Genomic DNA, 60,948 nt, shown 5'->3' with positions numbered 1-60,948 from the left:
GATAAACTATGCTCTAATTATCATAATCAGAGAAAAAAAGCTCATGATAGATCACCCAATTCATATGGAAGATGGTAGAAGAAGATAGAAAAGACTAGACAAGAAGCAAAAATGAAAGAAAGGTAATGGAATTCTTGGATATTGAAGTTCAACTCCACAACCTACGTCTTATATATATATATATATATGAGCATGCATTTGCTGCGCTCGAGCACAGAAACATGGTGGGGCCACATTTTGGGTGGGATCCAAAGCATTCATTTGATGGGCCCTTTCATGGGTAGGGTGTCCACCAAAAATCAGCTCCATTGGATCATATGTGTCCATTTTTGGCCCCACAAATGGACATCCATTGGTGATCCAATGGAGCTGATTTTTGGTAGGCTCCCCATCCATGATGGGGCCTTCCACATGAATGCTTAGGATCACCCCGCAAATGGCCCCACCCCCCTGTTTCTGTGCTCGAGCGCAGCAACTCTTTTTTCTCTCTCTCTCTCTCTCTCTCTCTCTCTATATATATATATATATATATATAGAACATGATGTTAATATGATAAAGCTCAGAACTAGAGCTATTCATGATGGCCTCAATCTTCTAAAATAAAAAACAGGGCATTCCATGATGAATACAATCCTAATAAACTAAATAACATAAATTCATTACATCAAAATAGTAATGTAAAAAAATCTAAACTATCTTAACACCTAACAAGGCTATATAACTAAAATAGTCTCCCAACATCCACTGGTAGCTGATCATGAATTCCTTCAAGTTTTCCTGAAGTTTAATCCTTCCGTTCAAGACGGCCACCAACCTGGATGGTAATATTTGCTAGCATTGAGCAGGCTTCAAGATAAAAGTGCTGTGAAATCCATATGGCACCCTCTGGGGCATCCCAATTTTGGCAGTTGTGTGACCATCAAACTTCCTCGTATCAATTATGTGAACCTGCAAGGAGCAAAGGTTCGATGTTTATAACTAATAATAACATAACTAAGGTTTTGGGATGATTTGGAATGGGCCTTTAACTTACTTGAGATATGTCATCATCTTCGTTATGAACAAATGATATTATCCATCCATCATCTTCCTCGACAGCTCCATTCCTGGGTACAAATGCAGCTCCAGTACAGAACTGGTTTTCCTCAAATGTATGGTAGTCCATCTTGATCAGTGCTATAGAATCTTTCTCCCTCTGAATCAAGAGTCGTAGTTATTAGTACACAAGATGTGATGAAAACTTTTTCTTCTCCGCTAAATATGTAATAGATTTTAATGGCCAGTCAATCTCATCCATGAGCATAATGCATGTGAATAAATGATTTTAAAAGTTAAAGAAGTGATGATTTTGTGTTAAATTCGAATTACAAGAGGATATGGATGAAACTTCCTGCTTTGGAATACATCATAATTTTTATGGTAAATAAATATGCTTTTCACTATAATATAGCTTGACACTCTCCAAGGTAATTACTCTAATTATTACACTTAATTGCTCTTAAACCTAAATTCCTACAAAAACAATGAAATAAATAGAGAAAAACATGGTTGCGACCTTAAATACATGCGTAAAAGTTCGTTACCTTAGAAATCTTATTGTCTTGTTCGTCGAACTGTAGCTTGGCTAGCCCCCCATACTTAGACATCCCTACAATTAAGAAGTAGATAAACACTTCTTGTTCAACTAAATAATCACTGAAAAGTAAGAACAAGAAATTTGAAATAATTCTCACCACAACTAGAGCTTGCAATGGAATCTACTACTTGGGTGTATCCATACTTGTTATGTAAACCGGTGAAGTTATTATTGATCATAGGGAAATCCACTGAGAACTCAGTCCCCGTGAGATTTCTTTCCCTAGCTACCCAGTTTTCATGTTTAACCTCCATTCGTACAAGCGAGAGAAAAGAAATCCATCCTCTGTGAAATTATCAGAATTTTTCTCACTTGTAGCAATAGGCTTATATCCTTTAGAGAACCATTCAAATTTGTCCTGACCCACATCTGGGCCTGGTACGACCGACCCATGAGCTCGGCAACCCCTCACTACAACCTGTTTCGGGTTAAAAATTTAGCATCCATTAAATTTCTACTACAATATTCTTGTGTTATACTTTCTCTTTCTAATAATACAAAGGTATTTTATAATAATAATACATTAACCAAAGGTGTTTTATAGTTAATTACCTCATCTCCATCCTCAAAGCAATTCAGCATGTGAAAAGTGCAATGTGGTTCTACATCAAACCATTTAACTGAATATGAATCTCCATAGCGAGGCATCACACCTATTCTTGAGTAACCTTCTTTCTCAAACTTTAACAATCTATAATATGATAATCGAGTTCTTCAGAAAATTTCTAAATTTGATCATTTAGCTAAGTTACAAAAAAATAATAATTAAACAAAAAAAATACTCACGAGCCTCCTTTCATGACCCTACCAATGTCTATAATAAGTGGAAAATCCAATATTATGTTGTACCTGAGAAGCAAAGAAGAAATGCATCAGTCCTTTATTACATCTTTCCGACAATTATAGATGCAATCCTTTGGATCCATGGATAGAATTATTGAATTCTAAATATTAACCGCAAGAGTAGTTTGTCAGTTTTGAAGAAGACTTCTATTGTGCCCCAGCTAAATAAATGATTTTTTTATATTTTCCCAAAAAAATCGCCACTTGAGTACACCATTGGATTATCTATGCACAGTGGGAAAACTATTCCTGCACTCGAGCGCAGATAAGCGTCAAAAACAGTGTGGGCCCACATTTATGGGGTGATCCGAAGCATTCATTTGAAAGGCCCTTACATAGATAGGGTGTCCCCAAAAAATCAGGTTGATAGGATCATCCTAACCAATCAATTTGTGGAGGGAAAAATGAACAAATAAGTGCAGATAAGCTTGTCTCTTATCTGCGCTCGAGCGTCAAAAACAATGTGGGCCCACAATTTTGGGGTGATCCAAAACATTCATTTGAAAGGCCCTTTCATAGATAGGGTTTCCTCAAAAAATTAGGTCCATAGGATCATCCCAACCCTTCCATATGTGGAGGAAAAAACTTGGCAGATTTGTTGGCAAACAGTATCTGTCCATTTTTCCCTCCACTTTTGGATGGGTTAGGATAATCCTATGGACATGATTTTTTGTACATTCCCTATCTATGTAAGAGCCTTTCAAATGAATGCTTTAGATCACCCAAAAAATGTGGGTCCACATGAGTTTTTCATGCTCGAGCGCAGATAAGCTATTAGTGCTCGAGCGTAGGAACAATTTTCCATATATATATATATATATATATATGGTTTGTGAGCTAGAGCTCAGCCTGAGCTAGAGTTCACAAACCATATCTCCCATAGTTGTTTGACTCATCCAGTCTAGTCATTTTATAGGTTATGGTTATGGTTATGGTTAGGATTATAGGTTATGGTTAGGATTATAGGTTATGGTTAGGGTTATGATTTGTGGAGGTTTAAAATGGATGGCTAGTTAGGATTATGGTATGGAGATGGTTTCTTAGGAACACACTATCTGTGGGAGGTGCTATAGAATGAATGGGTAGGATGAGTCAAAGAACATGGAGATGGTGTATTTGTGAACTCTAGCTCAGGAACCGCGCCTCCACATATATATGGAGGTGCGGTTCCTGAGCTATAGCTCAGCTTGAGCTAGATTTCATAAATACACCATCTCCATGTTCTTTGACTCATCCTACCCATTCATTCTATATCATCTCCCATAGATAGTGTGTTCCTAAGAAACCATCTCCATACCATAATCCTAACCACTCGATCTATAGAAGCCTATTTTCTAGCCATCCATTTTAAACCTCCACAAATCATAACCCTAACCATAAACCTCCACAAATCATAACCCTACCCATTCATTCTATAGTACCTCCCACAGATAGGGTGTTCCTAACAAACCATCTCCATACCATAATCCTAATCATTCGATCTATAGGAGCCTAATTTCTAGCCATCCATTTTAAACCTCCACAAATCATAACCATAACCCATAACCTTAACCATAACCATAACCATAATCCGAACTATAACCTATAGAATGAATGGGTTGGATGAGTCAAACAACTATGGGAGATGGTGTATTTAGAGGGCTGCTCAGGCTGCGCAATACCTTAGAAACCTTTTCCTAATATAATACACACACACACACAGATATATATATATATATATATATATATATATATATATATATATATATATATATATATATATATATATGGTTTGTGAGCTAGAGCTCAGCTTGAGCTAGAGTTCACAAACCATGTCTCCCATAGTTGTTTGACTCATCCAATCTAGTCATTTTATAGGTTATGGTTATGGTTAGGGTTATGAGTTGTGGAGGTTTAAAATGGATGGCTAGAAAATAGGATTCTATAGATCGAGTGGTTAGGATTATGGTATGTAGATGGTTTCTTAGGAACGCACTATCTATGTGAGGTGCTATAGAATGAATGGGTTGGATGAGTCAGAGAACATGGATATGGTGTATTTGTGAACTCTAGCTCAGGAACCGCGCCCCCTATATATATATATATATATATATATATATATATATATATATATATATATATATATATATCTCCTTTCTCCCCTTGGGATCTTCGAATCCTTCTTGAAGACTTGTGCGGCCCGACACAACACCATTTCACCATGAAAGACCACAAAACTTTTCTTGCATCTAGGGCAATTTGCACTTTCATTCACATACTTTGGCTCTGCCTCTACCACATGAAATTCAGAACACCAGTAACAAACCATCCGAAAACGTGAAAGCAGAGGAGGAGGAGCACTACGCAATACAAAACCCTTCGAGTGAGGTTTAGGAGGCATTGAAGGAGGAGCTTCCAATCGTGGCCGATATCGAGAAGTAGCCGTACTTTCATCATCTGATTCGTCCGTTTCACAATGGCTTTGTTTTCTCTTCAGCTCTTTGTATCTCTTCACATTTACATAATGATTCTTGTCCAGATTAAATTCGTAAGTTTTGAGAATTGAGAGGGCAAATACCTTCATGTTTTTAGTGTCTTGTAAGGCCATATTTTATGGTATTCATTCTATAGGTTATAGTTAGGATTTATGGCATGTTGTGTAGCCTTGCAAGACTATTTCATTGCTATTAATCCTTGTTGCTACTAACGTTAGCAGCTAGCTTAGCTGCTAACGTTAGCATAAAACAAGGGTGGGGGGAATAATTTCAGCCCGGAAAGCCCACATATGGTTAGATTTAAAGAGAGAAATCAATGCAAACTTGTTCTAAGTCAACCATCCTTTGAAAATAAGAGTTTCATTGCATCAAACAGGACCAAACGGGAAATAAAACTGAAAATCTATTACAAAACAGCTTGCTGTCCAGAATTTTAAATGCTTAAAACCAGGGCCCACAAACATCATCCAAGGGTCAAAGACATCCTAAAACACTAACAAAGTGTTAGGGTTCAAACCTACCATAAAAACTGGCTAAAGGATAAGAAAAGAAAGGTTTTAGGGTTTCAAAATACCTTCCGGAAAACACTGCAGTACCTTAGCCCAAAAAATACTCGCAACGGGTCCCAAAAGAAGATGGTGGAGAAGCTTGGAGCGTGAATCTTGTGCGGACAGCAGCGACTTCCAAGAGAGTCTACGGAAAAGGCCAAGAAAATAATAAAGAGGCTGAAGGATGGAAGAAAGAACAGTGGGATGGTGATCCACAAGTAGAAAAGAAGATTAAAGGGGCGAAAATGGTGGGGAAGAGGAGAAGAAGAAGTAAGAAGAAGAGAGACAAAATATTAGGGTAGAAGAAGGTGTTTGGAGAAGAAGAGATGAAAAGAGAAGGTTGGGGATGGAAGAAATGAGAAGGGAAGAAAAAAGAGGGAGAAAACTCACTTTGGGTGTGAGTTTTAAGGGGGAAAAAATGCCCATGGACGAGTGAAGAAGAGGAGGGAGGAGGGGAATGGTCGTCGGCCTCTCTTAGGTGCCTTGCTCGATTTTTCGAAAATCCAAAGTTAGGGTTTTTTTTTTTCTCCCTCAAGGCTCTTGAAGGTAAAAGGGTGGGCCCAAATCTCTACTTAATTCCCCCATGTGCATTAAAAGAAAGTAAGTGAAACCCAATGTCTATTATGTTGGGATTTATGGCATGTTGTGTGGCCTTGCAAGACTATTTCATTGCCATTAATCTAATTTTCTCCTATTGTACTCTAATGTACATCAAGTGATTTAGTTAACGTTAGCAGCTAAGCTAGCCATCCATTTTAAACCTCCACAAATCATAACCATAGCCCATAACCCTAACCCTAACCCTAACCATAATCCTAACTATAACCTATGGAATGAATGGGTTGGATGAGTCAAACAACTATGGGAGAAGGTGTATTTAGAGGGCTGCTCAGGCTGCGCGATACCTCAGAAACCTTTTCCTGATATATATATATATATATAGTGTAATTAACTTATCTACACCCTAGCTTAAAATACAGTGGGGCCCACATTGTTTGGGTGACCCAAAGCACTCATTTGATGGGCCCTCACATAGATAGGATGTGCTAAAAAATATCAGCTCCATAGGATCATCCAAACCCTTCGAATTATGGAGGCAAAAAATGGACACATTTGTGAAGGTTTATACACGTCCATTTTTACCTCCACAAATCGTAGGGTTGGAATGATCCTATGGAGCTGATTTTTTGGGCATACCCTATCTATGTCAAGGTCCGTCAAATGAATGTTTTGGATCACCCAAACAATGTGGCCCCCATTGTATTTCAAGACAGGGTGTAGACAAGTTATCTACACTAGGGTGTAGAAACTCTTTTCTCATATATCCATAATATATGGAGTAGTGGTTCGTGAGCTTGAGCTCACCGTGAGCTAGAGTTGACAAACCACTTCTCCCATAGTTGTTTGACTCATCCAACACATTCAATTTATAGGACCTCACATAGATAGGATGTTCCTAAGAAACCACCTCCATACCATAACCCTAACCATGCGATCTATAGAAGCCCATTTTCTAACCATCCATTTAAAACCTCCACAGATCATAACCATAACCATAAACCATAACCATAACCATAACCTATAAAACTATGGAAAATTATATATATATATATATATATATATATATATATATATATATATATATATATATATGAGAAAACGGTTCCTACACATATGTGTAGAGAGTTCTCTACACACTAGCTTAAAATACAGTGGAGGCCCACATTGTTTAGGTGATCCAAGCCATCCATTTTAAAGGCCCTCACATAGATAGGGTGTCTACAAAAAATCAGATCCATAGGATCATCCCAACCCTACGATTTGTGGAGGTAAAATGGATGTCTTTAAACCTTCACAAATTAGTCCATTTTTTGCCTCCACAATTCGAATGGTTAGGATGATCCTATGGATCTGATTTTTTGTGGACACCCTGTCTATGTGAGGGCCTTAAAAATGAATGGTTTGGATCACCCAAATAATGTGGCCCCCAATGTATTTTAAGCTAGTGTGTAGATAACTTATCTACACATATGTGTAGGAACCGTTTTCTCATATATATATATATATATATATATATATATATATATATATATATATGAGAAAACGGTTCCTACACATATGTGTAGAGAGTTCTCTACACACTAGCTTAAAATACAGTGGGGACCCACATTGTTTGGGTGATCCAAGCCATCTATTTTAAAGGCCCTCACATAGATAGGGTGTCTACAAAAAATCAGATCCATAGGATCATCACAACCCTACGATTTGTGGAGGTAAAATGGATGTCTTTAAACCTTCACAAATTTGTCCATTTTTTGCCTCTACAGTTCGAATGGTTAGGATGATTCTATGGATCTGATTTTTTGTGGACACCCTATCTATGTGAGGGCCTTAAAAATGAATGGTTTGGATCACCCAAATAATGTGGCCCCCACTGTATTTTAAGCTAGTGTGTAGATAACTTATCTACACATGTGTGTGGGAACCATTTTCTCTCTCTCTCTCTCTCTCTCTCTCTATATATATATATATATATATATATATATATATATATATATATATATATATAGAGGAAAGTGTTGGTGAGCTTAAGCTCACCAAACTTATGGTGAGCTTAAGCGCCCAATCACATTGGGGCCTACTTTGTTAGGATGATCCAAAGCATTCATTTGAAAGACCCTTACATAGATGGGGTGTGTAGCAAAAATCAGCTCCATAGGATCATCCTAACCCATCCATTTCTGGAGGTCAAAATGGACAGACATTATTTGTCCACAAATCTGCCCATTTTTTTCCTCCACAAATGGAGGGGTTAGGATGATCCTATGGAGCTGATTTTGGTACACACCCTATCTATGATAGGGCCTTGCAAATGAATGGTTTGGATCACCACAGAAAATGTGGGACCCATGTGATTGGGGCGCTTAAGCTCACCATAAGTATGTGCAGTTGCACAGATAAGCTATCTGTGCACGGCTGCACAAACGACAGTGGGGGCCACATTTTTGGGGGGATCCAAAGCATTCATTTGGAAGGCCCTTCCGTGGATAGGGTGTGTACCAAAAATCAGCCCTTTAGGACCATCCTAACCCTACCATTTGTGGAGGCAAAAAATGGGCAGAAACAGTGTTTGTCCATTTTCCCCTCAAACTTTGATTGGGTTAGGATGATCCTATAGAGCTGATTTTTGGTACACACCCTATCCGTGGAAGGGCCTTCCAAATGAATGCTTTGGATCCCCCAAAAAATGTGGCCCCCACTATGGTTTGTGCAGCCATGCACAAAGAGCTTATCTATGCAGCTGCACATACTTCATTTCCTCTCTCTATATATATGGTATATATATACATATATGTGTGTGTGTGTGCATATATATATATATATATATATATATATATATATATATATATATATATATATATCAAAACATACATTTTCCCAAATAAAGCAACAGATTAGTATTTATCTATGTACTTTGTTATAGAGCTTTCATGCGTAAGAAACTCAAAAAATTACATGAAATCCAATCTTACCTTTCTGTAACCCCTATGTCATGTACAAAGCTGTTTCTCTTGAACTTAAGGTCCACTTTATGTACTAGTTTCTTTCCGTCAGCTGAAAACAGAAAAGCTAATCAAACCCATGAATGGAAAATTATGTTTCAATTTTCCCTTCAAATGTCTAGCATAAGCTAGTGAAAATGATGTGGCTACCTGAGACAACTCCTACAACAAAGTAAGGTTCCATTCCATCTACCCCATGAGTAACAAGCTCCCCTGATCCAGGAGCTCTCTGTTCAATTTAAATTGATTAATTAACAAAGTTAGAACATTAAGTACACATAATTTTACGTTCAAATATCAAAGTTTTAGATGCAATCAAACTGCTGGGGCAAATAAAAAGACCTTGGGGTGGCTAGAGAAAGGGCGATCCCAAGCCCCATTGATATCCCAGCTATCTAATGTGTCAAGACTGAAGAGGTCTATTTCGATTGGTATATGATTCTCTGTAGCTGCATAGGATTTTCCTCCATGTTCGAAAACGGTCGTGTTCCCTAGATCCTTGTTTACTTTGCCATATCTTAGCTGTTTATATAGAAAAATATTATAAAAAGTAAGTATAACTATGTTGAAACTATGTAAATAGTAATTTCAATAATCTTTCTAACTAGTCTAATTGAGTAGTAATCACCTCTTACCTGGTTTAGAAAATAAGCAGCCAATATAGCTGGAGAATCCCCTTCTAAAGCTGGAAGAAAAGTAGGTCGATTTCTTTTTTTCTCGATATTAAGTGTATCAGATTCAACATATCTGTTCTTGTAGGAGATATTCCAATTTCCTTGAGCATCCTTTTTAAAATATAAAGCATGAAGCATTCCTTCGCCTTCAATCCATGTGTGACTTGATCTTCCAAACACTGACTCTGTCGATTGCAGGGCGCCAAAGAGAGGATTTGGACCTGCAATTTGTAGTATAGTTTAAGATCACATTTGCAGAAGTATTCAAAGAACTTAATCATTGGGTTATTTACGATAGTAGGATTCTTTAAAGTGGAGGAATTGAACTCCCAGCACTACTTTGGGGATGAACCAAGTCCCAGAGTTCAAGGTTTAGCTATCCATTGTTGAGATATAAATGATTAAATAACACCAACTCAAAGTTTAAGCTTTTTGAGTAATTGGTAGTTTCACATGGTATCAGAGCTATTCACAGTAGGTCCTGGGTTCAAAACCCAACAACTCCTTGATATTAAAAAAATCCATGTGTACAACTAACCCAACATAGGGGCGGCACAGGAAGGGGAGTGTTGGTATAAATGATTAAACAACACCAACTCTAACAGCTTAAGCATTTGGAGTAATTAGTTGTTTCACATCCACACGAAAATTAGATCTATAAAATGAATAAGGCAAAAAAATTCAAAAAAAAATTAAAGCATTAATGATGTAGACTGATTAATAAACAAGCATGAACAGTGTCCTACGTGTTAGAGAATATGCCCTGAAAAGCCAGTAGAATGACATTTTCTAATCAATAAAGATTTATTTCATGACATGAATGTGTATTTACATTTATGAATGTGTGTGATGTGCTTATTTTATTGACACATGTTCGTCCTTAGGTAGTGTAGTAGAAATGCCATGCTCAAAGAATTCACAGATCCAAGGGAGCAAGGAGATATGGCATCTCGGTTCTATACAAGCCTTAATAGTTCATAGTTGGGAAAGAGACTGGACATATATTTCTATATACAAGTAGCACCAGTCTTGCCTATATGCATGTGTCGTGAGGTGACTTATCTCGGCCATCTGGGTAGTAGACCCTAAGCAAGAAGAGTGGGTGCGACGATTGGATCGCACAACCGAACCGGATCAAATAAAGAACAACTTGTGGACAAGAAAGTATAAAGTTGTTCTTCCAGACAGGGCCCTTCACAAGTCCTTAGACCTGAGGGATCTTATTGGTCTGTCGGCCCGTTCTATGGTCTTAGTCTATCTTATATTGATTCTATTTTAGAGTCACATTCAGATAGAGATATATCCTAGAGCAAACTCTCAAGACCAATATTGATACTCAACAAGAGATTCTTCGGCCTAAAATTGAGGGATTGACATCTACAATTTTGTAAGAGCGGTAGGCCTATTAAATAGCCTGGCCAGGCGGATTTGATAAAATGTTTATCGAAAAGTTTTATGAAACATTGAATTGTTTTAAAAGGATGACTCAACTCAGTAGATGTAGTTACAAAGAAAGGACTTGCACATACATGATGTGATTAGGGGTAAGATGATCTGATGGTCATCTTTAGGATTACGTCTCGATGGAGGCCACTCACCTAATGCGAGTGTAATTTAACTACAGAGCGAGAACGCAGTGGGGCCCATATAGGGTTCTGCGGGATTGACCGTCGGATCCCTCGGACGATCCCACTCATAATTCGAATGACCCGGTAAGATCCAGACAGATCAGGGTTCCGCATTTTATGTAATTGCACAGACGGATATGATCCATTAGAGTAATGTGGATATTAATTAAGTACATATATATATATATATATATATATATATATATATATATATATATGTTGATAGATGTATATATACATGTCTTTGTTAAGTAAGTATGTTAGCCCAAGGGTTCAACAAGTACTTCTAGTTATGTGTTTTGATGATTAACAAACTCAATTTGTCAAATAATGGTTATTTGAACTAATGCTCTTCTATGTCTAAGTGAATATGTTCCAAGCTCTAGTACTCTCAAGATTGCACATCAAAGGACAATTCAATCAAGCACAAAGTGAACTCAAAGGCATGAAGAAGGCAGCAACAAATCAAAGGCAAAGCAACAACAAGACAAGACAAGAGCATTCAAAGGCAAGATCAAATGCAAGCCCAAAAGGATGGAAATCAACTTAAAGACCAAAGTTATGCTCAAACAAATCAATGGAGTTGATAGAAGGCAAGTCAAAGCATCATCAAAGTGCCAATAAGATTGAAGAACAAGCTCTACTTAGATTGTATTAGGTCTTTCATGTATATCTTAGTTGAAGGCACAAAAGAGAGCTTAAAATAAACCTAAAATGAACCTAATTGGACAAGTGAATGATCATGGTGGTGTCCTCACATATTTGGACCCATATGACATTCCATTCATCAAGATAAAAGTGAATTCCAAAGGCCCAAAACAATCAGCAAGCAAAAGAAGGAAAATCTGCTGAAAATGGCCTTCACGGAATTCCGAGGAATCCCACGGAATTTCATGCTCGGAATTCCGTGGATTCCCATGTGAAATGTTCTGTTGGAAAAAAATATAGTGGCAACGGCCACTATGGAATTCTGTATGACAATTCCGTAATGACCATTGGGGAGCCTAAAAAGGCCATATTTCATACTCCACTATATATATGAGTTGCTTGGGCCTTAATGGACACTTTTAATGACTAACCAAACATTCCTTGAGCATTTGTAAGGGTTTTTATCACATTCTAACAAGGAAATCACTCTCTTAATCTCTCTTGTGCCTTTAACCTTAGATTACTCTTGAGAGACCATAGGATTTACTTATTCATCTTCTTCTTGAGTGAGAGTGAGTGGTTCTTACATTGTAATCAGCATTCTAAGAGGCAAGTGAGCTACATCCTTTATTCCTACTTTGTATTTGGTGAAAGGGGCGTCGTAGTTAAATCCCTTGGAGCGTTCAAGCTCGGATTGTACTTGGCGGAAGGAACACCGTATTTAAGTTCCTTAGAAGAAGATTTTAGTGGATTCCTCAAGAGATCAACTTGAGAAGAGTGGAGTAGGTCTTGAGTTTAAGACCGAACCACTATAAAAATCTTGAGTCAAGCTTCATTGTCTCTTCTCTTCAGCTTTTGTGGTAAGCTCTTTAACTCTTGACTCTAAAATTAATTCTAATTCTTAATCACCTTAAAACTAGAGAAAGAAAGTTTTTCAAAATTCTTAAATTTTAATAAGACACCCAATTCACCCCCCTCTTGGGTTGCTAAGTGAAATTTCAAAGTAACAAGAGACAGTAGGAGAATTTTTCGAAGACAAATTGGAGCTGAAATAACTCCCATTGGATGTGAGTTGTTAATTAATTAATTAATTATTACACATTATTATGTATTATTAATTTGATTAACAATAAGCATAATAATGTGTAATCCAAATTAGGATAGTTATCCCCAAACCGGTTTTGCAAAAGTTGCGGAATTGGAACAGAATTGGGAATTAGGATAGGACTACACAGTTGGATAAGGTTTATGGGGCCCACAACACTCCTAAATCAGTTGCAGAGCTGGGGAAAATAGTCCCAGTTGCTCAAGGACTTTGAGTTGCCCTCAAACTCCTTGTTGGATCAGAATTGCTAAATTGTAGGATCTACAAAGCAAGCAATTTATTTCCAACACCAACTCTTATGAGATAAGGCCACAAGGGCTGGAGAGAAGCATCCATACATGTTCTCCCATGTATCTTAAGTGTCCCCACACAGCCTTAGAGGTTTGGGAGATTCCCAGTCACTCAAGGAGTCTCAATTCAAGTTGGTTTCTCAATTGGATAGGAATTGGGAGAGAGAAACAAGGATTTATGAAACCAAAACTCTATTTTCTATAAATGGGAGAGGGATGAACGAAATTTAGTTTGTGGAATACTCAAAAATTCATTCTCCCTTACTTCCCCCTTTGGGAAAATCGTTTTCCAATCTCTCTCTCTCTCTATCTATCTCTCTTCCAATTGAAATAGTTTCAAAGAGAAAGACTTTCAATCAATTTCTCTATTCTCTACAACAAAGGTACTGATTCGATCTGACCTTCAAGAGGTGAATAAGAGTTATTCACATACACAATAGTCCAAGTAAAAAAAAAGAATCCATCGGGTCAACTTGCGGGGTTCGCGGCGTTCAAAACGATCCCAACCGTTCGAGGAGTAGATCAAGCAACGTGATTCCTTGATTTCTTCTTTAAAGAGGTATTTCTTTATATTTGATTAGTATAATTAACTAATCTAGACTCTAGGATCTTGGGCGATTGCAAGATTGAAAAGAAAAATTTAAAGTTCTATGCATTTTTTATTCCGCTGCGCATAGCGATCTTGCCGGAAGGGGATAACCTTCCTTCACTACGTACTCTGTTGAAGCGGAAGTATGTGTGTGTGTTTATTCCTTTTTCTTTTTATATTTGTGGCTTCTGATCAAATCATTTAAAAATTTCCTCAGTTCTATTTTTTTGAGGAATTTATCTCAATGGCACATGCTATGAACAAAAGAAAATAGTAGTAATAATAATAAACAAAACAACAACAAAAGACAAAACAAAAAAAAACTATAAAGTTGTTGATTGCCAGATTCTACCAAAAGCAAATACTTTTTTAAACATTTTCTATGAATGGTCAGACTGAACCATGGTTGAGCAATAGTAACAAATATCCTACTAGAAAGTTTCTAATTTCCTGATTTTTAAAAATCCAGGTTCTTCTTGGGACATTATTAGAAAATTCGAGTTAGAACTTAGAAGTACAGCATATAAAAAATGAAAAAAAAAACTAAAGAGAACAGTGCAAATTGTTAACAATTAATTGTAAATAAAGTAGAATACCTGTTAGTATTATTGAAAAGGGATTGGCTAGCGTTCATCGCAGAAGGCATTTCGCGGAGCGTCTGTTGCATGAGAGAGCAGACACTCATGCAACAGACGCTTCGTGAAATGCCTTCTTCAATGGACGCTAGCAAATCCCTATTGAAAATCTATCAAGGATTTTCAAGAAAAGGATCTTCTATTATATTCTTGAAGGGCATTGATAAAGCGTCCCCCATTTTTTCCCATTTCCATCACTTTCTTACCTTTTTACGGGTTCCCAAACTCTCTCTCTCTCTCACCACCGATGTTATATTGTTAATTGTAACATGAGAATACGCCTCTCTTTTTGTTCAAAGTTTAAGATTTGATTTTTCCTTTTCATGGCGGCATTAAAAAGGCTTCATTCTCATGTACATTCTATTCTATCGCAAAGACCCAATGAGATCAATTGTAAATATCTTAAACAGTGGTATTTCACAGTCCATATTTAACGTTTAGACTTAGTAGGGAAATAGTGGAAAGACACCATAGTTCTCGTTAGTTCGCTGAAAATAATGGAGAAAGGAGGGAGAAATTAAAAACCTAGGAGATATTTTCTAGAAGATGGGATTAGTACTCCCTTACTTTGACATTGGGACACATCATTCATTAACACTTTTCTACTTGGATGTGTTAATTCGAAACAAACTCTCAACAGCAAACCAAGGAAGCTTAAGAGGAGTGATATTGGCACTGACTGTTTGTATCCTCTCTCTACTTGTCATTACGTTTTGAATAAGGACATGAATAAAGACAAAAATCTTCCAAAAAGACCTTTATTATATAGTTTTACAAACACCAATATTTGGTGGGACCGTTGGGAATAAAACTATTATTATTGGGAAAACCCACTTCATTCAAGAGATTCCAGCCTTCTACTATATGGGAACTACAACATACTCAAAATATCTACAACTTGGGTTATTATATATGGATGCGTGTATGTTTTCCTAAAGAATCATATGAGTGGGCAAAAGTACAAGTGCAAAAGTATAATAAGAGCTCCAAATAGATGATAAAATAAAAAAGCAACTGTATGTATTATATTGGGAACATAATTGATCATAAGAACACAAAACCAAGGTTTTAAATTTCAACCGAAATCTGAAATTTCAGGTTTCGGTTGAGAGTGAAACCGAAATTGGATAAACTCGAAACGTTATGAAATTTTGATCTAAATTTTGAAATTTCGATCTAAATTTCATTTTCCCCGAAATTTCGGGCTGAAATTTAAGGAATATCACCAAAAAATCAGGGTTTATTCATTATTTATTATTATCCCGGAATTTCAGCCTAAATTCTCGAAATTTCGGCCAAAATTTCAGAGATTTCGTCAAAATCTTGTACGGGTTAAAATATTATGTCGTTTGATTTCCCTAGATTTTGTCCGAAATTTCGGTTTCGGTGAGGACCGAAACGTGTTCCGAAACCGAAATTTACAACCTTGCACAAAACGTAAAGGCATCAAATCCTATGTCAGAATGATGACAAAAAGCACATCCACGTCTCCACCAGCAGAATTATCTTTCTAAAACCCAAGCTATAGTTTTTGTTCTTTAAACAAGATATTAGAAATAAGCCCCACCTACATCTACATGCCAAAACAATAAAATACTTCTCTTGTGTTCTTGGTTTCAACAAAATAAAGTTTTTTTAATTGCTTCTTATTTTGTATTTTGGTTCATAAAAATTCTACAAAGTGGTATCAGAGCAGAAGGTCTTGGGATTTCCATAGAGCAGAAACGTCAGCGACGAATTCAAGAAAACACCGGCAAGGGTTCGGTAAGTTTGCAACATGACAAGTAACACCAATTCTTCAAATTTTCAGCAAAATGGTCCTTTATTTAAATGTGATAATTTTTAATTTTCATCAATTAAGATGAAGACGTTATTTATATCTTATGAATTATGGGAAGTGGTGGAGAATGGGTTTGAAAATTTTACAGAACAGGAAAGATTGACCGCTGCATAGAAGAACGAATTGAAGGAGAGCAAAAACAAAGATGCAAGGGCTCTGTTCCTTATCCAACAAGCCATGGATGAACCAATATTTCCAACGATTATAGCTACAACTACATCAAAAGAAGTATGGGATTTGCTTCAAGAAGAATACAAAGGTACTACGAAGGTAATTTCTGTTAAGTTACAAACCCTACGTCGTGATTTTGAGAATTTGATTATGAAAAATTATGAATCAATTCAATTTTTTTTTCTCAAGAGTTAGTTCTATTGTAAATCAAATAAGAACTTATGGGAAAAAAATTAGATAATCAAAAAATTGTTGAAAAAGTGTTAAGGAGTCTTCCAAATAAATTTGATCATGTAGTTGCTGCGATAGAAGAGTCTAAGGATTTAACTAAATATTCTATGAATGAATTAATGGGTTCTTTGTAAGCACATGAGCATAGATTGAATAGGACAGAAAATCCACTAGAATATGCGTTTCAATCAAAAGTGGATTCGAATAAGAGATCTGATGATACAAATAAATGTTTCTGAGGAGGAAGAGGCCGTGGAAGTGGTGGATTCCATGGCAGATGTAGAGGTAGAGGCCAATTCAGTGGTTATCAAAGAAATCAAAGTGGAGGTAACCATGAATCTACATCATTATTTTGTTCTTTTTGCAAGAAATCAAACTATGCTGATAAGGATTGTTGGTATAAGAATAGTGAAAATCAAAATAGAAATTTACCACAATGTTTTTATTGCAAAAAATATGGTCATATTGAAAAAAATTGTCATCAAAAGGCTAGGGAACAAGCAAACTTTCATGAAGAGAAAAGTGATAAAAAAGTTGAAAAAGAAGATAATATATTTTTATCATGTCTTACTGCCAATATTGAATTGAATGATGAAATATGGTATTTAGATAGTGGATGTAGTAACCACATGACCGGGAACAAGGATTATTTTCTCGAAATAGATGAAACTATCAAACCACGAGTAAGAATGGGTGATAAGAATCATGTTAATGCTCATGGAATTGGTCCCGTTGTGGTTTCTACAATGGTTGGCAAGAAATAAATTCATGATGTAATGGATGTTCCTGGGTTGGCTCAAAATTTGCTAAGTTTGGGCCAATTGATAAAAAAGGCGTACCGTGATATCTTTGATGAAGGAGAATGTAAATTCCATGATAAGAAGAGTATGGAATTAGTGTTTTCTGTTAAGATGATAGAAAATAAGATGTTTCCACTAGTGTTTTCAAAACTAATATTCAATGCTTTTAGTGCATATGATGATGACTCTGTTATGGCATAGGAGATATGGACATTTGAATTTTGGTGGATTGTCTTTATTGCAAAAAATTGAATATGACTACACAAGGATGACATGGGTTTTTCTTCTTTGAAATATGGTGGAAAAGTGGGTGAAGCTTGTGTTTTGAGAAAATATAACTGTGAGCAATTTCAAAGTCTTGGAGGGCACATAAGCCTTTGATGCTTGTATATGCCGATATTTGTGGCCCTATGCAAACCTTATCCTTGAGCGGAAATAAATACTTTATTCTATTTGTTGATGATTACACAAGGATGATATGGGTTTTTTTTTAAACAAAAAGATGAGGCTTTCTGTATCTTCAAACAGTTCAAGGCACTTGTTGAAAACCAAAGTGGTCATTCTATTATTACTTTTCGTACCGACCGTGGTGGTGAAATTATTTCCAAAGAATTTCAGGATTTCTACAAAGAAAGTGGAATTAAAAGACAATTGACAACGAGCTATACCCCACAACAGAATGGAGTCACAGAGCGGAAAAATAGATCTTTTGTTGAGGGGGCAAGGAGCATGCTAAAAGATAAAGAGTTGCCTAATGATTATTGGGCTGATGCAGTAGCCCCGACGGTATACCTATGCAATCACGCTCCTACAAAAGCAGTTCAAGGAGAAACTCCACATGAGGCTTGGAGTGGAAGAAAACCCAATGTGAGTCATTTTAAAATTTCTGATTTTATAGCCCGTGCTTTTGTTCCATATGAAAAAGACAAAAGTTAGATGATAAAAGTAAGAAGTGTATTTTTATTGGCTATAGTGCGGAGACAAAAGGGTATCGACTTTATGATCCTATTTCTAAAAAATTGATCATAAGTCGTGACGTTATTTTTAATGAAAAAGAAGCTTGGAATTAGAAAAATGATGTTGAAGCTCCATTATATGTTTAAAATGATAACACATCATGTGAAGCACCTTCTCTTGAGATTTGTTTACCAAATCCTAATGAGTCACCAAGTTCATCTGGTGATTCCACTCCCATTAGAATGAGAAGTCTTGCTGATATATATGATTCATGTGAGTTTGCCTGTTTTGCAATGGAGCCTTCTAGTTTTGTTGATGTAGTGAAAAAAGAAAGAATTGTGTGAAGCAATGAAGGAAGAGATTGATGCAATTATGAAGACCAATACTTGGACATTGGTGGATTTGCCTCCAAACAAAGAACTAATTGGACTTAAGTGGATTTACAAGTCCAAGTTCAATGCTGATGATTCTCTCCAAAGACACAAAGCTCGGTTAGTGGCAAAGGGTTATGCCCAAAAGCCAGATATTGATTACTTTGAAATATCTGCACCTGTGGCTAAAATGGATACTATTAGAACTGTTTTGGCTTTAGCAGCTCAGCTCAAAAGAATTGGCAAGTTTTTCAGCTTGATGTGAAATCTGCTTTTCTTAATGGAGAACTTGAGGAGGAAGTGTATGTGGATCAACCTCAAGGCTTTGAGATCATAGGCATAGAGAATAAAGTCTACAAAATGAAGAAAGCACTCTATGGGCTTAAACAAGCGCCAAGAGCATGGTATAGTAAAATTGACAGGTATTTCCTTGAAAGCTCATTTTAAAAGAGTGCTAGTGAACCAACTCTTTATGTTAAAATTCATGGAGATGATATCCTAGTTGTTTGCTTATACGTGGATGATATGATATACATTGGGAGTTCTGTTGATATGGTTAAAGAATTTAAAGAGAGGATGTTGAAATTTTTTGAAGTGTCAGATTTGGGTCTATTGCATTATTTCCTTGGAATTGAAGTCATTCAAGGATCTAATGGGATTTTCATATGTCAGAAAAAGTATGCTTTAGATTTATTGAAAAAAATTAGAATGGTAAATTTTGCACCTGCAAAAACACCTATGAATATTAATGAGAAACTTGCTTTGCAAGATGGAGATGAAAAAGCTGATGAGAAGAATTTTAGAAGCATTGTTCGTGGTTTGATTTATCTAACTCATACAAGGCCAGATATTATGTTTGCAGTTAGCATTATTTCTAGGTTTATGCACAGTCCAAGCAAGCATCAGTTTGAGATAGCAAAGAGAATTATGAGATACATTCAAGGCACAATAAATTTTGGTATTGTGTACTCAAAAGTCACTAACTACAAATTGATTTATTTTTCTGATCATGATTGGGCAGGTTTCATTGAAGATCGGAAAAGCACAACGGGCTATTATTTTAGCTTTGGATTGGGTGTCATAGCATGGGCATCCAAGAAACAACTTACTACAATGCTTTCAAGCACCGAAGCTAGTATATTGCTGTTACAACTACCGTTTGTCAAGCAATTTGGCTACGAAGAATTTTGCGAGATTTGAAGGAGAAACAAAGTGGACCTACGTGGATGTTTTGTGACAACAAATCCACAATTGCCTTGACAAAGAATCCAATTCATCAAGGGAGGATGAAGCACATTGAGATTCATCACAATTTCATTTGAGAAGTCACAGTCAAAGAAGAAGTGGAACTAAAGCATTGCAACACTGAAGATCAAGTGGCGGATATTTTTACCAAAGCTTTGCTAGAAGAAAAGTTCAAGAAATTTCATTAGATGATGGGAGTGCAATCATTCACATAGTTTGATTTAAGGGGGGGAGGGGGGGGGGGGGGGGGGGTGGGGGTGCTGGAATTAATTCAAACTCAAACAGTGACTAAACTTGTGGGGCCCACCCAAGCCACCCCAAGTTGATCTATTATCTAAGAAAGCTAAGAGTCCTTTTTACTTATTTATTTCTATCTTTATTATTTGTCCTTATCTTGTATCATAGTTTGAATAGGAAAGTGAAAAGTAGAATCATAGTTTGAATAGGACAGTGAGAAGTAGAAGTCGTATCATTTTTTTGTGGGTTGTTGGATGTTTTGAGCCACAACTATAAAAAGGTTGTTATGTTTATTTATATGATATGGAATGAAGTTATAGAAATGAAAAAAGAAAAACGTCCACTACTTCTTCTCTTGTGTTCTTGGTTTCAACAAAATAAAGCCTTTTTATTTGCTTCTTATTTTGTATTTTGGTTCATAAAAATTCTACAAGCCCAAGGTATTTTAATTCCAAAAACTAGAATACCTCCAAATATGAACTATTTTGGAATTGCAACTCTCTCTCTCTCTCTCTCTCTGGTTTTTCCAATTTTTCACCAATTGGAAATTCGCATAAATCAGCCATTAACTTTTCACTCTAACTCCTATCCAATAGGATTTAAGTATTAATTAGGCACATGTTAAGTAAAACATGTACACACCATAATATGGTGTGTCTCCTCTAATAAAACAAATGTATGTACGCTATGTATGGTATGCTCCCCCTCTATCATATATGATGCAGTGCCAACATGGCAGCCAGGTCATGCCTAGGTGGTTTTGGCAGAGTTCCAAGGAGCATTCCCTCAAAAATGTTGCTGGCCCGTTTTAAACCTGATTTTTGGGCTTCTAAATGGAAGAATCATGGAAAGAGGTAAACTACAAAGTTGTAGGTATTTTTGAGATCTTTCCAACAAGTATTTGTGCTCGAAAATTAGACAAGTGATTAGAAAGTTATGACAGTTTTAGTGGACTGTGTCTGTGGGTTCCCAAACCAGTGAAAGTTAGTGAGTTCCAATGCATTTAATGTTATGTAAGTCACTCAGTTAGCTAGTAGAGAAGGTTGCACGAATTTTCTCTTGTTTTCTTTTATTTAAAGGGTTAGAAACCATATTTAGAAGGTATTTTGGATGTTGAGAAACTTATGTAATTGATTGAATATCAATTGGGTTAAGCGTTGCTCTCATTTTGGTTCTTCTTCGCTTGTGTTTTTATTTTTCTTCTTCTTCCCTCTTAAGCACCTGCATTATATGCTATCAGAGCCAACGTTGCTCTCTTGGGCTAGCTTCGATTTGATTTACATGGCGGCACGAAGAGGTAGAGGAATGCGTGGTAACCAAATGATGGAAGATTTGAGAGATGAAAGAGATGATGAACTTCAAGCGCATCGAAGACAAGTTGAGCGACTTACCATGCGACTTGAACGCCTAGGGCTTGTAGTGAGCATGGTGGATTAAGCCATGGAGGTTCTAGTGATCAATCCGATGTGAATCACTTCGCCAATACTCGTGAGGAGGATAGATTGGGAAGGTCTATCGTGATTTTGACACCGTTAAGATTGACTTGCCGGAGTTTCATGGTCGTCTACAACCGGAAGAGTTTCTTGAATGGCTTAGTGCCATTGAAAAATTCTTTGATTACAAGGAGACACCCAAAAGCCAACGTGTGAAGCTTGTGGCTACAAGTCTTCGTAGTTACGCTTCAACATGGTGGGATAAAGTTCAAGAGACAAGAATCCACAAAGGAAAGTGTAAGATTTCTTCTTGGGAGAAAATGAAGTCAAGGCTGAAGGAGAAATTTTTTCCTTTGGATTTTTCGCAATTATCTTTTCTCAATTCAACAACCTATGCTAAGAATCCAAGAGTGTGTTGGACTACACCGAAGAGTTCTACAAACTCATGGCTCGTAATGATATTCAAGAGGGTGAAGATCAACTTGTGGCGAGGTATATGGATGGTTTGAAGTTTTCTATTTGTGATGAAGTGGAAATGCACCGATCATTAGGCGTCAATGACGCTTATCAACTAGCCTTGAAGGTGGAGGCTAAGCTTGTTCGTCGTGGTGCTAAGAAGTTTGTTGATGTTCGTAGTCTCTATCCTTCTTCCGGAGGTGAATCTTCACATGGTGGAGGTGCAAAGTCAAGGTCCGAATATTTCATTAAAAATTCTATTAAATCAGCCCCTACACATCAAGTTGGAAATCAGCTTAATCGTCCCAACAATCCAAATACTTGTTTCAAGTGTGTGGTCAAGTTGGCCATTATTTCAAAGATTGTCCAAAGAGGCAAGTAGTGGCCTTTGGTGATAAAAAAATGATGAGGATCTTGTTGGCAATTCAAATAAGCTCATATATGATGAGGAAGATGATATACAACATGAAAAAATTGAACCCGAAGAAGGAGAAAGTTTGGTGATCCAAAGAGTATTTGCTACAACAAAGTTTGAATCCGATGATGATTAGATTCATTATGATATTTTCAAGACTCGATGCAAATTTTATGACAAGGTTTGCACCACTGTGATCGATGGTGGAAGTTGTGAGAACATCGTATCTCATGAAATGGTGAACAAGCTCAAAGCTCAAAACTGAACCGCATCCAAAGCCCTATCAGATCACATGGTTCAAGAAAGGGAAGGTGAGTAAGTTTTTTCTTTCCAAGAACGAATTTGATCAAGAGACCAAGGATAATTGTATATCCGATGCTCTACTTGTTGTTGAATCTAATGAGGAGCACGAAGAACTTCAACGGCAATTCAATGAATTCATCACCAAAGAAATTGGATCCGATTGCATATTAGGTGAACCGATGGATATTGAAGTGAAGGGTGAATGGAAAAATATTACATCGATTTTTTCATCCAATTACATCGATCCATTTTTATTCGATTCTACATTGAAGCTCGCAGTGGATATATACGTATTCAAACATGTTCAAAATCTAGACAAATTATCACTTCTTTATGGAGATTATGAAGCGGAGTTTAATCTTCGAAAGTTTCAATTGATGATCATTCTTCGATACTTCAAAGTTCGAGGGCGACTTTTGTTGAACCAAGGAAGTTTGGCAAATTTCAAGATCGTGTGGATGCCTCTTTTCAAGTGCTTAAGAAAATTGGGGATAATGCATTCAAGGTTAAGCTCCCTCTAAATATCAATACCCACGCAACTTCAATGTTAAAGACTTGACAACTTATCATGGAGAGTTTGAAGAGAACTCGTGGGTGAGTTCTTTCTCACTTGGAGATAATGATGCAGTGCCAACAATGCAGCCATGTCAAACCTAGGTGGTTTTGGCGGAGTTCCAAGGTGCATTCCCACAATAATGTTGCTAGCCCGTTTTGAACCTAATTTTTGGGCTTATAAATGGAAGAATCATGGAAAGTGATAAACTACAAAGTTGTAGGTATTTTTGAGATCTTTTCAACAAGTATTTATGTTCAAAAATCGGACAAGTGGTTAGAAAGTTATGGCAGTTTTAGTGGACTGTGTCTGTGGGTTCCCAAACTAGTTGAAGTTAGTGAGTTCCAATGCATTTAATGTTATGTAAGTCCCTAAGTATGGTAGTGGAGAAGGTTGAACGAATTTTATATTATTTTATTTTATTTAAAGGGTTAGAAATCATCTTTAGAGGGGATTGTGGATGTTGATAAACTTATGTGATTGATGGAATATCAATTGGGTTGATCATTGCCCCCATTTTGGTTCTTCTTCTCATGTTGTGTTCTTATTTTTCTTCTTCTTCCCTCTTAAGCACCCGTATTAATATATAGTGGATCCAATCCATTCCATGCATACGATCAAATTCAAAAATAGAAATGAGCCCAAACTATTTCTAGTTCCTTAAATAACAAAATACAAACAAGCCCCAAACACATCTACATGCCGAAACAATAAAATAGAAAACAACTCAAGATATTTTAGTTCTCACTAATCATCTTTTATATGGCATTAATGATGTCTGTTAAAGTATAAAAGATAAATAACGCCTTTCTCTAACAGCTTAAGCTATTGGAGAAGTTGGTAAGTTAACATGGTAGCAAAGCCAAAGGTCTCGAGTTCAAACCTCCCGGATAGCAAAAATCCACATGCGATGGTCGGCCCAAAGTGGGACCACATGTGCCACGTGTTTGCCAAGTGGGCCACACGTGCGGGGGAGTGTTAAAGTATAAAAGATAAATAACGCCTTTCTCTAACAGCTTAAGCTATTGGAGAAGTTGGTAAGTTAACAATGTCTTTCTTGTATATTTCTATTCTCTATGCAAATCCTATGGTCTGGCCTGCTTGATTATGACAAGTGGGCCCTACAATAGATAGCATAGTAGAGTTCCAACCGTGAATTATTTTTTTCATGATAAAGTACCTTCTCCATGTAGTGAGAGGGGGAATGAGAGACTCGAGAGGGCATGACTGAGTTGAGAGTGGGAAGTGGCTAAAAAACAAGGAAAAAGTCGATCATATTTTGGGGTGAGATTTTTATTTCTTACCCTCCCCTCACCTAGTTCCTCTTGTATCTATACCTCTCTCACTCTACCTCACCACTTAGAGAAGCTAATTTATCGTGAAAATAAATTCATGGTATCTAAATGTGTCCTAGTGCAACAAAGATTGGACGAGACTCAAAAGTAGACTAATGGGTATAGTCAACTCAAAGATAACATGACGCACTAAAGGCGATAGGGCTCATGGCAGAATTTGAAATACCAAAAGCAAAAATATTTACATTAGAATATGAAAAACCAAAAGAAAGTGTGGAGATGCATAGTCTGTTAGGGATTTTTGGTATCAATTTTGAAAGAAAATTTAGAAAGAAACCGTTTATATCTTGTAAGAGCTCGACCATCGAGGTGGTTTGTGACACTACGTGGATGTATTTCTTGAAATTTATCTTATAATTTGAATATGCATATGATATGTATGAATCCATGCTCTGCATGTAACAAGACCATTTCGCGCACCCAAACTCCATAAAATATGAAACATGCTCAATAAGAGATAGCACAAAGACTATTTACGTACCATTTCTTATGTAAACACCCTCAGGGAAATCGATTGGAATCTCCCCTTCTATACACTGAACCGTCACAGCTTCTCCAATCTCCTCAACCGGTCGGAAGTTACTCTAAAAATTGCATAAATTAATCAGAGTTTTGATTTATCATGTCATGAGTTCAAGCTAGTATAAACAACAAGATGGTACCAAACGTTTGTCTTTACAATAGGGGTGCAACTCAGGTCGATTTTTGGGAATTTGGGTTGAGCTTTTAACAAAAAAATCGTGTTGAGCTTAGTATTTATCTTCCTTTACAGGGTTGCCTCCCCAACGTAAACTAAACAAGCATTAAAGCATGTTTTGCAGCCACAAAACTTGGCTGCAAAACGTTATTTCAACGTGATAGGAGCATTTTTGTCCTCCTAAAAACTGTTAAAAAAATAAAATAAAATTTAACATCTAAAAAAGTTGCCATGTGCACTCAGTATTCAAAACGATTTGAAGCCAAGTTTTGTTCTAATTAAATTTAGGCAGTCTCCGTCGTATAGTTTATCTTGATTCTCTCTTGCATATATATATATATATATATATATATATATATATATATATATATATATATATATATATATATATATATATATATATATATATGAGGAAAGTGTTGGTGAGCTTAAGCTCACCAAACTTATGGTGAGCTTAAGCGCCCAATCACATGGGGGCCCACTTTGTTAGGATGATCCAAAGCATTCATTTGAAAGTCCCTTACATAGATGGGGGGTGTACCAAAAATCAGCTCCATAGGATCATCCTAACCCATCCATTTGTGGAGGTCAAAATGGACAGACATTATTTGTCCACAAATCTGCCCATTTTTGTCCTCCACAAATGGAGGGGTTAGGATGATCCTATGGAGCTGATTTTTGGTACACACCCTATCTATGATAGGGCCTTGCAAATGAATGGTTTGGATCACCACAGAAAATGTGGGACCCATGTGATTGGGGCGCTTAAGCTCACCAACACTTCCCTATATCTATATATATATATATATATATATATATATATATATATATATATATATATATATATATATATATATATATATATATATATGAGGAAAGTGTTGGTGAGCTTAAGCTCACCAAACTTATGGTGAGCTTAAGCGCCCCAATCACACGGGTCCCATATTTTCTGTGGTGATCCAAACCATTCATTTGCAAGGCTCTATCATAGATAGGGTGTGTACCAAAAATCAGCTCCATAGGATCATCCTAACCCCTCCATTGTGGAGGACAAAAATGGGCAGATTTGTGGACAAATAATGTCTGTCCATTTTGACCTCCACAAATGGATGGGTTAGGATGATCCTATGGAGCTGATTTTTGGTACACACCCAATCTATGTAAGGGCCTTTCAAATGAATGCTTTGGATCATCCTAACAAAGTAGGCCCCAATGTGATTGGGCGCTTAAGCTCACCATAAGTTTGGTGAGCTTAAGCTCACCAACACTTTCCTCTATATATATATATATATATATATATATATAAATATATATATATATATATATATAGTACATGACAAACTGAGTTGGCTGTCATACGAATCATACCATGGACTAATGTAAAATTAGTATATTAATATTAATACATCCAAACCATTCATTTGTTGACCCCAACTTAAATAGGAAGTGCCCCAAAATCACTGACCCTACTTTACAACCAATGAGAGAAGTCAAAAATAAAGAATTGGGTGCCAACATCGAAACAGCCAAACAGGGATACAAAATATCAGATACAAGTGACACAGACGAAGCAATGTCCTTATCCTCTAGAGTCCGGGTATGAAGTTCTTTCTTTCAAAATTCATGTACGTCATGACCTGTTTGGGGTCCAAGAAAAATTATTTCTTACTGAAAATTTTTCTTTGTGTTGGAATGTGTAAATCAAAAGCAATATGCCTTGCTAATTTCGATGATTCTTATTTCATATTTTCATAATAGATCTATTCAATCCATGCAACAGGTGGTATCAAAGTCACCAACATGTGGTGTTGAAAGTAAAAAATTTATGCACTGTTTGCTCTATTTTTTCGAAAGCGGTATCTTAGGCCAAACGTACCATATGATATATCGACGAAAAGATTTTTGAGTCTAGTTTCTAAGAAATAAAACAGTTCGATCGGACTATTCTACAAAAAATTATCATCAAAAGAGTGAAGATCTGTCAAAGCGGACTCATTTAGAAGAAATAATCGGACCATAGACCTACTTTTAAAGCTAAGGTTGAAGATAGAAAAAATGAGATTTTGAATGAGGATTTTCAAAAATGCGGCCAATAGTAAGGAAAAAGCTTAAAAAGTGCAGCACACAATTCATTTCTTGCCAGAATTATACCCTATAATTTTTTATGTGAAATATCGCAATCTCATGGAAGCAAAAGAACATGCGAACTCTGAAGAATCACATCAATCTTTCCAAATGAGAACTTACCAAATTGAAGATTGAGATGCCAACATGTTCAGATGATCATACGGACGATTAAAAAAAATATCTTATTTTTTTAGAAATTTTGATTGAAGAAAAGATGTTGGAATATGTAGATAAAAATTAATGTGCTAAATGAAGTGTTATGTTGTTGTTCTAGCTAGGGTACTTAAGATGTATTGGTAATTGAAGAGTCCTTGTATGTTTTCTAGGGAGAATAGTACAGAATGTGGGCTGATGTTTGGGGAAATTACCGATTACGGGCACCTTTAAAACAAGAATGAAACATGGGCTAATCTTCAAAATCGGGTGGTCAAAAGACCCTGATACCCTTCTGACATGGACAAGTCGTCCTTTTCATTATTGCCTCTTAAATTAGCCCGCTTCACGAGGCTTCTTTTGGTTCGTTTGAATGCGTATTTGAACCGAAAGAAACTTGGGTTCGTTTCTATCTTGGGCGTCGGAAATAACTAGAGACGGATGGATGCTTGACACGTATTGAAAAACTTTTTGGAACGCTTACATCCCAAAGTCAATCATTATCTTTTCTCACTTCTCTTTTGGCTTGGAACAGTAACGTTATTGAATATGTCTCTTTTGGTTTAGAATCTTTTCACTTCTCTTTTGGTCGTCACTTCTCTTTTGGCTTATAACGGTAACGTTATTGAATACGCATCTTTTGGCTTAGAACGACGACGTTATTGAATATTTTATTATTTCTCTTGTCTCTTTTGGCTGAGAACGCCGCCGGATTCAGGAGTACGCCGCCGGAATATTAAGGGGTACGCCGACTAAAATAGGGTGTAAGCGGAAATAGGGTGTACGCCGGCGGAATTCATGGGTACGCCGGCAGAAATAAAGGGGTATGCCGGTGGAAAGCATAAATAATGGGGTAAGCCGGCGTAAATAATGAGGACGAAAAGAGAAGGAAAAAGATTCTAAGCCAAAAGAGAAATAGGGTATAAGCCGGCGGAAATAATGGGTACGCCGGCATAAATAATGGGGTACGCTGGCGGAAAGCGTAAATAATGGGGTAAGCCGGCGTAAATAATGAGGACCAAAAGAGAAGGGAAAAGATTCTAAGCCAAAAGAGAAATAATGGGTACGCCAGTGGAAATAATGGGGTATGCTGGCGGAAAGCGTAAATAATGGGGTAACACGGCGTAAATAATGAGGACCAAAAGAGAAGGGAAAAGATTATAAGTCAAAAGAGAAATAATGGGTACGCCGGGGTAAATAATGGGGTACGCCGGCGGAAATAGGGTGTAAGCGGAAATAGGGTGTACGCCGGCGGAAATAATGGGTACGCCGGCGTAATTAATGGGTAAGCCGGCGTAAATAATGAGGACGAAAAGAGAAGGGAAAAGATTCTAAGCCAAAAGAGACGTATTCAATAACGTTACCGTTCTAAGCCAAAAGAGAAGTGAGAAAAAATAACGCTGCTCACTAAAGTATTCAATAACGTCAGCGTTCCAGAAAGATTAAGTTTCCCAACACGTGTCAAGCATCCATCTGTCTCTAGTTATTTCCGACGGCCAAGATAGAAATGAACCCAAGGTTCTTTCTGTTCAAATACACTTTCAAACAAACCAAAAGAATCCTCGTGGAGCACGCCAATTTAATAGGCAGTATTGAAAAAGGAGGACTATGTTGATGTCAGAAGGGTATCAGGGTCTTTTGACCACCCGATTTTGAAGAGTAGCCCGTGTTTCGTTATTGTTTTAAAAGGGGCCCGTAATCCGTAATTTCCCCAAACATCAGCCCACATTCCGTACTTTTCTCTTTTCTTGGGGTCTGTATGTTCAAGAGTCTCTTAGGGATTTCTGTGAAGTTGTTTGGGTTATATAAAAGACTCATAGGAACTAAAAGTATGTGTTTAATATGATTAGTTATTTTAGGAGGAGGTTTGTGTCTATAAATATTTTCTCATTTGTGTAGAGAAAGTTGGGTGAAAGGGGGGCATAGAAGAAGTGTACAAATTTAGAGGAATAATGAGAACAACACAAAGTTTATTGTAAGTGCTTTGATGTGTGAAAAAAGATTATATTTTGGTGTTTATTTGTGCCCTACATGGGTCCTTTAGTGGTGTATCTCCCTAGCTCTTTCAGATGAATCTTATTGAATATTCATAATTGACCCTTCATTCTCGTTCAACTTTTCACTATTCCGAGTGAAATGATATGATTTTACATAAAAGTTGAATATGGTTTGTTCAAGTTAATTATTTTGGTGTGAACTTTTAGAAATATTTTTTACTTTCCAATCTTTTTGAAAATTTCCTGCAATCCAAACAGGACCTAATGCCACATCTGATGGGTGCAATGCAAACTTTAATCCAAACAATATAATATGGATTTGTTTCTAAATTTCTCAATTAGATCATGTGAGATATAGATAGAAACAGTCCATTGTCATACAAATTAATTAACATTGAAACTCAGGCAATTGTACCTGTGATGGGAGCAATTCTTGATCGGAGAATTGAAACACAGAATCAACAAAAGCATCCAGGATTCTCGCTGAAGTCTTCTTGAGGGCTGTACTAATGAGAGCTGTAGAAACGTCAATTCTCATGGGAAGTTTCTGCAACTCTTTCAACAAAGGCTGCTTTAAAGAGCCAAAAAAAAATAATCAACTAAGTTAAATGGTAAGTGCTAGTGATAATCCAACATTACATCTTTATTTGTTAACTAAAAAGAAAAAGATAAAAAGACAAGAATCAACAAATTAATAAATAAGGAGAAATTGTAGTGATGAATTATATATATAGTTACAGTAGAAGAAAGTAATGTGGTGAGATGATGAGAGTGTGGTTGAGTTGAAGGCTTTTTCACAAGCCCATGTGCATGGAGAGCAAAGCAAAAGGAAGAAGCCATGTTTGGAAGTCCAATGTTTGGTCTCTGGGTTCTTATAGACATTACAGTTTGGAAGAGTTGTACTTAAACATATGAAAGCGTTGGAAAGCGGAACCAATTAGGATTGGATTCCTTTTGGATAAGTTACAGTAAACAAGCGAGTCCAGACAAAGACCCCTTGGCACATTCTGTATTGCTAAAATTACAGGAATATTCTGTTTGAGAGTTTTTTTTTTAATATGAGGCCGAGTCACCTGTATCGCCCATGTATGAGCCGTGGGATTGCTTCTAGGGACGAGATTAATAAACGTACTTAAAAACTCTTAGAATAGGTAGCCGGTATCCCTCTTCCTCGTCCTTTCCCTAGAACTCTTCCTCGTCCTTTCCCTAGAAGATGCTATCAAAACAGAATCCTAGGGCACACAGGTAGAAAAAAAAAATTCGAATGGGAGATTTTTGAAAAGCAACATCAGATGATTAGAGACAGGGGGCTTTCCTGCCGTGAAAGGAAAAGAAAACCAAACACTGGTGCAAAGGTTTGGAAGGAAGGAGAGAAAGATCAAAAACGAGAAAAATCAAAAGCTAGAGGAATATGTTAGGTACCTTACTGGCAAAGAAACCACAAGCGCAAAAGCAAGACAGAATACTCTCCTACGTCAAGGAACAACTCATGCGATTGCAGAAGAAGATTAGAGATAAAAAAGACTTAAGGTCTCTTATTTCTTAGAATGTATTAGAGTCCTCTTGACACTAAGTAATTGCATGAATTCTTGTTTTCAAAACTATTTCAACAAATTTAAAAAGGGTATTTGGAAACATAAGTTAAAAGCCCAAAGACCATGGCCCAAAGCCCTAAGTCTTTAATGTATAAAAATAAATTTTCAAAACAGGGCCGGTCGAACGGGGTCTCCCAACAACCACGGGCTGGATGCTGGAAGTCCAGCATCTACCCAACAAAAGAGGGCCGGTCGACTAAGGCTACCCTGGTTGACCGCGGATAGGCTTCTAAAAATCCAAAAGTCATCCAGAAAGGTCTCAGCGGTCGACTGCCCTGGGCTCGGCCTACCGCGGATAGGTTTCTGTTAAAAAATAAAAGGTCCAGAAAGCCCTCGGCGACCGACCGCGACACCCCCGTCGACTGCGATGGTTTTAAATTTCAAAATAAAAAAGGGAGCGTCCGATAAGGGCGGGCGACCGCGATACCCCGGTCGACCGCCCCCGTCTGGCAAAGTAGGCGTTGGGGGCTTGTGCAACTTGCTTTTTCTATTCCATTTAATTATAGTTTTGCCCCCAAACGGTAATATTCTTGCTAGGGCTATAAAGATCCTATCCTAAACCTTTAAAAGAACCTTTTGAACGATTATTTATGAAGAGCTTTTACTCTTCAAATCAAAAGGATTCTTCTTCTACCTCGTGAACACTTAATTTGTGCATTTACTCCGCAAAATGCCTTTTGCGATGGTCCCTAGCAAATCCCTATAATAAAATGTTATAGATAATATCGATATAGTTTGTTGTGAATTTAAGAGGGAAAATTTTGGAAACAAAAATCTCCTAAATTTTAACACAAAAAAAGATGATTTATGATTTTAGGGTTCCACATTAAGTTAAAACTTATGATTTTTTATAGGCCTTAATCTTCTCTGATTTCTATGTTATGTTTACGCTATGAACGGGACGTCTGTTTGGCATTGGATTAATACTGATTGCCTCGTGATGGTTTACAAGATCAATGGTCTTGATTACGCATACATGTCCCTATATCAACCACTAATGATAATTTTACAGCCCATCTCTACAACTCCTTCAAGAAAGGCAGTTTTAAAGAGCAAAAAAAATAATCAACTAAGTTAAATGCTAAGAGCTTGAGACAATCCAACATTACATCTTTATTTGTTAACTAAAAAGAAAAAGTTAAAAAGACGAGAATCAACAGATTAATAAATAAGGAGAAATTGTAGTGATGAATTATATATATATACTTACAGTAGAAGAAAGTAATGTGCTGAGATGATGAGAGTGTGGTTGAATTGAAGGCTTTTTCGCAAGCCCATGTGCATGAAGAGCAAAGCAAAAAGAAGAAGCCATGTTTGGAAGTCCTATGTTTGGTCTCTGGGTTCTTATAGACATTACAGTTTGGAAGAGTTGTACTTAAAACATATGAAAGAGTTCTAAAACCCGAACCAATTAGAGATTCTCTTTAGGATTGGATTACTTTTGGATGCCTTACAGCAAACAAGCGAGTCCGGACAAAGACCCCTTGGCACATCCTGTATAGCTAAAATTACAGGAATATTCGGTTTGAGAATTTTTTTAATATATATGAGGCCGATTCACCTGTATCGCCCATGTATGAGCCGTGGGATTGCTTTTACGGACGAGATTAATAAACGTACTTAAAAACTCTTAGAATAGGTAGCCAAGTTTTGTTCATATTATCGTCCTCTTTTGTCATATTTTCTTGTTTGTACTAGAAAACAACATGGACATCTGTGCTTAGCTGGAATTTCATATTTTCTTGTTTGTACAAGAAAACAACAGGGACATATGTGCTTAGCGGAATTTTCGTCTCTCTTCAAGCTTAAAAGCTTCAGCTAGAGGAATATGTTAAGTACCTTATCTAACATAAATACGGCGGAACCCTTGAATCTCATCACGTGTCGCCCATGCGGCGGAGGAATCTAATCATGATTAGGAAAGACATTAATACACGACAAGACCACGTGATTCTGCCACGTGTCACCTACCCGCCTCCAAAACCTTCATCATCATGATTATGGGCAAGATTACACAACAAAACCACGCGCGCCGTCTAACCAGGGGGGCAACCCAATCCAACGAAAGAAGGTTTTCTCTCTGAAATGATAAGAAAGTCCACGTGGCGCCCCTTAAAGAAGATTTGCATGCAAGATCAAAGTATAAATACACCATTAAGTCCCTAAGAATAGAGGCTGAAAAAAAAGGAAACCGGAGGAAAAGAAAAGGGGACTAGATCCCATCCTATCCCTCCTCAAGGCCGGCCAAAGGAAGGAAACTACCCTAAAAAAAATGAGGCAACATCAAAGGAAGTTCGGGGTTTGTTACTAAGGTTTGCTGATCCTAAGTAAGAGAGGGGACAGAGGCGCGGGACGCCTGAATCCCATTCCCCCTTCTCTTCCTGCCCGTTGCCTCCGACTCGTCCACCCGGTTACCAGAGAAAGAACCCGCATATTGGTCTTGGTAAACCTGATTATACCTCAGGCATTTCTTGTTGTTCAATATATTGTTGGTCCAGAATCTGACTTGGGTGTCGAAATGGTCGTCTGGGACCCACCCCAGGCCTCCCTGACCCCTCTGTTTGTGATTGCAGACCCCAGCGGAGGCTCTCTACCCATTGCGCGATCGCAGACCCGGATTCCGGCACCATCATATTGGCACCATCCGTGGGACTCGTTTGAGTTTGAACGCGTCACGACGATGAGAAACCATGCCCAACAGCAAGAAACAAGAGTAATGACCAGGAACCAAGCCCAGCATGCATAAACTCATGTCTCAAATTCTCGGGAGCCGAACTCGCCGGCCTCGAGCTAGCATCGGCCCGCCTCCAGCACACCACAAATGGTCCCTACCACGGAAATGTTCAACGAATTTCGCCAAGAGCTATTTCTACCGTTACCTCCACAACCAGAACCTCTAGCCCCGGAGATGCCCCCGGCAACGCATGATCGGATGGAAGCATACGACGAAGACGGCGGGGAGTCACCAGAGGAATGTCATCACTGGCGGAGGCGCGCGCCGATCCGGCGGGCGCTTTGCCATTCAACAAATAGCCCTTTACCTCCCCCAGCTGGGGAATATCGACCAAACGCCGGGAAACAAGCTATCCAAAGCCAAGCTCCCTACCCGGACGGCTCGATTCCAAGAGTTGCCTCCGATACGGGCGGAGGAGGTAGCTACCTCGGCGCAACTGCCAGGGCTAGACCAACTGGCCGATTTACAGAGACAGATCCGAGAAGTTAAACAAGAAATGAAGAAACCCTATGCCCACGACATCCTGGATGAATAGGAAAGAGAGACGACGTCCCCATTCACCACAGAGATCTTAAAACCCCCGTGGAAACAGGGATAGATCTCTCCTGATTCGGTTGTTACGATGGGAGCACAGACCCTCTAGAGTTCCTCCAAACTTTCAGGAGGGTAATGGCGCTCCGAGGCGCGTCGGATGGATTTATGTATAGAGCTTTCACCTCCTTGCTGAGAAAAACCGCTAACGACTGGTACCTGCGTTTGGAGCCAGACTCCATTACATCCTTCCACGAATTCGGTAGAAAGTTTACAGCGAGATTCGCCAACAATCGCCTCCGCCACGATCCGGCGGATGCCCTCTTGGCTCTCCGACAAGGAAGGAACGTGACCTTGAGAGACTTCATGCTGAAGTTCAACGCCGAGCTGGCTCAACTTTCCAACATTGACATCCAAATAGCGGTCGCGGCACTAAAGCACACTACCACCGACCCAAATCTCAAACTACACCTCACCCTCAAGCCATCGCGGGACCTACAAGAACTTGAATCCAAAACTAACAAGTTCATACGAGCGGAAGAAGCATGCGCACAGGAACGGAGCCGGGCTGGCCTCGAGGAAAAAAGGAAAGAAGACAGTAGAGGGACCGTGAAACAGCGGGCCGAAGAAAGACAGGCGAACCAGAACCCCATCCCCGTCTTTGAAAGGTTAGAAAACGCTCCGCTGAAGGTCCCCCTCTCCCATGACCTCTTCGCCATCAAAGATCAGGGTCTTCTAACCCCTCCCAAGAAAATGATCACGGGCCCGAAGAAGCGCTCCGCCGGGAAGTTTTGCGATTTTCATAGGGAGCACGGCCACGAAACCGACCATTGCTTCCATCTCAGACTCCAGTTAGAAAAATTGGCCGAGGAGAGTAATTTAAATCAGTACCTCAGGAGCCCCGCACGAATTGAACGCTTGCACGAAGCGCATCACTCTGCCGACGGGAAAAAAAGCCGGCACCGATCCCTCAGCAGGCACCGCTCACGACACCACCGGTCCCCCAAAAGAGGAGAACCCCCTCGTCAGCAGCCGCCGACCCTTGAACAACCACATACTATTGTTGGAAAAATCAACATCATCATGGGAGGACCTGCAGCAGGGGGGGCAACGACAGCCAGTCGGCGAGCATATGGAGAACGAGTATTCTCCCTGGAACTACCTTCCAAAAAGGCCCGGACGGATCCTCCCCAAGAAGACCAGGTCATCTCTTTCTCTTTCGAAGACTTCAATGGACTACAAGTTCCGCATGACGATGCGTTGGTAATCAGGTTAATCATCGCCAACTTTGATATAGGGAAGATCTTGGTAGACACGGGGAGCTTTGTCAACATGCTGCACCTTGAAACCTTCGAAGAAATAAAATTGGGCGAGGGGAGATTGGGGTCCGCGGAGTGGTCCATCTATGGGTTTTCTGGGGCGTCCATACAGGTCAGCGACAAAATCGATTTACCCGTAACCTTCGGGACATATCCCCTCCAAAAGACCATTACGGCCACCTTTATGGTCGTAAGTATACCTTTTACTTACAGCGCCATCATAGGACCCCCGGCCCTGAGAGACCTGGGAGCAGTAGTTTCTACCCCCCACCTCAAAATGAAGTTTCCCGCTCGGATCGGGATGGGAGAAGTCCGAGGGCAGCAAATGATAGCATGCCAGTGCTACGCGGTGAGCTTGAAAGGAAGTAACGCCCCGGCAGAAAATTTCACAATAGGGAGCGAAGACCCCCGAGAGCGAGCCCGCACAGTTAGAGGGGAGCCAATTGAGGAGCTAGACTCCATCCCTATATCCGAAGACCAGCCAGAGAGAGAGGTCCGGATTGGTTCCCTACTAAAAGGCACCTTACAGGACCAAATGATCAGCTTCCTTAGAACCAACAAAGATGTTTTCGCGTGGTCTGCCTTGGACATGCCCGGCATACCCGCGGAAATGACTGTTCAAAGGCTGAACGTAAATCCGACCCTCAAGCCCGTCCGACAAAAGAAGAGAAACTTTGCGGCAGAACGACAAACTCATATCAAAGCGGAAGTGGAAAAATTGCTACAAGCTGGATTTTTCAGGAAAATCCGGTACCCCGAGTGGCTGTCCAATGTGGTCATGGTCAAAAAGGCCAACGGAGGTTGGCGGGCCTGCATAGACTTTACAGATCTAAACCGAGCCTGCCCAAAAGACCCCTACCTCCTCCCACGTATAGACCAGCTCATCGATGCCACTTCCGGACACGAACTTCTCACCTTCCTTGACGCCTTCTCCGGTTACAACCAGATAAAGATGCACGAGCCCGATATTCCAAAAACTGCGTTCATCACTGACCAGGGCGTCTACTGCTATACTGTCATGCCCTTCGGGTTGAAAAACGCAGGGGCCACGTACCAGCGGCTCGTGAACAAGCTATTCCAGAAGCCGATAGGTAGAAACGTGGAGTATACGTGGATGAAATGCTGGTAAAAAGCCTGGAAGCCCACAAACACATCTCCGACCTCGAGGAAACCTTCGACACTCTACGGCAAGCCCGGATGAAGCTCAACCCAGCAAAGTGCACGTTTGGGGTGACCTCCGGGAAATTCTTAGGATTCATGGTTAGCCAAAGAGGCATCGTGAAATTCCAAGGGTGGTCCCGAATTGGCAACTAATGAGGAGTGAAAAAATTAGGTTGCTAACAAGTTTTAATCTTCTGAAAAACTCAGACCCAATTTTGAAGGTTAAGAGATCAAGATGGAATTCAAGCACACAAGTTAAATCTAAAGGTGCAATGCAAATGTAAAGCAAGAGATTAAGAGAGAGTGCACCCAAGATTTAAAGTGGTTCGGTCCTCCAAACGCGAGGCATACTCCACTCCACCAACCAAACCCGTTGATGGCTTCACTATACGTTCTTCTTAACTTCGGCGAAGATCAATGCCGATTACAATTCCGATGGCCTTTAACCTTGGTGGCAATATTCACCACGGAGAGTGGGCTTCGCTTCTCCGAACACTCGCCCAATACAAGTTTCTTGAATAAGAAAGAAAGAACAAAAAATCCCTCACAAGGGTTTACAACTTTGTAGAAGATGTACAAATTGAGCCTATGATCCAAATCCTAATCTTAGAGGATGAGAGGCATAAACAAGTTTGATTCACTCTTAAGATGTTCAAGTAGAGTTTTTGAGTGTTAGGATTGATGATTGGGAAGGTGGGAATACACATATATATAGAAAAACCAAATATGACCGTTTGAGGGGAACAGTCGTAATTCTGGCAAAGTTCCCAACGGTCACAAATTTCTTCCTGTTATAGTGTTCTCGGAGTTCTGGGAATAGAAACAGAAGTTGGAAAAATACTACTGGACCAAATCTCGAAGCTTCGAGGATTTCTCGGAGTTCCGAGCTCAGAGCTCCGAGAATTCTCTTGGAGTTCCGAGAAGCCTATGTCAAGCAGATTTTCAATTCTTGTTTCTGGGCTTCAAACTTTACACCAAGTTGGGATTGTTATGAGGGTTCCAAAGTGTTGGAACACCACAAGGACAATCACATAATCATTTAGGGTGTGTGAGATTAACTTAATTTATGCCTCTTAAAATCTAAATTAAGACTGGATCTTATACAATCTAAATTGACTTCGATCTTCAATGCGATTCTTCAAGTCTTCATTCGTCTTGAATCTCCGATGACTTTGGCCTTCATAATGTGGTCCAATGAGATCTTCTTGGCTTCAATCCAAGCAATCTTGTCTTAGCACAATTAAGATCTACAACTTAGACACACAAACACATTAGTGATATAAAATCACTTGTGTATTGGAATCATCAAAATAAGATGGCAATGCCAAGATGGGAACCATTGGGCTTACAATCTCCCCCTTTTTGATGATGACAAGCACAAGAGATTTTCAATAAAAGCATGCATATATTTCCTTACATTAGATTTCTCTCCCCCCTTGGCATCTATAAAAAAGATGGGGTAAAAGAAAAATTAAAGGGATAAAATCTACAATTTTAATCTCCCCCTTTTTCAAGGAAAAAGACAAACAAAGAACTCCCCCTATTTGGAAAACAAATTCAATACAAGAGGGGATTTTAAAATTCAAAGATAATGATATACAATTTTAAAGGCAAGCCCCTAATCTAAGCACATATAATGAAAATCATATGGGGGCTTTGGGAACCCAAGCTCTCTTGGTTCCACCACAATCCCTAATCTTAGATGCACATTGGAATTGGTAATGACCATTTATTCCACAATAATGGCATCTAACATGAGGGTTAGATAAGCTAGTCCTATCATAAAATGTATGATTAGGTCTATGACTAGCTTTCTTTAAGATTATGTCAATTATTTTATCACCATTTAGGAATCCATGGAGACATAATCTTAACCTTTCATTTTCATTATGAAGATGGGTTATTTGATTTAGAAAATCATTAGTGTCATCTTCATAAGATTTGGAAGAGCTTGCCACATCTTGAAGTTTAATAATTTGGCAAGTTTTCTCATGCAAACAACCCTTAAGGGTTTTAATCTCAAGTTTAAAATTTTCAATTTGTGCTTGAGATTTTGATATGGAAGAGGATGACTCATTTTTCAAAACATCAAGTTCATTTTCTAATTTAGAAATAGATTTTTTAAGAACTTTATTTTTTGAAATTTGGGAATGCAAGGTTGAGCACAATTCATCATAAGATATTTTTTCACTATCACTACTTGATGAATTATAAGAGAGGTTAGAATTTACCTCAATTTCATGGGAGAGTGCCATGAGGCAAAGATCATCCTTTTTTGCTTCCCCTTCACTTGAGCTTTGTCCCGAGGTGCTCAAAGCATCCCAAGCAGCTGCAAGAACCTTGTGCTTCTTCCAATCCTTCTTCTTTCCCTTGTACTTCGAGGAGGATGAGTTGAGAAGAGGGCATTCCGGTCTTTTGTGTCCGGTCTTCTTACAATTGTAACACCTTATTCCTCCTACTTCACTTTCTTCTTTCTTCTTCTTTTTATCCTTTTTAATCTTTTGAAAGACTCAAACCCAATTTTGAAGGTTAAGAGATCAAGATGAAATTCAAGCACACAAGTTAAATCTAAAGGTGCAATGCAAATGTAAAGCAAGAGATTAAGAGAGAGTACACCCGAGATTTAAAGTGGTTCGGTCCTCCAAACGCGAGGCCTACTCCACTCCACCAACCAAACCCGTTGATGGCTTCACTATACGATCTTCTTAACTTCGGCAAAGATCAATGCCGATTACAATTCCGATGGCCTTTAACCTTGGTGGCAATCTTCAGCACGAAGAGTGGGCTTCGCTTCTCCGAACACTCGCCCAATACAAGTTTCTTGAATAAGAAAGAAAGAACAAAAAATCCCTCACAAGGGTTTACAACTTTGTAGAAGATGTACAAATTGAGCCTATGATCCAAATCCTAATCTTAGAGGATGAGAGGCATAAACAAGTTTGATTCACTCTTAAGATGTTCAAGTAGAGTTTTTGAGTGTTAGGATTGATGATTGGGAAGGTGGGAATACCCATATATATAGAAAAACCAAATATGACCGTTTGAGGGGCATAGTCATAATTCTGGCAAAGTTCCCAACGGTCACAAATTTCTTCCCGTTATAGTGTTCTCGGAGTTCCGAGAGATTTTCTCGGAGTTCCGAGAATTTCTCTCGGAGTTCCGGGAATAGAAACAGAAGTTGGAAAAATGCTACTGGACCAAATCTCGGAGCTCCGAGGATTTCTCGGAGTTCCGAGCTCAGAGCTCCAAGAATTCTCTCGGAGTTCCGAGAAGCCTATGTCAAGCAGATTTTCAATTTTTGTTTCTGGGCTTCCAACTTTACACCAAGTTGGGATTGTTATGAGGGTTCCAAAGTGTTGGAACACCACAAGGACAATCACATAATCATTTAGGGTGTGTGAGATTAACTTAATTTATGCCTCTTAAAATCTAAATTAAGATTGGATCTTATACAATTTAAATTGGCTTCGATCCAAGCAATCTTGTCTTAGCACAATTAAGATCTACAACTTAGACACACAAACACATTAGTGATATAAAATCACTTGTGTATTGGAATCATCAAAATAAGATGGGAATGCCAAGATGGGAACCATTGGGCTTACACATCGAGGCTAACCTAGAAAAGATCCAAGCCATCCTAAATATGGAGCCTCCGACAACGGCTTGCGAGACGGGTCGCCGCCCTTAGCCGTTTTATGTCCAGATCGGTGAAAAAATGCCAGCCATTCTTTAAGCAGCTAAAGAACATACGGGAGTTCGAGTGGACCCCGGCCTGTCAAGAAGCTTTCGACACCTTAAACCAGTACCTCCAAACACCGCCAGTGCTGACCAAGCCCGAGCTCGGAGAAGAGCTTTTCTTGTATTTGGCTATCAGTCCTACGGCGGTAAGCGCGGTACTGGTTAGGCAAAGAGACAAGCAGGAACATCCGGTGTACTACGTGAGCAGGATCCTCCATGGTGCGGAGGTTCGGTACCTGGATATAGAGAAGTTCGCCCTCGCCGCCCGGAAGCTCCGCCCCAACTTCCAGGCTCACCCCATAATACTCTTAACTGACCAACCCCTCAGAAAAATTCTACAAAAGTCGGAGACCTCGGGAAGAATGGTAAGATGGGCCGTCGAGTTGAGAGAACTTGACATACAGGTCCGACCAAGGCCGACCATCAAATCCCAGGTCATCGTCGATTTTATAGTGGAATTCACCGCCCCTGCCATGGAACCGACGATGATGGACGAAACCAGGGCCCCCGCCGAGCAAACGATTCACGAAGGCAAACACGATGAGCCCGGATTACTCGAAGAGGACAACGAGGTCCACTGGACCCTGCACGTGGACGGTTCAGCAAGTAAAGGAGGGTGCGGGGCAGGAGTGGTCCTCTAGGGCCCGGATGGATACATAGCAGAGTATGCCCTCCGACTAGACTTTAAAGCCTCAAATAACAAGGCTGAATACGAGGCCTCGTTAGCAGGGCTGAGTCTAGCCACGAAACTAGGCACAAGGAAATTAAAAATCTACAGTGATTCACAATTGGTGGTCGAACAAGTAAGTGGGACGTACGAGGCCAAAGAGCTCAGGATGAAAAGATACCTCCAGAAGGTGAGGGAGAAGCTGAAAGGAATGGGGGAAGTCGAAATTCTCCAGGTACTGCGAGGCATGAACGATCGCGTGGACGCCCTCTCCAAAATGGCCTCTGAAGAGACCCATGACTCTGGTTCCGTGTACACAGAGATACTGCTTCACCCCAGCATCGATGAAATGCAAGTCTTGGAAATCCCGGCGGGGCAAAACTGGATGGATCCCATAGTACGGTACCTGAAAGACGGGATACTACCCGAGGACAAATTGGAAGCCTGACAACTAATTGTGAAGGCTGCCCAATACGTATTCCACGGGTCCAAGTTGTACAAACGGTCGTACACATGGCCGTACCTCCGATGCCTAGTACCCTTCGAGTCAGAATACGTACTACAAGAGGTACACGAGGGGATTTGCGGAGATCACGGAGGCAGAAGGACTCTACGCCAGAAAATTATAAGACAAAACTATTTTTGGCCTACGATCCTCAGTGACGCCCAGGAATTTGTCAAAAGGTGCGGCCCATGCCAGAGATTCGCCACCACCCCCTACACCTCAGTAGCGGGGCCGCTGCCCTTCACCATGTGGGGCATGGACTTGGTCGGCCCATTCCCAAAAGCCCCAGGAGGGCATACAATGCTATATGTCGCCGTCGATTATTTCACCAAATGGATCGAGGTTAAAGCTGTGGCAAGACCAAACTCTAAGGCAACAGAAAAGTTTTTCTATCATGATGTGGTCTGCCGCTTCGGCATCCCAAAAGTGCTTGTAACGGACAACGAACCCAGTTCGCGAGTGCTGAATTTTGCAAGTTCTGTGATAATCTGAGCATTGAACACCGGTTCGCCTCCGTAGCGCACCCTCAAGCTAGCGAACAAGTAGAGGTAACCAACAGGATCCTACTCCAGAGTCTCAAAAAGAGGTTGGGAGAAACAGGGAAGTGCTGGGTAGAGGCGCTCCCGAGCGTCCTCTGGGCCTACCGGACAACACCGCGGGCCGCGACAGGGGAGTCTCCCTTCGGTTTAACCTTTGGGGTCAAAGCGGTCATCCCAGTAGAAATCGGTATATCCACTTTCTGCACAGAAAACTACGAGGAGCATGAAAATTTCGAGCTCCTTCGGAACACTTTCGACCTTGTCCTGGAAAAGAGAGAGCAGGCCCTTCTCCGGATCGCCTCCAACCAGCAAAAGGTGGCCCGATACTACAACTCCCGCGTGAAAAAAATGTACGGTAAAACTCGGGGATCTGGTATTACGGCGAGCAGAGGTATCCGACCCCCGAAACTCCTGAAAGCTCGCACCAAAATGGGAGGGACCCTACAAGGTTGCTCGAGCGCTCTGCCCCGGAGCTTACCAACTTGAACACCTCGACGGGACCCCAGTCCCTCGAAGTTGGAACATGGAGAACCTCCGAAAGTTTTATCAGTAAGAAGAAAGGGTAATAGCTGTGTTGTCTTTTAAGTTGTTATGAATGTTTTGTTTGTTTGTCTCTTTTTGTTATTTTCAGCACAAAGCTATGTATTTCCTTTCCGATCAATGGAATAGTGTTCCCTCCAAAAATCTACTCATCTCCACTTTCTGGCCCGTGATATATACGGGGCCGAAAGAGCACAGGGATTGAAACAGAGGTAACATCTGAGTTGATCCCCCCGAAAATACCCTAAAATGCTCCCCATGAGAAAAAGACCTGTCCTTTGTAAGGAGCAGGTAGGGCCCATCAACTCTGAGTTGATTACTCGAGAGGAAGATAGCCCTTCCACAAACAAGATACCCAGGAGCGACACCCCGCGAGGGCGCACTAGAGATATTCTTGCCGACGAAATTGAAAATCAACAACATCCCATCAAAAAGAAAAACCTGCAAGAGGGCTCAGCCACCATATACAGTGTCACATAAAATACAGGAAGCAAGTGAGCCTTCCTTTCCAGGGTCCTCACAACAAAAAAAAAAAGAGAGGGGGGGGGGGGGGAAGGTGAAAAAGAAAGAGAGTTCAAAGAGTTATTACAAACCAAACACATCAACCTCAAACGAGGTCCTAAAGCAAAGTTCGGGAAAAGTCCTAAATTATCTGTATCTTACTGGCCTCCTGCGGGAGCCTCAGCGTCGGTTGAGGCATTTGGAGCGGCCACCAGATCCTCGACCGCCCCCCCGGCATCCACTACGCCTTGAGAGAGGTCCTCCGGAACGGCGTCCTCAGCATCATGCACCAATTTCTCCAAAGGACAAGAAGGGTCGACATCACGAACTCGCTGCCGGCATTCGATAAAGGCCTCTATCTCGACGTCAACGCTAAACGCGGTCGCGGCCTTAAAAAACTCCTCAGAACCTCATCATTCCTCTCGGACTTTCACCAGCTCCTCAGCATGCGCCAGTCGGGCCACCCACAGGTTATTCTTCGCCCGGTCCCTCCCCTGCTTAGACATCTAGAGCTGCCCCTGAAGGTTCTTGACAGTGTCATCAAGCGCCGCCTTCTCAGCTTAGGCCTTCTCGAGATCCTCGCTCAGCTTATGGATACGTTCTTCGAAAGCACCCATCTCGGACTCATCCTGGACCATGTACTGCAACATTTTCCTAGCATAACTTTGGGCCTTAAGAGCCCCACAAGTGAACCATTAGCAGTTCGCCACATGCAATCTCAAGTCAACAAAAGAAACGGAAGTCAACCACACAATACTTACACAAGATATAGAATGAAGGTAACGGGCCCCCAATGCCCTATGGGGGAAGTTTTCCAACTCGACCTCATCACCAGGAAGGGCAGTCATCAACCCCAGCTCTACCCCAACCCGTGGGTTCGAAAGGACGCCATCCTCAACACTAATCTTCTACTCCGGCTTGAACACTTATCCTTGCGCCTGGTAACAATACGCCGAGAACTCCATTCTATCCAAGAGCAGCTTGGTCATGACTGACCCCTCCAGCCTGCTGGGCATGTCCTCTACAAATGCGGTCGGAGCACGGGCTGTCCGACCGGTTTTTCCCTGAGTGGCGTGAGGAGGAATAACCCTCTTGGCAGGAGGCTCAAACTCCTTAGAAGGAGATCTTGTCATATCTTTTACCCCAACCGATCGACCGGAGGAGCTAGATGGCGCGGGCTTGGGAAGCCTGGCCACCGACCGGTCTTTCCTGGCCGCGGCCATGAAACCGGAAGGAATCTTCGGTCGACCAGATGGACCCCCTCGTCGCCTCCACCATGACCCCCTTCCCTTTAGCGACGTCATCGGAAGAAGACATACCTATCGCCAAACAAAAAACAAACAGCTCAGGAAAGAACACCGAAGAAGGAAAAACCCAGAAAAATTATTAGCGAGGAAAGGGGCTCACCACGATGACTGGCGGAACTCTCCCCCACTTCCTCACCCGCCCAGCGGGCCCTCCTCTCCATAGCACCAAGCAGACCATACCTTCTCAAATTCCCCTCCCATCTAAACTCGGAAACATCAATAGCCTCCCCAGAGGCAAACTTCTCCAGATCACACTTGCTATAATTAGACTCGTTGGGGATGGATTTCCTTCGCCACTCGACAGAGTGCCTCCAAGACCTAGGAAAGCCCCAACCGGCATCCGACGGAGGGATTATGAACACATACTCTTTCCATTTCTTAATGGAAGAGGGCAAGTTCGCCGCAATCTTCACCTGAGGACGCTGGGTCAAGTACAACCAGCTGTCCTCACCCTTCAGCAAAGGGCTAAGGACGACTCAACTCCTAAGCAGAGGGAGTGTTGGCTGAATCTTGTGAAGGCCCGCCTTGGCCACAAAGGCCAAGAGAGTGCGCCAATTGTTGGGCACCAGTTGGGAGGGGGCCACCCGGTAAAATTCGAGGGCCTAGACTATGATGCCCAAAAGCAGGAACCTAACCCCTGCCCTAAAAGCCTCCATGTAAAAAGCCACCTCCTCCTCTGTGACACCCTCACACACCCCATCCCTAGAGGAAGGGACCCTAATCCCGTAATCATCAGGAATGTGATACTCCTTTCTGATCCTCTCCGCCGCCCCTTTATCCAAGAAGCTCTTGCACGACGCCACCCGACCAGGGTGGATGACAGCACCAGACCTGATATCACTAATCTCCGCCTCGCGAGTAGAAGAAACTCGAGCGAGGGGTTTAGAGGGAGCGGCCCCCGATGACGAGCCAGAAGCCCCCGGACTATCTTCCAACTCCCTGGGCATCTGTTCATCTCGAGAACCGCCACGCCCGCCTTTTACCAACCGCCTCCTTTTTCGTGGTGGGGCCCTCTCCATTACTTCTACTGACTCGTTAGATGGACTTTGAGAACCGGTTGCTTCAGACAATGTAAAATAATCAGAAATCAGTTGAAACAAAAGGCACGGAAGTCACCGGAGGAATAATGAAGAAGGAGAAGAACTAGAGAAGAGTTGACAAAGATCGGCCACTGTAGACACCCTCATTTTGCTACACTTTAACCAACAATAACTCAATATATTGATCCGTGAAATTTCACTGATAAAATATGCATCCTCAAATTTCTTGAAAACCAAAATGATAAAGAGATGTACCTGGTAAGATGATTAGATCTAAAAAATTGAAAAATGCCCTGATTGGTGACTTTAGAGTGTTAAATCCATGTAAAAGTCCCTATATCATGGATTTATATGTTTTAGGGTATTAATATCTCAATCTGACTTTACGGATCATCAATCGGGACAAAATAAGCTTGGGTTACTTCACAACCCGGGCCCTGATTACATTCCGAGACCTGATTTCCGTAAATCTTCAGATCGAGGGCAGATCTTGACCCGAGTGCCTTTCTTTACCAAGGATTTGTGATCATTTAGTCAAAATAATATCAATCAAGGTTAATCTCAAATCCGGATTAAACATTGGGTTACTTAACTAAGCAAAAACCTAGTGAAAAGTCACGGATCAAGGCAGGATGAATGAGATCCGTCGAAATTATCACATTAAATCATCGATAACAGAACTTTTTAATGTCTTAATTGGTGTTGATATATTGGTTTAATATTTTTAACCGTTGATCCAAAAATTGATTAAGTCGGTTGGTTCGTTTGGATCACCGATTTACCCAATCTTTGGAAAAACGATATGCCGATAAAAATCGATGGCTCTCATTGGTCAAAAATTTGAAATCAATATTTCTATGGAAATATTGGGCTTCAACGAAAGAGTAAAAATCAAGGATCCCAAAGGTGAAAAAATTATCGAAATCGGATGCCAAAATCTCCGGAAAATGATATTTTTCTGTTTCGCGAGTGTTCTCTCTCCTCACATTCTCTCTCCTCACATTCTCTCTCCTCTCACCACACGTGTAAAACGTATATTGTTTTCCTCTCCCCTATTTTTGAATATTGTGTGGATACCTTAAGATTTGGTGAAAATCTTTGCAAAATAGGAATAGAACAAGTGTCATAATATTACTAGTTCAAGTAATTGCCCAAAATTGAGGAGGAGACATGTCCACACTTTATTGGAAACCAAATATTCTAAAATTTGGACGTTTCTTTTTTCATTCTAAATTTGCAAGGACACATGGCATGCAATGAATTGTTTCTTAAATAATGCAATCAATCTTCACTATTTAAAATTCTTTCTATTCTTCAAAAGCCCACCAAAATTGGACGTTCTTTCCTTCATATATGGGTGTTTCCAAAAGATTGGGTTGGAATATTCTAGGAGCTTTTCATCCATACCATCAAATTGTCTCTCACCTTCAATTTTTAATCTCCACCCTACCTTTCTCTTTCCTCCTAACTTAGTAACCTTGGTCACCCATTCACCTATAAATACCTCTCAATTCTTCCCTAGAAAATAAAAATAAATTGAAGCTCTTATCCTTCCTCAAAGTTTGTGCATTTTCTTCTTCAATTTTGTGAGGTCGGCTACCATTGTTAGCCGAACTTTACGAAATTGTGGCTATCTCAATCTTGGGTCGGCCACCTCGCCTTCATCCCATCTTGGTAAAAGTTCAATATTCTCTTCCAAAAGCATTGGTCAACTTCCACTGATCTCGCTTCTCAATATTCACTTGGATCTCATCGGATTGCAAGAAAGAGTGTGAGGATCGCCATCAAACCCCGGAAGAGGTAGGCCAAAATTCCTTTTTATGTTCATATTAAATTTGTCTGAATTTGGTTTCCTCTATTATTTCCCCCCTCTCAATTGGCATATCTTAGTATCCCATGATTCGGTTCGGCCTTTTTCTTATGTGCAACTTGTTGGAACCCAAGAACCCCAAAGTAGTGTATGTGAAACCCATTGTGCATAAAATACACGAGTGTTGTGTGAACGGACCCATGCATTATGTGCATATCCCCTAATTTAAACCCATGTATGATATGCTTCGAATTAAGCAGTGTGTATATGATCAATCTACCCATTGGATTTAATGTGCATTGTGTGCGCGTTCACCTACTCAACCCACCTTGACCTACTTGGTCCAACCCAAATAAACCCAGACTCACCCAACCAGTTCAACCTGAACCGCAACCCGCATCTCTCACTCGGTCCAATCAGGACCCAACCCAAACCAAAGCCGCACCCCAGCCCAAGCCACACCTTGACCCGAGCCCAACCCATTCGGTCCCCATTTTTAGCACCTAGTCAATTTAATCAAAACCCATCTCACCTTTGCCAAGTCTCCATTCCATCAGCCCCCATAGACCCTCATGGCCTAAGGCCTATTCGGCCTCACCTCAACCCGAGCCCAACCCCAACCCGAGCCGCTCCCCAACCCAAACAGCACCTCTACCTGAGCCCCACCCATTCGGTCCCCATTTTTAGCACCTAGTCAATTTAATCAAAACCCATCTCACCTTTGCCAAGTCTCCATTCCATCAGCCCCCATAGACCCTCATGGCCTAAGGCCTATTCGGCCTCACCTCAACCCGAGCCCAACCCCAACCCGAGCCGCTCCCCAACCCAAACAGCACCTCGACCCGAGCCCCACCCATTCGGTCCCCTTTTTTAGCACCTAGTCAATTTAATCAAAACCTATCTCACCTTTGCCAAGTCGCCCATCCATCAGCCCCCATAGCTTAGCCATCGGATTCAAACATCTCCATAGCATCCTCGTTACTCATTCCAAATTTAATCCCTTCAGACGTATAGCCATATGCCCATATCTGATATACTCCATCACCATAGCCATAACAACCCATCTACAACAGACCCATACATCCTATCCATGCATAGCATTAGGCCATAACCCATGTTCCATCTTATATAAATCATCCCATTTGGAACAGACCTTATCCCATCCCCTACGCACATATTGCTATACACCATACCACCATAGCATACGATGACACCCATACCCATCATCCCATCAGTTACAGTCCATACTCCCATAATAATTATATCTCCCATCCGAACCCCACCTTGCACCCAAACCCCTCTGTTGACCCTAAACCTGCTCCCATGCCCCTTTGCCGAGCCTTGCACCACCCGGGCCAACTTGGTCAGACTCTGAACCCGAACCCAGAACATGTACCTGAATCCAACTCGAGTCCAAATCAGACCCAACCCAGTCCAACCCGGAACCAAACCGCAATTCGGTCCAACTCGGACCTAACCCGGTTCAGCCCCGACTCAACCCAAACCTAACCCAGTCCAGCTCCGGCTCAACCCGTTCCAATCCAGTCCAAGCCAAGTCAACCCGCACTTGATCCTAACCATTAATCCAATACAATCCAACCGAATGGGATCCCAACCCAACTCAGCTGAGTCAACCCTACCCAACCTCCCTAGTCGAGTTGACCCAACTCTCTAGTCGAGTAGGCTCAACCTCTTTAACCGATTTGACCCTTCCCTAGTTGACTCAACCCAATTCCTTAATCCACCCATCCCAATGCAACCGAGTCGCATTCAACCAAGTCGCGGCCTTCCATGTCACAACCGAGTCATTCCCCTATTCTAATCATGCCCTTTTACACCTAACAGAACTTCACCCTTTTTGCCTAACCAAGTCATACCCCAACACAATCCGAGCCCCATGTCTGAATCCATTTGGCCGAATCTCATAAGCCTGCCCATTTTGAATTCCCAAAATTCAAACCCTTGATGATTCCTTTGTGCTTAATTCTTTGATGCTAATTCCCAATTCCAAAATCCCATTGCTAAATCAATGTTTCTGAATCCAAAGTCCAATGCTCAACCCTCTAAATACAAACCCGATTCCTGATCCAAATACCAATTCTGCCTTCCAAAATCCAAGCAACCTCCTCGTGGAACTACGTGTCGCTTGATCCCCATCACGGGGTACGTAGGCAACTTGGCACTCCCAAGTTTAGTCTCACCCTTCTCCATCCTTCTCATTCCCTTACACCCTTCATCATCTCTTTCATTCCCCTTTTCACCCTTTCCTTTTCCCTAAACTTTTTTGCATGCTAGATGTTTCTTTTTATATTCTAGTCGCATGAGTAATTGCATGTTTAGATTTCTTTGTTTGATAATTGTTCTCATCCTAGGCTAAAAATAATATGTTGCTTGCTTGTTATGCTTAGAATTCGCGTGCTAGGTTGTTTGTTTATGTTAGAATAATTGTTTGTATGCTTAGTTATTTGTGCTGTTGGAACTCTAAAAGAATTCAAAAATCTAAAAGAACCTAAGAACTCACATCATCGGAAAATCACTACTCCAAAATCTTAAATTCCAAGAACATAAATACCTTAGGTTCTAAAACTTAGAAATTGCACTCTAGGTTTCATAATAGAACTTTTAGGGCCCAAACTTCACAAAAATACTAAAAATACAACTTAGGTCCATTGCATTAGATCTAGGTTCATATAGCATAGGTCACTTCACCTCAAATCAATTAATCAAATTCAACTCAAGTCAAATCTCCTCAATCTCAAAACAATCACATAGGCACATAGACATGTAGTTGCATGTAGGATGCACTCCTGGCCCGCATGAGTAGGGCTGGCAACGGGGCGGGTCGGGGCCGATGTTGGGGTCCCCTACTCCTTCCCCTCTGCGGTGTGGACCTCGATCCGAGGAAGGCGAGGGAACGGGTCCCTAGCACCCTCTGGATCATCCACGTGTGTGGAGAGCTCTACCAAAGAACTCTCAAAACGGATGCCACCCTCATAGCATAGCACGAGTGGCGATATAAAAAGAAAGAGATATGTCTTGATCCGGAGCCAGGGCTCGAAACCGAGACATACCTAAAATAAACTCAGAGTCGCCATCCATGGATATGCCATGGAACCCTAAAATCAAATCCTCTGTGCAATGGATAACCAGAAATATATATGGGTTCGTGCTTGGTTACGAATGGGGAAGGTCTGAGAGCACCCCCGATTCGTCCGAGTGCAAGCACTTGGTCTCTTATGCCATTTATTATTAACTCCAAAGAAGTTTGGGTAAAAATCATGTGAAATGGGAACAATCCTCAGGAGTCGTCTACCTAAGCATGCATTTCCTGAGGATAAAAATAATAAACACATATAAAATAAAATGAAGATGTGACACCTAAGCATAGCTAGGTTATGAGTGACATGCCTAATAGGTGTCTAAGTTCTGATGTGCAAACACATGCAAGCTATAGCTAAAGGTATAGGATCAGTACAAGAAAGTAAGAAAACACATCAAAACATACGATGACTACACAACAAATCCTAAGACTCTAAATTATTAGCCCGAGTCTTCAGATGGTCTGGTATTCATCCAAAGAAGCCTACGTATCTCCGCCTCCACGAGAATCAAGGCAACGTAGTTTTTCGCGCCTATTCTAAGCTATGATGCCTAAGACACCTAAACCTCTATCTTAGACTCGATCTAAAAGACCGGACTAGTTATTAAAGTTTCTTGTACGATTATTTAAATTACAGTGAATGATGGATTTTAGGACACCCTATATGCCCTAACTAAATGCAGATTAGCCCTAAGCTAATGCAGGTGGTTCCTACAACCTATGTGTAACTAGGCTGTGTTTCCTAAGGAAAACAAAGGATTGACTAACGTATCCTACTCTAGTCATCACTCGGCGATGTGGACAGACCCCTAACTCTAAAAACAAGCACACAACAAACAAACAAACAAACAAACAACCTATCAAAAGAAACACCTAACTCTAAAACTCTCTATCTAGGAGAAACTCCTAACTCTAGAGGGAGATCTTTTGAAAAACAAGGTTTTAAAGGTTTTTGAAGAAAGTTTAAAATATTATTTACAAAAAGTTTGGCTGGACTTGGGATGTAAATCCCAAGCTGCACTACGTACCTCGGAAGAGGATCAAGCCAACGTAGTTCGAAAATCGAACTTTCCTAACTAAAACCTAACACTCCAAATGACTTAAGGGTTTTAATATTTTTCAAATGTTTTTGATATCTTTAAATTTCTAATGTTTTTAGATTTTAAAGCTTTTCCAATGCTCCGAACCTTTAAATGTTTTCAATCTTAAAGGGGACACGCAAGTACAACCACAAACTAGGGCAAAGCCCTAAAGCCAAAGGGGAAACCCCGAACAAGCAACCAGCGTCTCAAAGAGACAAACCACAGCAAGAAAGTTAGCGCCCCAAGAACAGAGAAAACAATCTAAGATCTCAAACAGGGAAGGCTTTATAATGACTGAGTTAGTCTCTAATGGAAAAAAACTCCTAACTAATAACATCAAAGAGGGGTGCAAATGAGTCAGGGACTCTGTAATAACACGGCTAAAAGAAGGTAAATAAGCCAAAGACTCGCTATTAATACTACCACAATAGGGTGGAACGAGCCAAAGACTCTCTCTAGAAGAAAAGGGGGGCTCTAATATGAGGCTAGGTAAGCCTCCTAAAGGGGGAACTCTCTAAATGAGACAAGGCTTGTCTCCAGACATGGACTCTGTAAATGAGGCAAGGCATGCCCCCTATACACAAAAGTGGGCTCCAAGTATCCCTATCATTGCCCAGAGAAGGGTTCTTTTAAAAAAAAATGGTTAAAAGAAATCCAAAAGGTTGGGTAGGCCTACTAAACAAAAGAGGGGAGCGCTACTTGGATTGAGCGAGTCCCCTAAAGATGGGCTTGGGCTATCGCCTTCATCGCCCTTTCAAGAGAAAGGGCCATCTAAGATTTAAAGGTTCCTGAAAGGAGAAGAAGAGAGAAGAGGGTACTACCACAACCAGGTAAGTTCCTCTAATGATGGGCTTGGGCTAACGCCTTCATCACCCTGACCGCAAGAGAAAATTCCCTAAAAGCTGATGAAATCTCTAGATTCCAAGACGATCCCTAAGAACATGCAAAGAAAAAATTCAAAGGATCGAAACAGGTTGCGAAATATGGAGATGACTCTAAAAACTTCTAACAAACCAAAAGCCCGAGAAGGCCACCAGAACCTTATAAAAGTCTTAGGCGCCGATGCGAGATTCAAAGGCTTCCTACACATTTAAAACACTCTCAACTGAAGCGGTTAAACCAATCACCAATTTGAAACTCATGAATGAATCATATCACTTCAACCTTAAATTAATACACATTAAGAGTGGGTCATAATAAAATCGGACCTAGAAGGCAGTGGTGAAGAACTTCATAAATATAAAGACCCATTTGCACCTGCAAGAACCTTCAGATTTTACACAAGCTCCAAAATTTAGTAGCGTTAACTCCAACACTCAACATCTGATATCGACATTAAGACACTTGCTAACAACTTTACTATCCTCACCTTATACCATGTTCAATACTTTAGACCAGCAAAGAGGTAATCACAAACCTGGAATTCTATACCAGGTGGTCCTGCACTCAATAAATGTGCACTAATTTGAACAAATACAAATACAATGAAGGCATAGGAGATAAGATGAATTCATGCAACTGCTAGACATGGTTGAACTGAATAATACTACCTCGATTAAATGGCCATGTTAATACCCCCTGTTGTGGTGTCAACGTTATAGTCCAAAACATGGAAAATTGAGTATTATTCATGAATGAATGAATAAAGGCAAATCTGAACAGCACCTATAATGAACCATGGCTGCACTATCTTTTGTCTTCAACATGATATGTAACCAAAGGTCTCATTAATCTAGACATAGCCAGCTCTCATTCATCCCTCAATAAACATATCAGTATGCTTCAAGCAACAACATGCAACAATAATATAATTCTGAACAATGTCCCTGATAAGCAAATAGATTGAATGAGGACCATAACAAGCTGAACAATGTAATGAATTACAAAAAATATTCAATTCAACTCACTGTAAATGAAGTGTATATATCCAACAAGCACTTATTCATTTATCTGATCAGGAATATATATTGATCTAAAACATGCCAAAATGCATTTAGTCCCCGTTGATTCAACAAGTAAGCGATTAACCCATTTTCAGACAAGTTATATAAGCCAAAATCTATGAGAATTGAGTGTATAACAGAACACAGAACGCCACAGGTGCGAAAAAAAGAAGAAAAATATTGATAGATCCTTATCAATTAGCAGTTCAGTACATAAAGAAAAATGAGTCATAATTCTCAACCTACTCAGCACAATGAATTGAACAACAACAGATTTTATTTCAGCACAATAAAACCGAGCTCTAATCTTCTTCACTATGCCATTTAATAATAACACTACTAATGAAATATCTCAAATCACGACCACACATAGAGTAGAGGAAAGAAATACTCACAGAGAAAATGAGCAACAAGCTTTGGATTATCAAGGTATCAAAAGAACTGTTGCTTCTTTGTTTGAAAGTAATAAGATGTTTTTTATTATCCCTTACCTCTTCCTTCAACAGATGTTAGATTGGAGCAAATAGAGAAGAGGACCGACCGGAGCTCCGGCAATTCGACTGGAAGGGATGATCGGAGGAATAGATCTGGAAATTTCCCTCAGATCTCCCTCTCTCTCTCTGATCCTCTGCAAATGAGAAAATCCCCGATCCCCTTTTCTCCTCTCTCTGCTAATCTCTCCTTCTCCCTCTGCTTTTCTCAGATCTGAGATCTCAGATCTGAGATTCCTCTTTCACAGATAGCAGTAGAGACGATGGCTGGCGATTGTTGATCAGAAAAATGAGGTAAGCTCACCGGAGTCCATGGGGCTTGCCGGCGACCACGATCTGATCAGAAAATTGACCGGAGAAAATAAACATAGAGATCTCGATCTCTCTCTCTCCCTTTCTCTCAAATCCTCTCTCGAAATTTTCGATCGGAAGTAGGATCTCCGGCAAACAGTCGGAGAAGACGATCGGTGGAGGAGAGAAAAGAAAAATCCCGAATCCCCTCTGCTCTCGCTCTCTCTCCCTCTGTTGAGAAAATGAAAAATCCCCTAGATCTCTCTTTGGTCTCGCTCTCTCTTGCTCGGATTGCCAGAGAAGATCGAGATAGGATCGGTGAAGTGATGAGAGTAAGATGGTAATAGCAATGGCTTTTGTGGTAGAAATTGCCGGCCGGCAAGCTCGAGCTCCCTCTGCAATTTCACTCTCTGCTCCTGAGAAAACCCCTCAGATCCCCTTTTTCTCCTCCTCTTCCTCTCTGGAAATTTTCTCCACGAAAATGAATTCCTCACCCTTCTGTCCCTCTGTCGGTTGAGTTTTGTAAAGATGTATGATAAATTCGACCTCCCCATTTCAACTGGACAGCCCCCCTTATGCAGATAGTTCACCCTCCTTTTGCTTTGAACCCCTTTATGCAGATAATTCAACCCCCCTTTTCGGATTGCGTAGGCTTCTTTGGATGAATACCAGACCATCTGAAGACTCGGGCTAATAATTTAGACTCTTAGGATTTGTTGTGTAGTCATCGTATGTTTTGATGTGTTTTCTTACTTTCTTGTACTGATCCTATACCTTTAGCTATAGCTTGCATGTGTTTGCACATCAGAACTTAGACACCTATTAGGCATGTCACTCATAACCTAGCTATGCTTAGGTGTCACATCTTTCATTTTATTTTATATGTGTTTATTATTTTTATCCTCAGGAAATGCATGCTTAGGTAGACGACTCCTGAGGATTGTTCCCATTTCACATGATTTTTACCCAAACTTCTTTGGAGTTAATAATAAATGGCATAAGAGACCAAGTGCTTGCACTCGGACGAATCGGGGGTGCTCTCAGACCTTCCCCATTCGTAACCAGGCACGAACCCATATATATTTCTGGTTATCCATTGCACAGAGGATTTGATTTTAGGGTTCCATGGCATATCCATGGATGGCGACTCTGAGTTTATTTTAGGTATGTCTCGGTTTCGAGCCCTGGTTCCGGATCAAGACATATCTCTTTCTTTTTATACCGCCACTCGTGCTATGCTATGAGGGTGGCATCCGTTTTGAGAGTTCCTTAGCAGAGCTCTCCTTCATACGTGGATGATCCAGAGGATGGTGTAGGGACCCGCTCACTCGCCTTCCTCGGATCGGGGTCCACATGCGGGGAATTCCCCCCTCCCCTTCCCCTCCCCAGTGCGGGGATGGTGGGGAATCCCCCTCCCCTCCCCACGGGGAATATCTAATTCCCATCCCCTCCCCTTCCCCACCCTGCATCCTTCGGGGACAATCACTTTACTTTCTCATTTTACTTTGTTAAATGTTAGGTTTAAAACTAAAGATTTGCTAGGGACAATCACTTCAGGCATGTTGCGGCTTGGCTGTTGCATGTGAGAGTAGCCACACAACCCACATAGGCTAAGATTTTGTCTTATTCATTTTATTAACCTGGGGACAAAGGTGGTTGCTCTCAGATTCATTTAATTGATCACTAGTCCCTAATTCCCAATCCCACTTGCCAAAAAGTACTGTATGTGCCACACCATAGGAAGATCCAAACCGTCCATTTGATGGGCACACCATACTACCGTAGGCATATGATGATCCAAACCTTCCACTTGATGGGCACATTGTAGGATGATCCAAACTGTCCATTTGATGGGCCACAACGTAAATAGGTTGTGGCCCAAAAATCATTTCCATAGGATAATCCCAACCCTCTGATCTATAGAGGAATTGCATATTATGGTACCTTCTATAGATCGGAGGGTTGCAATCATCCTATGGAAATGATTTTTGGGCCGCAATCTATTTACATTGTGGCCCATCAAAAGGACGGTTTGGATGATCTATGGTGTGGCCAGTAAAGTACTTTTAAATTGTAGCCTATCAAATGGACGGTTTGGACCATCCTATCGCGTAGCCCAATCATTACTTTTTGAAAAATAATGGACTATACGAGCGCACACCATATAAAATCTCATCACTCATCAGAGAGATGTTGCCTTTATTTGGGGGAGGGAGATTTTCAAAGAATTTAATGTTGCCTTACAGTGATAGTTCGAGGGAGAGATTTTAGGGATTTCTAAGGGTAATATACTAATATAATGAGGGACAATGCCCAATGGATTATGGGTAACATGAAAAGCTATGTCAAGGACAAAACTGTACTAATGGAAATTATGAAAAATTTGGGAGAATCTTGTAGATATGTTTTGATCCAAGGGATTTTTAGTAGTTTTCCCAAAAAAAAAAACACACAAAAAAATACAAGAAAAAAATGGCATTAATGCGGGGCGGGGCGGGGCGGGGCCAACTCCATCCCCTTCTCCTCCCCTTCCCCGCACTGGGGAATTTTTTAAATCCTCTTCCCCTTCCCCTTCCCCACTCAAATCGGGGAATCCCCTCCCCAAGCGGGGCGGGGCAGGGCGGATCCCCACTTTTCCGGGTGAAATTGCCAGCCCTACGCATGAGTCTAAACTGTGAACGACTAAATAATTAGAATGCATTTAGGTTAATAAAATTCACATTCCCTCCTTAGTTAAAATTAAATAATTAAAGCTTTTAAAAGTTAGGCAAGGTCGGTGCTGTATACTTCGTGCGGTACACCTTCCGATCTCGTAACCAGGTAACTTACCCAGAACTCAAAACGTAGACCAAATTAACAGAGTTAATCATGAGTCCTAGATCCCTACTCTAGGTGGCGACTCTGGTCCTGACTTCTCTCGTAAATTAGCATTTTTATCCCAAATTTACGAGAAAAGCAACCATATTCAAATCAAATGGACAAATGCGCTATCATCATATAAACACACACCCTCGTGGACTCCCCTCGGGATGGGATCGACAGGCACCGGACAAAATCGCCACGGAGAAAAGCCCACTTCACCCAAAGAAGACAAAAAAATCGAAGCGCCATTTCTTGTGACTAAAAGACATTTCTACCCCTACCACTAACATCCCTAGCAAGTTATCCCAACAACGATCCCACCTAAAACAAGGTGAAACGTCACTTGAAGCATCCTCCCCCGAACTTAGCCTCACCTGATGAAAAAGAGGGCTCGGATTTTAAATCGCCCAACCGCGCCCGCAGCAGAAAGGGTTTGGAACCCAGCACAAGGGTTCGGCATACAATTCCACCAGATGGAGAAAACCAAATACGGTGGGAAAAGGCTCGGGACACAGCACAAAGGTCCGGCAGGGCCACTACAACTCCACCAAATACTAAGTACGTAGGGAAAAGGGCTCGGATCCCAGCGCAAGGGTCCGACATTCAACTCCACTCAGATGAAAAAAAAGGCTACAGCAAACAGAAAAGGGTTCGGACCCCAGCACAAGGGTCCGGCACTCAACTCCACTCAGATGGAAAAATGGCTAGAGCAAACAGAAAAGGGCTTGGACCCCAGCACAAGGGTCTGGCATTCAACTCCACTCAGATGGAAAAATGGCTAGAGTAAACAGAAAAAGCTCGGACCCCAGCGCAAGGGTCCGGCATTCAACTCCACCAGATGGAAAATACCAAGTACGGTGGGAGAAGGCTCGGAACCCCGCAAAAGGGTCCAACCTTATCCCTATGATTCCACCAGATGGGAAATACTCAGTACAATAGAAAGGGCCCGGAACCCAGCAAAAAAGCCTGGCCTCAGTTCCACAAGAAGGAAAATACCAAGCACATTGGAAAGGGCTCGGGTCCAATAACAAGGGCCCGACCTTACTACTACCACTCCGCTCAAATAAACTTAACCACCACACAGATGGGAAAGGAAGCACAAGAAACTGTAAGCCCAATGGTTTCCACCTTGGCATTCCCATCTTATTTTGATGATTCCAATACACAAGTGATTTATGATCACTAATGTGTTTGATTGTCTAAGTTGTAGATCACATTGGTGCTAAGACAACATTGCTTGAATTGAGGCCAAGAAGATCTCATTGGACCACATCATGAAGGCCAAAGTCATCAAAATCCAAGACAAATGAAGACTTGAAGAATTCCATTGAAGATCAAGTCATGTTAGATTGTATTGATCCAAACTCAGTTTTAGATCTTGAAAGGCATAATTAAGTTAATCTCACACACCCTAAATATATAAGTGATTGTATTTGTGGAGTTCCAAAACCTTGGAACCCTCATAGCAATCCCATCTTGGTTGAGAATTGGAAGCCCAAAAACAGAAATGAAAATCTGCTCAGACATAGGCTTCTCGGAACTCGAGAGTCTTTCTCGGAACTCCGAGAAATGGTCCAGTAGACTTTTTTTCATCTTCTGTTTGTATTCCCGGAACTCCGAGATTTTTTCTCGGAACTCCGAGAACACTATAACGGTCATATTTTGAGCCGTTGGGAATTTCACAGGAATTACCACAATGCCATTGAACGGTCATATTTTGGTTTTCCTATATATATGGGCATTCTAAACATTACAACTATCTATCCTAACACTCTAAAAACTACTTGAACATCCTTAGAGTGAATCAAACTTGTTTATGCCTCTCATCATCTAAGATTAGGATTCGGATCTATAGGCTATATTTGTACATCTTCTGCAAAGTTGTAAACCCTTGTGAGGGATTTTTGTTCTTTCTTTCTTATTCAAGAAATTGTATTCGGGCGAGTGTTCGGAGAAGCGTAGCCCACTCTCCGTGGTGAGGATTGCCACCAAGGTTAAAGGTGATAAGAATTTGTAATCGGCACCGATCTTCGCCGAAGTTAAGAAGATCACTTAGTGAAGCCATCAACGGGTCTTTGTTGGTGGAGTGGAGTAGGCCTCGCGTTTTGAGGACCGAACCACTTTAAATCTCGGGTGCACTCTCTCTTGAACTCTAGCTCTTTACTTTGCATTGCACCTCTAGATTTAACTTGTGTGCTTGAATTTCATTTTGATCTCTTAATTTCCAATTTAGGTTTGAGTTTTCAAAAGATTAAAACTTGTTAGAAACCTAATTAATTCTCACTCCTCATAGTTGCCGTACTCGGGACCACCCTTGGAATTTCACTTGGTATCAAAGCAAAGGCTCTTAAAAGATTTTCTTTTCTATAAATCTTTGAAAAATTTTTCTTTAAAAATTTCAACAAGAGAAATATCATAAGATCTTTGGCAACTTTCTAATTGTGAAATGGCGGATAGAAATGGAACCGGACTTTCGGAGGGCCATTCCACAACGAGACCTCCCTTCTTTAATGGGTCCAACTATGGACATTGGAAGACAAGGATGCGCATCTATCTTCTTTCGATAGATGTGGAACTTTGGCATATTGTTGAAAATGGATACATTTTGCCTTCCACACCATTTGAAGAATGGAATACGGTAGAAAAAAGGCATGCAAATTTAAATTACAAAGCTATAAATTCTTTGTTTTGCGCCTTATCTACGGAGGAGTTTAATCGAGTTGCTCTTTTTGATTCCGCCAAGATTATTTGGGATACACTTGCCGTTACCCATGAGGGAACTTCTCAAGTTAAGGATTCCAAAATAAACTTGTTAAAGAGCAAATATGAAATGTTTAGAATGGATCAAAACGAAAGCATTTCAGAAATGTATACACGTTTTTCTAAAATTTCTAATGAATTAGGAAATCTTGGTAAATCTTATCCTACTGATGAGCTTGTGAGTAAGTTGCTTAGGTCTCTTCCTCCATATTGGGATCCAAAGGTAACCACCATACAAGAATCAAAGAATCTCAAGACGCTAACCATGGAGGAGCTTGTAGGATCTCTCATCACCCATGAGATGCTCCTCACTAGCCGACAAGAGGAGAAGAAGCCGAAAGAGAAAGAAAAAGAGAGTCGATCTCTAGCTCTAAAAGCCTCCAAAGCGAACTCATCATCCTCTAGCGAGGCGGATAGCGATGAAGAAGAAGCTTTAAGGAAATTTAAAAGCTTA

General features: G+C 40.4%; 1 pseudogene across 1 annotated transcript; it reads right to left on the bottom strand.

Annotated features, from left to right (window-relative positions):
* Positions 1 to 731: 731 nt before the first annotated feature.
* On the bottom strand, positions 732 to 30,829 carry LOC143861503 (carotenoid 9,10(9',10')-cleavage dioxygenase 1-like; annotated as a pseudogene). Its single transcript, XR_013239965.1, has 13 exons — positions 30,714 to 30,829; positions 30,391 to 30,543; positions 25,483 to 25,585; positions 9,701 to 9,960; positions 9,408 to 9,587; positions 9,216 to 9,294; positions 9,036 to 9,117; positions 2,424 to 2,486; positions 2,190 to 2,328; positions 1,735 to 2,055; positions 1,585 to 1,649; positions 1,035 to 1,196; positions 732 to 949 (listed from the first exon to the last, which is right to left on the bottom strand). The product of XR_013239965.1 is annotated as a carotenoid 9,10(9',10')-cleavage dioxygenase 1-like (transcript).
* Positions 30,830 to 60,948: the final 30,119 nt, after the last annotated feature.

This window comes from Tasmannia lanceolata, unplaced genomic scaffold, assembly GCF_043159265.1.
Source record: "Tasmannia lanceolata isolate RefF3 unplaced genomic scaffold, GAP_Taslan_0.1 ptg000003l, whole genome shotgun sequence".
Classification (NCBI taxonomy): domain Eukaryota; kingdom Viridiplantae; phylum Streptophyta; class Magnoliopsida; order Canellales; family Winteraceae; genus Tasmannia; species Tasmannia lanceolata.
Note: the sequence above shows the minus strand (reverse complement) of the source record. Positions and strands in the feature narration are given on the sequence as shown.